General features: G+C 32.5%; 1 protein-coding gene across 2 annotated transcripts; it reads right to left on the reverse strand.

Annotated features, from left to right (window-relative positions):
* Positions 1-624: 624 nt before the first annotated feature.
* LOC126736818 (peptidyl-prolyl cis-trans isomerase FKBP8-like) lies at positions 625-59,908 on the reverse strand. Of its 2 annotated transcripts, none has more exons than XM_050441374.1 (8): positions 59,665-59,908; positions 59,248-59,600; positions 38,213-38,379; positions 37,945-38,153; positions 37,792-37,888; positions 37,512-37,709; positions 19,534-19,767; positions 625-957 (listed from the first exon to the last, which is right to left on the reverse strand). In XM_050441374.1, the coding sequence occupies exons 2-8, from the start codon at positions 59,597-59,599 to the stop codon at positions 877-879; spliced, it is 1,338 nt and encodes a 445-aa protein (XP_050297331.1). In that variant the 5' UTR covers position 59,600; positions 59,665-59,908; the 3' UTR covers positions 625-876. The 2 variants fall into 2 exon arrangements, with proteins under 2 accessions (XP_050297331.1, XP_050297332.1); XM_050441375.1 differs by having other exon boundaries at positions 59,248-59,611.
* Positions 59,909-72,089: the final 12,181 nt, after the last annotated feature.

The following is a 72,089-nucleotide window of genomic DNA, read 5'->3' on the forward strand; positions in this document are numbered from 1 at the left end:
TCACATGGCACCTACCATGTAAATAAAACTTTTCCACTATCTAGTGGATAAAGGTGCTATGTCCTTAAATATGGACATAGCACCTTTATCTAATTAAAAAGGGTACTTAGTAATAGGACATAGTACCTTTATCAATTAAAATAATCCTTATTATTAACAATTTAAGAATCTTGAGTTATTCAGGGGTTGTATTACGACTTTATTAACCAAATATACAAATAAGTCATTTTTTGAAAAAAATGGACATAGCACCTTTATCAACTCGTGTCTTCAAATTACACATGTTAGCCAAGAAGTTCAGCACTTCTCTGTTAAGTGGACTTCGATGTGTTACCATCTTACTATAATTTTTTGTATAATTTTTGTTATTTGATTGAATTTTGAAATGGTCATGTCATTTAACGATAATGGAATCTAATATTTAAAATTGGGTAAGAAATTCCTTCTCCCGAACTCTTTATTCAGCAATTTATATATTGTTCAGTATGGCAAAATCACCTATTTGTGATCCTTTAAATTAGTTATGTTGTTAAATAAATTTTATTAATGCTTTTCAGTGTTTTATTATGAACACAAAATTCCAAAACTTCGTTATTATGACTAAAAAAAATATATATAAAACAGTACAGAAAATTATCATTTTAATCCAATAATTCACACAAAAAAAGTCTCAGGCCAAAAAAGAAAGAGTTAAAAATTTATCAACATTATCTAATAACAATCAATCTGTCAACACTGTACATGAGTACTAACGAGAACTCTTCTTTTTTAGCCTCAAACACACAAGAAAATAATAATAGTGACCAGTACCACACAAAACAAAATAACTGTAGGACTAAGTAAAGTAAAATAAGTCTTCTTTAGGATGATCCGTGTCTAAGGATATTTGAACTTGTAGGCTACTACTCCTGCCAGGCCGATAATAGCGGTGGCTCCCAAGGTGACCCAAAGTTGAACCTGAAATTTAAAAGTTTATGTGATGAGATGTGTGACAGTGATTGCTCTAACAAGTTACTCTTTTCTAAACACGAATCATTTTTAGAGCAAATTATGTTTATGCAGTGTTTAAATATATCTACAGGGTGACCTATTTACCATGTGTGACTATTGCTATTTCCGAAACTATAGGAGATACGAGGGCAGTTAAATTAGAAAAAAGTTGCCAATTTTGATGCTTATTCTAAATTCCTAAATTCTTTTACAGCGTTGCAAAATGTTTTTTAGTTCGTGAATTACACGGTGATTTATAAAAACGCCAAAAATCCTTGGGTGTTATATTAGGCGATCTTGCGGGCCAATTTAAACGACCGTTATTACCAATAAAACAAATATTATCATGAATAAAAAATGGCGCGAAAGTTTGATGACTTCTGTCAAAAATATTATTTTTGTTTGGTATTCATGACAACGCACACTTCAACTACTGTCATAGTTAACTAAATTGAACGGATAATATCAATAAGAATCATAATTTAAAACAACATTTGTTAACATTTAGATTAGGGTTTATCGGGTTTAACGCTAATAACCACTAGTTTAATAAGCTTAAGCTTTTAATTAATTAAATTTTAAATCATAAAGAAAAGAATAAACGTTTAAAAGTATTTAAGTTTTTGACAATTAAAAAAGTCAGATCCGCACTAAGGAAAAATTCCTGATAATGATTATTAATACGTTGAAACGTTGGACAACATATGAATGAGATACATCATTTTATAGGGAATAAAAAATGCTTTCAAAATAAGTTATAAAAAATGCAGATCCGTATAAATAAAAAGAAATTGATAGCCGTTGCCAAGATACCAAACGTCGTAAAATAAAATTAAAGGTGAAGTTTTGTAGAGCACAAAAAACTATAAAACTTTATTTTTAAAAGTAAGTTTCTAAAAACAATAGTTTTGGAAATTTAAAAAAAAAAATAAATTTGGCGTTTTTTGCATTTTTTGCAACGCCGTAAAACGATTTAAAAGAAGCATCAAAATTGTCAACTTTTTTCTAATTTAACTGCCCTCGTATCTCCTATAGTTTCGGAATTAGCAATAGTCACATATAGCAAATAGGACACCCTGTATAGTATACAGGTAGTAGAAGCAATCCTTTAAGACGATTTACGCTTACATAAGTTTGGACATTTTAAGTCAAACATGTATAGGTCAAAATCCGTTTTTAAATTTTTTATTGCAACTTTTGCATTTTTTCAATGAATACCCAAATTTCACAATTAGTCGGTAATACAGCGCAAGACCAGAAGAAGCATCTGTGTTAACTGAGAGAAAAAATAGACATTGAAACGTGAAAAATTATTGTAGAGTTGAAATAAAATATTTTTGCTTAATTTTTATTTTTGTTGGATATAGGTCAAAAAAACTACTTCAGACGATCAATTGTATATTTTTTCGACGTTTCGATCTCTATAGATCATCCTCAGGACTCTAAAAGATACATAAAAAGCAAATAAAATTATTAAAATAAAAATCAATTGACCCAATTTTATACAACTAAAATCACATTAAATAATATTAATTATTTTGAAAATTTACAATAAAACTTAAACAAAATTAAAAAAAAAACACTCACTTATACAGGGTGTTACTTAAAGGTATGTCATAATTTAAAAGGGACATTCCTGGACCGATTTTAAGTCAAAAAGTTCATATAAACATGGGTCCTAAAATGATTAGTTTTTAGGATACAGGGTGTTAAAGTTTTATTTTTTTTTGTTTTTAATAAATTTTTCAAATACGGTTTAAAATATTGAACTGAATTTTGGCACAGGATATTATGGCATAAAAACACATTTTTTTGATGTTCACCTACTTTTTTTTAACAACCAGTGGCGTATCTATGATGAATTTTTAATACAATTTTACAAAAAAAATACTACGCCATTGACTTACGAAAAAAATTATGATTTTATCTTAATTATCAATCAATTATAAACAAAAAATTCCTCCATGACTTTTGGCGTAAATCTTACCGTTTGGGTATAATCGTTAATTAAAAAAACGTCTTTTATGCATAAAATGCATATTTAAAAATTATGGAAATAAATCAAGTTAGCTTTGCTCGTTGCCAGCAACTGTTTTTTTTGTTGTTGTAAACATTATGACACTGACATTAATGAGTATTTTTGATTGTGTTAAGTTTGATTTTATTTTCAGTTTTTATTAGGTACATTTTTTAAAATATTTATTTTCAAGCTATTTTTTAGAAACTGTTGAACAAAAAGCAACAACAATTAAATACAATACATACATACATAATTTACAACAAATGTTGGAAATGACCACCTCTTGCCTCTATGCAGGCTTCTGCTCTTCTTCTCATAGAATCACGAACTCTTTCGAAAATTCCAGGCGTGTTTCGTATAGTTTTACATCCGTCAATAATTCTATTTCTTAGTTCTTCTAATGTCACAATTGGTGTCTGATAAACCAATGTTTTTAGGTGTCCCCACAAAAAAAAATCTAGGCTATTTAACTCAGGTGATCTAGGTGGCCAAAACTGTGGTCCTCCACGGCCTATCCATTTATTTCGGTAGACTCTATTCAAATGCTCACGAGCCAATATGCTAAAGTGGGCTGGAGCACTATCATGCATAAACCAAAGTTGTTGCCGTAACTGAAGAGGAACATCTTCGAGAAGCAAAGGCAAATCATTTTGGAGAAAATTACAATAATTCTGTCGTTAAGGCGTCCTGGTAAAAAAGATGGTCCAATTAAATGATCAGATACGATACCGATCCAAACGTTTATTGAAAATTGTTCCTGAAAATGTGTCTCTGTAATCGCATGAGGGTTTTCTTGAGCCCAGTAATGATTGTTATGGAAATTGATTATTGCATTTCTGGAAAAATTAGCTTCGTCCGTAAACAAGATGTTCGCACCAAATTGAGGATTTTGTGTTACTTTTTGGAGATACCATGTACAAAATTGCGTACGCGGTTCATAATCTCTAAGAAGCAATGCCTGAACCCTTTGTATGCGAAAAGGATATAACAAAGAATCCCTTAAAATTTCCCATACCGTCTTGTAGCAGATGTTCAATACCATACCAATTTTTCGTGTACTTGTGGTCGGATCCTCTTCGACTGCATGTAGGACAGCCTCTTCAACTGCCGGTGTCCTAACTGTACGGGGCATTCCCTCGGCAGAATTAGCCTTAAAACTCCCAGATTCAGCCAGAAGACGATGAATGTTTATACATATTCTTCTATCTGGGACAGCGCGATTAGGATACCTTTCTTGATACAAACGCCGCGCCTCCATAGCATTACCATTGGCCATAAAGGAAATGCATTTGCGTCATTTCCAAATTAGAATAATCTACCATTTTTCAACTAGTACAATTCACGTTTTAAGATCCAAAGGGTACTAAAAACAAACTGTCAAGAATAATCACTAACGCAAGTGACATAATGTTTAAAACAACAAAAAACAATTTCTGGCAACGAGCAAAGCTAACTTGATTTATTTCCATAATTTAATAAAGATGCATTTTATGCATAAAAGACGTTTTTTTTTAATTAACGATTACACCCAAACGGTAAGATTTACGGCAAAAGTCATGGAGGAATTTTTTGTTTATAATTGAATGATAATTAAGATAAAATCATAATTTTTTTCGTAAGTCAATGGCTTAGTATTTTTTTTGTAAAATTGTATTAAAAATTCATCATAGATACGCCACTGGTTGTTAAAAAAAAGTAGGTGAACATCTAAAAAATGTGTTTTTATGCCATAATATACTGTGCCAAAATTCAGTTTAATATTTTAAACCGTATTTAAAAAAATTATTAAAAACGAAAAAAATAAATAAAACTTTAACACCCTGCATCTTAAAAACTAAGCATTTTAGGACCCATGTTTATATAAACTTTTCGACTTAAAATCGGTCCAGGAATGTCCCTTTTAAATTATGACATACCTTTAAGTAACACCCTGTATATATTGTAGATCGTCCTCGTCAATTATAATCTGTAATATCATAATCAATATAAGAGATTCATAGATCCTTGCGTGCTCCAGAGTTTTTAATATTTATTTTTTTCTTCGATTTTATTTTTTTCGAATTTTTGATGATAAATTCATGTATACAGGGTGAACCAAAAATAAGCAACAACCATCAACTTCAATTTTTTAAACGGAAACACCTATTTTTTATTCCATTTTTGAATTCTGCATAGAATTCTAAGTATATTTTGTATACCATGACTTATACCTAATACTAACATTATTAATAAATTTGCAACTGTTTGGGTCATTTGAGCATATTCAAACATGTTTTTTCGTAGTTTTTTAACAGGTATATTTGATTGTTGACACCTTGTCACTATTTAATCGCATGGAAACAGTATGTATTACTTTACGTAAATGTCAGTAACTGTCAAGTGCAGTTGCAAAGTTTAAATGTATGGCGCGTTTAACTGAAAAACAAAGAATTGAAATTTTGATGATAGGATATAGCGATAAGACTCGAACACAGGCCGAACTTTGCGATCCGTTTAACAATAAGTACCCGGAGATATTACTTACATTCGGTAGTAAGCAAAATTGAAAAAAAATTTAGATTCTGGTCATGTTAGAGACAAATACGACCTGGACCGTCCCACGCTTCCAGAAAACAGACAATTAGATATTTTGCTCGATTTACAATAAAATCCACATAAATCAACTGGACAAGTTGCTGCAGATCAGTTGGTTAGTAAATCATGTAATCTAAAATATTTGCATAGGAATAAATGACATCCATATAAAATTCATTTAATTCAGGAGCTTATTGAAAATGATCACATCCGCAGAATAGAGTTTTGCGAAATAATGATGAATAAATGTAATGCAAACCGACAATTTTTAAGTAAGATTGTTTTTTTTTCCGACGAGGCAACTTTTTTTTAAATGGTTCTGTAAATAGGCAAAATTTTCGTTATTGGGCACCAGAAAATCCACACTGGAGTATGGAAAGTTACACACAATGTCCTAAGAAGTTAAACGTATGGGCAGAAATTGTGGGCACGTCAATTGTGGGTCCCTATTTTATTGAGGGCGCACTTACCTCTGTAAAATATTTGGAGTTGCTTCAAAATCAGATAGTACATTAATACCTAGTTTAATTGGACATAGTTATGTATAACGCGACCAAGCGCCAAATTCGTTTTTTTGGTATTATTGTGTCATCTGACGGCCAAATACCATGTTTATCTACGAAAAAAATCTCGAGTGTTAAAAAAATAGGTAATATATCACGTGATATTTGTCAAATTTTGATCATTTTTCTCGCAGAACATTTACCAAACTTAGCTAGGAAATATCAACAGACGTTTCTTGAGTGATTTAATTTAAATTTAAAAAAAATGCTGACTGCTATTTTACTAAATTAGAGGTATTTTACTCATTTAGAGGTAAGTAGATACCAACTATCTAGTGCTACTATGAAATGGCGCAGTAACAGAACTTCGAGTAATAGACAGCCGTTAGTTGTTACAAAGAAACTCTAGTTTTATTTGAAGTTTTTCAAGGTATACTATAGCTATGCAGTTGTAATTTGCTTAGCTTATTATGTTAATAAATAAAATGGTTTAGTTTTACTGTAATTTTGTTGTTTCTTTAAAAGAAAAAGTGCTTTTACAGGATTTTCTAAAAGATCTGTAAGGGTTTTAAATAGTCACTTTTCTTCAGCTCTTCATAAACCACCTTAATGAAAAATAGGGCTGTCAGTCGAAATATATAGTCTAAAAAGAAAATACATGGCATTGCATAAACGCGCTATGCGAAGTTTGCGAAGTATGCGAAGTTTGGCGTGTGGTTAAATTTTGTAAAATAAAAAACCTAAAATAAGTAAAAAAGCATAACCAGACTAGGTGACATTATTTATCATAACTTCTAAAATTTATTATTTTTTGCTAAAAGCTTACATAATATAATTTGAAATAGTGTCTTGGATATAGCTTGTAGGCTTGAGCTTCGAAGTCGTGAATTTGAATTCACAGGTATAACTGTTAACGCGATTTTCTATTCACTGTGAATATAACCTGTGAATGTGAATTCACGATTGAGCGCCGGTTGGCGAGATTGCTTATCGTGTAGTGTAATATCATGGCAGTGAAGTCGCATAATAATAAGAAAAGCATTACTATTCTGTGTTTACTGTATCGTGATTGTTTATACCCAGATACAAATATTAAGGGGGATAAAAGTAAATTAAAAATTGGAGACAATACCATTGACAATGACAACAATGATTCATTGTTGTCATATTTGAAAAAATATATATTTTCATAAACATTTTCAAAACTTATATCACTATGTCCTAATAAGAAATAATTGTCTTAAAAGTTTAAAATAATGATAAGAACAAACATATTTTAATATTCGACCTTTCTCAGAAATGGATAAATTAAAATATTCTATCATAATAAAAATTTCAGTAAAAAAAAACTAAATAAGCATAACAATATAAAATATAATTATTCACGAGATCGCTACGTAAAGTAATTCTTTATAAATCTAAAATAAAATAATTAAAAAAATAAAATATAGACTTTTAAATTATAACAAACCTAAAATAACTTCTCCTTTTATATAATAAAAATATATTAATAGCATTAAAAACTTTTTATAAAAAATATAGTAATTATCCTAAAAATTTGGTATTACTATTCAAAAAAAGTAAAATTTGAGTTTTTCTGGTACTAAGTCGACTTCGTCTCTCCGACACAAATAGTCCAGCTTTTGAAAAAAGCCTTTCACAGGGCACGGAAGTCGCAATGGCACTAAGGCGTTCTTGGGCAACTAAAGCAATATGGGGAAACATGTGCTTATTTTCTCTCCACCATTTTAATGGATCCTCTTTTCTCTGTAGTCTTTCATAGTCTAAAAATCTCTGAATTTCAACAATTGCTTTGCTAGTGGATGTACCTATTATTGGTTGGTCTTTTGCAGCAATTTCGTCAAATTCGGCCCATATTTCGTCATCGCTATTTATAGCATCAGAAGGTATTTTAGATATACCGTTTCTTTCTTTATCTTTGTCGATGCATTGTTGAACTGAAAACTTTTCAGCAACTAGGCTTATAACATTTTTTCTTGCAATCTCTGCATTATTTTTATCCTTAAAGGCAATTTGTTTAAACCGTGGGTCAAGAAATAACGCTATAGATAGAGTATTGCTGTTTTCTAACTTTCCAAACCTCTCATCAAGTGAATTACTAATTTTTTTTACAATATTTTTTATACATTCTAGAAACTGTTGCTTTGCGAAATTATTATTAATTGAAATTAATCCATTGGTAAATTGAATTACAAGCGATGCGATCAAATATTTTTCACTAGACACTGTTCGCGTCACTTTTTCAAACGGCTTTCAAATTTGACAAAGTTGCCGCAAAATATCCCATTCATGTGTTGTTAAATGATTAGCCGCATCCATGTTAGTTAGAGCCATTGTGGTTTTTACTGCCTCCTTTAGTAATAAAAATCTTTCCAACATAAAAAATGTGGAATTCCACCGCGTGGACACGTCCTGTAATAATTTTAATGGATTTCCACTTCCCTGCGATTTCTGATATGCTAGTAATTTAGATGTAGCCGAATGACTCTTTTTAAAATGCCCTACGATACCCTTTACCTTGGTAATTATTTCAGTTATTTTTTCTTCTTTTAAGCCATCATTCACGACAAGGTTTATGGTATGGGCAAAACAACCAAAATGTATCCAACCTAATTCGTTCTGAATTGCAGCTTTAATATTGGCTGCATTATCAGAAACGACCATCAGAATTTTATTTTCTACGTTCCATTCTTTAAGCACCCTTTTTAATTCAGCAGCAAGGTTTATGGAAGTATGTTAAGCCGATAAATTTGAGCACTCTAAAAGAAGCGAGATTGGTACAAAATTCTCGTTCAGAAAATGCACTGTGATAGCCATAAAATTCTCCATATTTATCGACGTCCAACAGTCTGTAGTAACACACAGTTTCTTAGAACTTCTCAAAAGAAGACGAGTGTCGTTTAAACATTTTTCGTACATTGCAGGTATGAGTGTTCTTGATATTGTGTGTCTTGATGGTAATTCATAAGACGGATTTAAAGCTGCTACAAATTCACGGAAGGCAGGTTCCTCTACAATTCTAAACGGTTGAAAACTCTCTGTAAAAAGAGCCAGCAGCTTTTTGGTGTTACTCTTTTAGGAATGTATGCAGAGATAGCAGTTTCACGAGGTCCTATAATACGCCCCGAATTAGAATGCAATGGCTTTAAAGAACTATACTCTATTTCAGAAGTGTATAGAGCAATAAACTGGGGAATTCCGTTCTGTTTGGGTACATTTCGTGGTAGTTCATAGGCGCAGGTACTTATAATATTTATGAATTTAATTTTCACGGATTAAATGCCTTTATTTTGAAAGAGATTAAATACTAAATAAATACTTTTAATCCTTTTGTATAGGTACCTATCTTTTAACGCTTTGTAACATGCAAAAATGGGGTCAGGTAATATATACAGACTATAAATACTTTTAAATCATATTTTAAACGTTAGTAGTCACTGCTACGCTGTAGTGTAATCACAATATTATTATCCCAATATTTAAAAAATGGAGGTATTCAGTCCAACGAAAAGATAAAAATTCTCCACTATCGCTGAGTGAAAAAGTTATTATTTTAAATGTACATGATTGCATAAAACACGATTACCCTAGTTTTACTGTGCAAGAAATTGTTGAAAAATGTTCTCGAATGAGTGGAATTGGAAAGTCCACCATTTTCAAATTGTTGCGGGAAAGAAAAGTAGCAGGTCAAGTGGAATCTCCCAAGCAAAAGCCAGGACGACCTACAAAAGTCCTTGATGAAAATGCTAAATGTATAATTCGAAGAAAAGTTCACTCTTTTTATTTTAAAAAGGACATAGACAAAATTTTAATGGAGCTTGGCCGAGATGACAGTATTCCGTTGATAAGTAGAAAACTTTTATGGAAAACTTTAAAAAATATGGATTTTGCCTGGGAAAAGCATAACCGCAAAGCACTTTTACTGGAGAGCGACGAAATTGTTTGTTGGAGACGACAATACTTGAGAAGTATCAAGCAGTACCGCAGGGAGCAAAAGAAAGTTTTTTATCTTGATGAGACGTGGATTAACGAAGGTTATATAGTCCAAAAAATGTGGCAAGACAAAAATTTAACCAGTGCTCGCCAAGCTTTCATAGAAGGCCTGTCTACGGGTATTAAAGTACCTTCGGGAAAAGGAAAAAGACTTATAATCACACATATTGGAAGCGAAGAGAGATTTTTAAAAGAAGGTCTGCTAACCTTTGAGTCGACTCGCACAGGAGATTACCATGAAGACATGAACTCAGACGTTTTCGAGGACTATTTTGGTGAAATGATAAAATTTCTTCCGGCTAATTCGGTGGTGGTTATGGATAACGCAAGCTATCATTCACGGCGAATAGAGAAGACGCCAACTTCAAGTTGGAGAAAGCAAGAAATTATCGATTGGCTGACTGCAAAAGGTATTGCGTTTGAAGCAAATTTGATAAAAAAAGAACTGCTGGCAATAGCAAACTTACACAAAACTCGTTTCATGAAATACGCCGTGGAAGATATAGCCGAAAAATATAATATAACTGTACTGCGCTTACCGCCATATCATTGCGAACTAAATCCTATAGAACTGATATGGGCGCAGGTAAAAGGATTTGTAGCAAGACAAAACACGACTTTTAAAATGAAAGATGTTAAGCTACTGTTTGATCAAGCCATTACGGAAGCGACACCAGAGAATTGGCAAAAAGCAGTCCAGCATGTAATTAAGCAAGAGGACAAAATGTGGGATCTTGACAACCTCATCGATCCTTTAATTATAATGTCAAGAGGTGATGATGACAGTTCGTCAGATGACGAAGAAGACTACAATCTATTATAATTTAAAATTGTTATACACTGTTCAAAAAGTGCCAGATCCAAAAGTGACATTTTCAACTGTTTTACTCTACATATTATGTTCAATAAATTTGTGAAAAAAATATATTATTCCATTTAAACAAAAGTAACTTTCTAAAATAAAATAGCATTTAAGTACATTAATTATAAGGTAAAAAACAAGTCCCAGTTGCACGCCTTTGGCGAACCGTTTTCAATGTTTATCAGTGGGTAACAATGGGCAAAACTCATAAATTGACCCAAAACCGAGTGGCACTACCTGCAATCAACGAAAAGAAAGAATTTTACATTGAAACTAATACCCAACTAAGGTAGTGGCATAAAATATTGGTGGATCACCAGGTACCACTTTTGCATACCTAATGAGGTTTTATTGCTCTACACATTTCTGAAATAGAGTATAGGAATATCTGGTTGGTCACTGCTTTACTCTGTGCTTTTTGGATTTCTTGCAGCTTTGGAAATACTTGATACTGCAACACTTTCACCAGTAGTCAACTGCGACAATTGAGATTTCTAAAAAAATTTAAATAGTGATAAATAACATCACGTATAAACGAAAATGATGATAAATAAAACGCATCAAAGACATTTATGAGCGTCCATTTCTGAAATATTCTCTACCTTATAAAGAATAAATTTAAATTAATAAGTAGGATCATCAGCTCCAAAAACCTAGAATAAAAGTGGAAAATTGCACAAAAAATATGACATAATTTTCCTACCTTATTTTCTAAGTCCGGTGAACACTCTTCGTTTGTAAAACCTAAGGAGACTGTGGGATGCTTGATTTCCATGTGTTTTTTCAAATTTTATGTACTAGTCTTGTAGGATAATTTTGCACTACACAAATTACATTTTGCATAACTTTCGTCCAATTGAGTAAAAAAGTTCCATAAATAACTTATTTTTCTTCGTTTCGCAGGTAACGGCATATTTCAATTATAAAACTAATATTCAGTCTCTCACAAGCTAAAACTAAATTATTAATAAGAAAAAATCCTTTTGGTCAAAGAAGCAAGCTTACCTACTTGGGTAGCTAGTTACCACAAATCATTTATTATTTATGTGAAAACGCCTCGTTCACAATTTTGCTATTCACTTTGTACTTACTATCAAACTGTTAATAAGAAAGATACAGATAATGAAACCGATTAAAATATATTAATGTAAGAATTTAAAATATACATAGGCACTAAATGGCTATCAATATCAATCGAATCATAAGTTAACATCTATTCCCACCAAAATTCCTGCTATAAGCTACGACCAAAACGATGTCTCCGATTGACATAAATCTATCGCCTATCCGTCTCTCTCGTTTCTCTCCACAAGCGAGAGAGACGGATAGATGATGGGAATCGGATAGTCTGTTTAGCGACGGCCAATCGCTGATGCGAGATTGGGCGCGAACGAATACGATTGAATGTGGAATAGGTTCTTACTTCTTTCGGTTAATTTTGACGCGTATTGGTTTGTCTCAATGTGAATGCGCCTTTCTCATTCACATTTTGACATTTCACAGTTTATTTTTAAGTTGTCATCAAGTCGTGAATGTGATTTTTTATTCACAGTGAATGATTCACAGGTAGTGAAATTTTGCTCAACTCTAATAGCTTGCAAAAATCAGATCTGTATTAGATTTTATTGATTTTTAAGGGCATTCGAAACTTAATTGTGTTTTCCCACAATTGTTATTCTGGCGCTTGGTCGCGTTATGCATAACTACGTCCAATTGCACTTTATCCAGATGGTGAAAACCCATTTATACCAGCAGATTCGATATTTCCCCCCCCACAGATTACCTTACCAACATTTTTATAAAAGGTAAAAAACACGAAATCTACAGCATCACAATTACATTTAATAAAATAACGAAGGTTACATGTTTCGCTCGACTAGAGCATCATCAGACCTAAACAATAATTAAAATTATGTAACCCGAAAACAGGAGAATTCAACAAAAACTTACCATAACATACACAAAACACCTAATATTTAAGTAAACAAAGATTACAATAAAGTGGCACTATCTATGTACAAAGAACTCAACTAAACAATCAAATCCTTTATACATTTCAGAAATCTAACCATTATTTAAGAGTCTCGAACTACTTGAGGTTATTAAAAACTAGGTGGCCATCAAAATCAAACCTTTCATTAACACAGGACAGATCTGGGCTTTTAAAAGCTTTACTAATCTCCATTGTCTCCAACAAGTCTAGTTTTTTACTTTTGTTGCATTGATGCAGTATTTTTATATTTTGGCTGTCAGGAAAATCATGTCTGGAGTCGAGAAGGTGATTAGCAAAAGCTGATCTGGTCACTGTGATTTCGGTATTTTTAAATTTATTGTATTGGGCCTTGTGTTCACTAATCCTAGTAGAAATCTTCCTACCAGACTGGCCGACGTACACTGCAGGGCACTCTTTACACCTAATCTCATAAACTCCTGGAGAAGATAGCGGGGGTAGTTTATCTTTAGTTTTAATTAGATGTCTATTTAAGGTATTATTGGTTTTAAAAGCTGCGGTTATGCCAAAGGGAGAAAAAAAGCGGGATAATTGTGACGAAATTGGTCCAAAATAAGTAAACGACCTAAAAGTTTTGATATTGTTTGTTTGTTGTCTGATAAAATTAAATGATAATTTATACTTGTTCACATATTGAAAATACATTTTATATATAGGTTTAAGAGGGAAAAAGTTACTGACTGCTAGTTGTTTAATGGTAAGGAATTCTTTTTTAAAAGCTTCACGAGAAAGTGGAATGTTAAAAAGTCTGTAAAATAAAGAATGAAAAGCAGCAAATTTATGTGAGGACGGTGATGTTGAATTATATTGTATAATATTATCTGTTGTTGCTTGTTTACGAAATATTTCAAAGGATATCTTATTTCTTTCCCTCTTAAGTAATAAATCTAAGAATGGTAAGGTGTTGTTCTGTTCTCGTTCGATTGTGAACTCAATTTTAGAGTGAAGAGAGTTGACATAATTATGGAAATTTGTAAGCTCTACCTCACTTCCATTCCAAATCAAACATATATCATCCACATACCGTTTATAAAAGATGATGTTATTTTTAAAATTACTGCTCATTATTTTTGTTTCTAAGTTGCTAAGAAATACTTCACTAAGAAATGGCGATAAAGAACAGCCCATTGCTAGACCTTCTTTTTGTTTGAAAAAACGGTTGTTAAATTGGAAAAAATTTTGATCTAACACAGTAGAAAGAAGCAAAAGTAGATTTTCCACCAAAAGTGAATCAAGTTTCCCCCTGAGAAGATCTTTGACTAAGACCAGACAATCAGCGGGTGGAATGCTTGGAAATAAGTTTTTCACGTCTAGTGATATAAGCTGGGCTGTATCTGGAAGGTGAACATTCTGAATGCTTTTGGCAAAATTCACTGAATTTGTTACAGAATATGGTGCTTTGAAGTTTGAGACATTTCTAAGAACGTTGTTAAGCCAAGATGATAACTGGTAACAAGGGGAGTCAACAAAGGAAACCACAGGTCTAATTGGCATGCTAGTTTTATGGACTTTTGGCAACCCATATAATAGAGGTGTTTTAGGGTTCATGGGATATAGTTTTTGTTTTGTAGAATTAAAATATTCTAAGGTTACCAAGGTCATGTCTAAGACTTTTTTTAATTTATTAAAGAATGGACCTGTCGGATCTCTGTCGACCTTTTCAAAGTCTTCTGTGTTTAGAAAATCCATTACTTTATTTATGTAATCGTCTCTTTTTAAGGCAAGTAAGCATGATCCCTTATCGGCTTTTGTGAAAACTATATCGTTGTCCCTCATTTTCTTTTTTATAGATCTTAATATTTTGTTGTTGTTTTGATTTATTCTCTGTTTATTGTTAAGGAAACAATTTTGATTTAAAAAGGAAATTATTCTTGCTCTTAAAATGTTCTTATTTGATATATCCGTTGACTGTAGAGCATTTTCAGCCTCTACAGCCAATGTTTCCCTAACACATCGGTCGGTTCTGGTAGGAAGATTAAATTTTAAATTGTTGTTAAGAAATTTTAATTCGACTTCAGAAAAAGAAACATCACTAAGGTTCATAAATCTATCGTGAAAAACATGACTAAAATTTCTTATGCGATATTCGTGGAAATCATTGAGTCTAAGTGAAGTTATATATTTGTTTTTAAGGTTACTAAGTTTCTTGTGTAATCTATTAAAAGTAGTAGAGCCGAAAGTTGTTACTTCATCTCTGAATTTACAATCCAAATAAATAAATTCCGCATAATGTAATAAGTTGTTAAGTTTGAAAAATAAAAACTTTAATTTTACATTGACGTTGTTTAAGTTCCTGTAGTGGTCTTTAATTTCTTCTTTCAACCATGATTTTCTCGCCAGGTCTAAGGCTTTTCTACCTGCATGAGTCCTTGTTTTGCATCGCAAAGAAACGAAATTTGGCGTAAGGTGAAAAAGCAAGCATTGTTGAATAAACCATATCTTCAGTAGGTAATTCTTCCTTGAGATAAGGTTTTTCTGGTAGAGGCGGATGAGTGAAGCTTGATTAGCATTATTTTTTTTCTCCTTACGCCAAATTTCGTTTCTTTGCGATGCAAAACAAGGACTCATGCAGGTAGAAAAGCCTTAGACCTGGCGAGAAAATCATGGTTGAAAGAAGAAATTAAAGACCACTACAGGAACTTAAACAACGTCAATGTAAAATTAAAGTTTTTATTTTTCAAACTTAACAACTTATTACATTATGCGGAATTTATTTATTTGGATTGTAAATTCAGAGATGAAGTAACAACTTTCGGCTCTACTACTTTTAATAGATTACACAAGAAACTTAGTAACCTTAAAAACAAATATATAACTTCACTTAGACTCAATGATTTCCACGAATATCGCATAAGAAATTTTAGTCATGTTTTTCACGATAGATTTATGAACCTTAGTGATGTTTCTTTTTCTGAAGTCGAATTAAAATTTCTTAACAACAATTTAAAATTTAATCTTCCTACCAGAACCGACCGATGTGTTAGGGAAACATTGGCTGTAGAGGCTGAAAATGCTCTACAGTCAACGGATATATCAAATAAGAACATTTTAAGAGCAAGAATAATTTCCTTTTTAAATCAAAATTGTTTCCTTAACAATAAACAGAGAATAAATCAAAACAACAACAAAATATTAAGATCTATAAAAAAGAAAATGAGGGACAACGATATAGTTTTCACAAAAGCCGATAAGGGATCATGCTTACTTGCCTTAAAAAGAGACGATTACATAAATAAAGTAATGGATTTTCTAAACACAGAAGACTTTGAAAAGGTCGACAGAGATCCGACAGGTCCATTCTTTAATAAATTAAAAAAAGTCTTAGACATGACCTTGGTAACCTTAGAATATTTTAATTCTACAAAACAAAAACTATATCCCATGAACCCTAAAACACCTCTATTATATGGGTTGCCAAAAGTCCATAAAACTAGCATGCCAATTAGACCTGTGGTTTCCTTTGTTGACTCCCCTTGTTACCAGTTATCATCTTGGCTTAACAACGTTCTTAGAAATGTCTCAAACTTCAAAGCACCATATTCTGTAACAAATTCAGTGAATTTTGCCAAAAGCATTCAGAATGTTCACCTTCCAGATACAGCCCAGCTTATATCACTAGACGTGAAAAACTTATTTCCAAGCATTCCACCCGCTGATTGTCTGGTCTTAGTCAAAGATCTTCTCAGGGGGAAACTTGATTCACTTTTGGTGGAAAATCTACTTTTGCTTCTTTCTACTGTGTTAGATCAAAATTTTTTCCAATTTAACAACCGTTTTTTCAAACAAAAAGAAGGTCTAGCAATGGGCTGTTCTTTATCGCCATTTCTTAGTGAAGTATTTCTTAGCAACTTAGAAACAAAAATAATGAGCAGTAATTTTAAAAATAACATCATCTTTTATAAACGGTATGTGGATGATATATGTTTGATTTGGAATGGAAGTGAGGTAGAGCTTACAAATTTCCATAATTATGTCAACTCTCTTCACTCTAAAATTGAGTTCACAATCGAACGAGAACAGAACAACACCTTACCATTCTTAGATTTATTACTTAAGAGGGAAAGAAATAAGATATCCTTTGAAATATTTCGTAAACAAGCAACAACAGATAATATTATACAATATAATTCAACATCACCGTCCTCACATAAATTTGCTGCTTTTCATTCTTTATTTTACAGACTTTTTAACATTCCACTTTCTCGTGAAGCTTTTAAAAAAGAATTCCTTACCATTAAACAACTAGCAGTCAGTAACTTTTTCCCTCTTAAACCTATATATAAAATGTATTTTCAATATGTGAACAAGTATAAATTATCATTTAATTTTATCAGACAACAAACAAACAATATCAAAACTTTTAGGTCGTTTACTTATTTTGGACCAATTTCGTCACAATTATCCCGCTTTTTTTCTCCCTTTGGCATAACCGCAGCTTTTAAAACCAATAATACCTTAAATAGACATCTAATTAAAACTAAAGATAAACTACCCCCGCTATCTTCTCCAGGAGTTTATGAGATTAGGTGTAAAGAGTGCCCTGCAGTGTACGTCGGCCAGTCTGGTAGGAAGATTTCTACTAGGATTAGTGAACACAAGGCCCAATACAATAAATTTAAAAATACCGAAATCACAGTGACCAGATCAGCTTTTGCTAATCACCTTCTCGACTCCAGACATGATTTTCCTGACAGCCAAAATATAAAAATACTGCATCAATGCAACAAAAGTAAAAAACTAGACTTGTTGGAGACAATGGAGATTAGTAAAGCTTTTAAAAGCCCAGATCTGTCCTGTGTTAATGAAAGGTTTGATTTTGATGGCCACCTAGTTTTTAATAACCTCAAGTAGTTCGAGACTCTTAAATAATGGTTAGATTTCTGAAATGTATAAAGGATTTGATTGTTTAGTTGAGTTCTTTGTACATAGATAGTGCCACTTTATTGTAATCTTTGTTTACTTAAATATTAGGTGTTTTGTGTATGTTATGGTAAGTTTTTGTTGAATTCTCCTGTTTTCGGGTTACATAATTTTAATTATTGTTTAGGTCTGATGATGCTCTAGTCGAGCGAAACATGTAACCTTCGTTATTTTATTAAATGTAATTGTGATGCTGTAGATTTCGTGTTTTTTACCTTTTATAAAAGTGTATGACCAGCATCTTTGGGATAATGGATGAGTTTTTCGAGTTACCAACATTTTGCTGAATTTATTAAATGGCCAGCAAGGTCGTCAGATTTAACTCCATTGTATTTTTATGTATGAGTTTATCTAAATTCTAAAGTTTATTTTGATAAACCTGAAAGTTTAGAAGAATTAAAAAATAGAATATTAGCCGAAATACAACAAATCCGGCATCAAACAATAAGTAAAGTATTACAAGAATTTGAATATCGACTTGGTTACTGTCAGGAACTTAATGGTCAACAATTTGAACATTTACTTTAATTTTTTTGTTTTGTTTTTTTTATAAACTGTTTAAAAAATTTATGATTATTTATAAAAAATGTAATCGCAAATTTCTTAATAAATATTGAGGTTAGGTATAGGACATGGTATACAAAATATGCTTTGAATTTTATAGAGAATTAAAAAATAAAATAAAAAATGGGTGTTGTCTATTTAAAAAAATTAAGTTGATAGTCGTAGCTCATTTTTGGTCCACCCTGTATGCATGAATTCATCATCAAAAAAATCGCGACAAAAAATAAAAATTGACCTATCCGAGCGTTTTTTTTTCGAACACACCTCGGAATTTTAAATGAATTTGTTCCAACTTGCGCGTCCTCACCGTGTTTTATTAATAAAAATTTATTATTTGTTAATTAATTTATTGTTCTGACGACGTTATTATTTACCTAATAATAATTAAATATCATAAATAATGATTTTTTTTCAAAATATATTAAATGACATAAAATATCAAATAATTTAAATAAATAATACCTATTTTTAACACCTATTAAATGTGTTTTTTTCACAAAGTAATGAAAAATCTAACTATATTGTTCTTTTATTATCTAAAATTAACTCCACAGCCAACCCACCCAATTAAGAAGTGCCCCAGACAAAATTAAAAATAACTACTGGGGACATACTGAAGCCACTCCTATTTTGGTCAATAAGATTGTTGTTTTATTTTTCATTTGTGTAAATTACAAAAAATGTAATTATAGGGATACAAAGCGATAAAAAATCCTATCAATTTTCAATTTACGCCCCCAAAAAGTTTCAAAATTGCCTCAATATATATATTTTTTAATTATAGCAAAATCAAGAGCTAAAAAACCTTGTGCAAGGCGGCAATAATTACGTATTTAGCGTATGTAGAAGAATCTTCAGAATTTTCAAAGTTTTGTATTGTTTCAATCATCCTCACTTTTTTATCAATATTTTGACCACCTTAATTTTTAGACGCCCCTATAACTTTACCGGACCCTTAAAACCCTCAATTTTTATTATTTTATCGCTCTTAGGATAAAACACTACATTTAATTTATCATAATAATGTTGTATGGCTTTGTAAATACGAATTTATTGTTAAATTACTAAACCTTACCTTTTTGCCTTTAGATTTTCCAGCGCCCTTATCCGCATTATTTTTGCCCTCCGAAGCTCCCGGGCTCGTTCCAAACATTCTTCTCGCATATTCCCGCTCAGAGTTTTTCTGTTTGTTAATGGTGGCACTGACTTGATTAATTTCTTTAGTGATCAAGGGGTCCTCCGGTTCAAGAGATTTCGCTTTTTCTAACAGTTTTAATGCTTGTGGAAGATCATTTTTTGCCACATGAACCTATGGAAATAGTTTTACAGTATTCTAACGTTTTAAAAATTTTTACACTATAAAATTCTCCCTTAAGGTAAGGAAATGAAAATTAAATATAGGGTATTCCTAAATATCGTGTACAAATGAAGAGGTATGACAAAATTTGCCGATAATAAAAAAGCATTTTACATAATCTAACTTTAATTTTACAAATATTTAAAGCTAGACGTTAGTATATAGAGAAGAGTACCTAAGCATGAGGACTAGCATCAGAAAAATGTCTCTAATATTAAATATTTTAATTATTTAATATTAGGGATACATTTTAAATATTTTATACTTTTTAATGTAAAGCAAGTCATTATTGAGCCTACACGACATAATTTTACCACAAACACTTCAAGTCTTATTGATCTACCAGTAATTATTCAAACCTCCACAATAAAAAAAATTGGGCTCTATAAATACAGGGTGATTGATGGTTGATGGTACCTTAGACGTTTACGGAGAACGGAAAATAATTTTTTTTTGAAAATTTGGCAACATGAGTTTTAGATGATGATCTAACGATTAAAAATATTTTTAGCGATGCAGCGTTGCCGCTTATACCAAAAAGTAGAAGCAACTTTGTTATTTTAAATGGAATACCCTGTATATTATAACATATTCTAAAAGGAAATTAAAATCCCTGTCTAAAGAGGTATTATGTTTCTATATCGAAGTAGTTCGGTTTCGGAAATAAAAGCAATTTTCTGTAAAAATCGGAATATTTTGACATATTTGCTTTTGTTGGCCATGAAAGGTCATGATGAAACAATGCTATGCTATTGATGTTTGACAGTGACATTTAGTTGATAAATAGTAAATACGCTTGGGTGTTTTTTTGAAATAGTGACCTAAAAATTCATTAAAATGGAAAGAAATAGTTATTCAAATGAAGTTTTGATGAATCTATTTATTATTCATGGACAATGTGACAAAATTGTAGCAAGAACATGCAGAAAGTTCAATGAAATGTACCCGAATTTACAGAAAATGGATAAAAAAAAATTTGTGCGAATACAAAATAACTTTATACAATTTGGTTCACAACTTAAAAATGATACAAGTTTGCCAAGCCTGTAACGTCTGATGAGGACAACATCGTGAATGTTTTAGCCCACTTTCACGCATATCCACAAGCTTCCATCCGGAGTGCAGCAGATGATTTAGGCCTAACTTATTATTCTGTGCAAAGAATTCTGAACGACAATAATATGCATCCCTTTAAATATTCAAAAGTTCATCAGCTGAAACCGGATGATTACCAACGTCGCATTCAATATTGTGAGATACTTCTGACACGCACTCAAGAGGATCCAAACTTTCTAAAAAAAATAATATGGACAGACGAAGCAAACTTTTCTAGAGAAGGTATTTTTAATAGAAGAAATCAAAATTTTTGGGCCTATCAAAATCCACACGCGGTTAAGGAAATGGGGTTTCAAGAAACATTTAGTTTTAATGTTTTTTGTTTACTAAAAGACAATCAAATAGCTTTTTTTATTTACGACGGGTCATTAAACTCCCATAAATACATTCAGATTTTGCGCTCAGTAGTAGAAGATTTTCTGGAAAATTTAACGCTTGGAGATTATCGCACTTGCTGGTTCCAATTGGATGGGGCACCTGCTCATTGCACTGAGGAGGTGACACGTGAGTTATTTGAGAAATTCGATGACCGCTGGTTTAGGCGTTTGGGACCATGGGACTGGCCTGCGAGATCACCTGATCTTACACCACTTGATTTTTACTTTTGGGGTAATTTGAAGCAAATGGTATACAAGACACCGGTAAACATGAACTACGTCAACGAGTTATCAATTGCATTGGTCAACTAGATCCTTCTGAAATACAAGCAGCGACAACACATGCTGTACAACGCAGGATTTTGAATTGCTTTGAAGTCAATGGCAATCATTTTGAAAATTTATGGTAAATTACTTATAATCTTGTATCATTTTTAAGTTGTGAACCAAATTGTATAAAGTTATTTTGTATTCGCACAAATTTTCTTTTATTCATTTTTTGTAAATTCGGGTACATTTCTTTGAACTTTCTGCATGTTCTTGCTACAATTTTGTCACATTGTCCATGAATAATAAATAGATTCATTAAAACTTCATTTGAATAACTATTTCTTTCCATTTTAATGAATTTTTAGGTCACTATTTCAAAAAAACACCCAAGCGTATTTACTATTTATCAACTAAATGTCATTGTCAAACATCAATAGCATAGCATTGTTTCATCATGACCTTTCATGGCCAACAAAAGCAAATATGTCAAAATATTCCGATTTTTACAGAAAATTGCTTTTATTTCCGAAACCGAACTACTTCGATATAGAAACATAATACCTCTTTAGACAGGGATTTTAATTTCCTTTTAGAATATGTTATAATATACAGGGTATTCCATTTAAAATAACAAAGTTGCTACTACTTTTTGGTATAAGCGGCAACGCTGCATCGCTAAAAATATTTTTAATCGTTAGATCATCAGCTAAAACCCATGTTGCCAAATTTTCAAAAAAAAAATATTTTCCGTTCTCCGAAAACGTCTACCATCAACCATCAATCACCCTGTATATCAGAAAATATAACTGATCATAATATGGTATTTTCAGTGAATAATAATAGCATAAAACGAATTCAATATAGAAATTACAAAAATATAGATTCAAATCAGTTACATTTGGATGCAAGTCAATTAAATTAAATTGGTGAACATCTGAATATTCAGATGCTGAAATTGGAGTACCAAACTATGATTTATATAGATATGATCGTCAAATGGGTACAAATACTACCAAGGCTCGTGGAGGTGGTGTATTGATTGCGGCTAAAAAGAGTTTATGTACACATAGAATTGGTATCCCACTTGTTGATGTGGATATTTATCAATTGACAATCAAAGCTTTGTTGTTGGTTGCATTTATATACCATCTCCATCTCCACTTCAAGCCTATTTAAGCCATTGTGAATCCGTTGAACATGTATATAGTAGATATTCAAGTAGTTTGTTTGTCTTGGCAGGTGATTACAATTTACCACATGCTAGATGGTAGAATGATGATCTTGGTTTGGTGATTGGTGGTTGTCTGGAGAATGACAGAGAGTATGTATGTGCTTTCTCTGGCCAACTGCTTTAGCTTCTATAACTTTTTTCAGGTAAATGGGGTTTTAAATACCCACGGGGTTTCCTTGGATCTTGTATTTAGTAGCTCAGATTTAATTAGTGTCGAACGTGCAATAGACAAGATTTTTGAGAATAGCTTGCACCATACAGCAATTAGTTTTCATCTTTGTTGTGCAGAAAATTCTGATGATATGATATATGAGGAATATTTTTATGATTTTGGTAAGGGAGATTACATAGCAATTAACGATTGTCTTGCTGAGATAGACTGGAATCAATTGTTTTTGGGAGAGACATCTATTGATGTCATAGTTTCAATTTTCTATAATGTGATCTACTCCTCAATGGAAAGGTTTATTCCTCTAAAGAGGTACAAAAGTTCTTCTTTTCCATGTTGGTTTTCTTCAGAGCTTCGCAGTTTGATCATAAGAAAGAAACAAATTCACAAAAAGTTTAACATTAGTGGTCAACAGCAGGAATATGATGAATTTGTATTTTTGAGACATCAATGTGAGTACTTAAGAGAGTTGTGCAATCAACAATATATTATTAATAGGGTGGAAATGAATCTCGCTAGCAATCCGAGGTACTTCTGGTCATATATTCGAAATAAAAGAAATGGTTTTAGCCTTCCCTCCAGAATGACATACAATAACAGAATTAGTATGAATATCTCGGATACTGCAGATATGTTTGCAGAATACTTTTCATCCGTCTATTCGGATGAGCAAGTCAATGACATACTATCTTTTGATTTTGATAAATCAATTTATCTGAGCAATTTAACTCTGTCAACGCAGGATGTTTATGAGGTTATTACTTCCTCTAAGAATAAGCTCTGCTCTGGACCAGATGAGATTCCGGCATTCTTCCTAAAGAAATGTGTTTGTGTTCTTACAAAACCAATACTGTTCATTTTTAACAAATCTCTAGGTACTGGTTCTTATCCCACTCTCTGGAAGAGAAGTTTTCTAAAACCCATTTTTAAATCTGGTAGTAGAAATGAAATTTCCAATTATCGGGCTGTGTGTAACCAATCTGAGTTGCCAAAGCTGCTCGACTGCCTGGTCAGTCATAGGATTGCCTTGCCTGAGTTTTAAATCTTTATTTAATCCTGAGCAATTTGGATTTGTAAAAGGCAGATCTACTGATGCTAATTTGGTGCTGTATGTCAACTGCCTCTACCGCAGCTTGGAGAAGGGACTTCAGGTTGACTCAATATATACAGATTTTTCAAAGGCTTTTGAAAGGTTTAAGCATGGGTTACTCTTGCAGAAGCTTAGGGCTTTAGGTATTGTGGGGCCTCTTCTTCAGTGGATCTCGGGATTCATCAGAAGTAGAACCCAGATTGTTAATCTTGGAGATACATGTTCCTCTGAAATTTTGGTGCCATCTAGGGTGCCACAGGGCTCTCACTCAGGCCCTGTTTTGTTTTGCTTTTTTTTGATTGATTTAGTTTGGAAACTTGAAAATTGTCGTGTGCTAATGTTTGCTGATGATCTGAAGGTATTTAGGCCTATCACATCCCTTTCCAATGCTGTGCTCCTGCAAAAAGACCTTAATTTGTTCTTTGATTGGTGCCACTTGAATAGAATGGCCCTTAATATCAATAAGAAAAAGAGAAAGAAAACCTATTGCTTTTCTTTATAAAATAAATAATGTAGCAATTGGTGTCAAAACAGAGGTTTCTGACTTAGGAATATTTATTGACTCCGGGTTGTCTTTTAAAAGTCACATCAATCAGGTGACTGGTAGGGCAATGAAAATGCTGGGTTTTATCCAACGGTCTACATCTGATTTGTCTTTGTTTACTTTTAGATTACTTTATTGCTCTCTTGTTAGGCCCATCTTGGAGTATGGCTCAATTGTGTGGTCCCCGTCATATAACTGCTACATTGAGCAGATTGAAAAAACTCAAAATAAATTTTTAAGGGTGGCTGCTTTTAGATGTGATTACAGGAGATAGGAGTATTACTATCAGTGGGTCAGGGATAACCTGAACTTACCCACATTAAAGTCACGAAGAACATTACTCGACTTATGTTTTATGCATAAGGTTTTAAATGCTACTATAGATTGTCCCGAGTTATTGTCTCTTTTTAAACTTAGGGTGCCTTCCAGATTGAATAGACAATCAGAAATATTTTCAGTCCCATTCCACCGTACCAATTATGGTATTAATGAGCCAATTACACGAATGGCTCGAAGTGCTAATGGTCTGTCAGGACAGATAAGCTTTTTTGACTCTAGGATTACATAGAGTCAAAACATTAGGGGCAGTTAAAGAATATTATTTCATAGGGGCTTTAATTAATTAACTCATCTACACCTTTCATTGATTTATAGATGGTTTTGTATCTGAATATATATGTTTGTATGGGTATGCTATGTAACACTTTTGTAAATGGATTCCGTAAATAAATAAATAAATAAACTGGGATTAAATTTATTACACACCTCATATAGATCAGAAAATTAAAAATGTCAATAAAAATATAGCGTATTTAATAACCAGGCGTGCGCCTCTTTTAATTAGAAATATACGGGATAAACCATTTACGCCGTGGATTACCAATAATATGAAATTGCTGATGAAGGAAAGGGCTAAAGCCCATCGTAAATATTTAAAACAGAGAATTGCAAAGAAACGCACGCCTGCAATTATACAGACAAATTGTCAAATCAAATTAATTGTATCGAAAAAATAGTAGCAATTATAATAATACAAGAAATTGTAGCAAAAAACGATTATTTTTATATTTTTTTATAGCTAACTAGACAATAACCCAGGTTTCCAAAATTTTTATCGGAAACATAAGATATCGGCCATCATAAGGGTAAGCTCCCCTGAAAAATATCAAAAAAACCCAAAAAAAAATTGAGACTTGCAAATTTTCAAAAGATTTAATGCATAACTATAGTTAGTGTTCCAAATAATCTATTTTTTTTCAAGCAATTTGCGCGGGATGTACAGGGTCTTTCCTCATATATTGACCCCCCCTCCTAAAGGGGAAATGCGAAAAGTAAAAAAAAAATTTAATACAAAACTTTTGGGGTTTTACTTTAAATTTTTGAATCCGATGTCAAATTTTCTTTTTTGTTTAGAAACGTCAAATTTTGACAGATGATCAGTTTTTTCTTATGGAACGCCCTGTATATGACTTCATAGTTAAAAAGAGCCGAATTTTCTGATTTCAAATATATATAGTTTAACTATGTTTTATTAAACCGTTTCGGAAATATCCGGCTCCAAACTTTAAAAAAATAATATATTGAAGATCTTGGTAAGTGCTGCATTGTTATTGTTTGGCGTTTTTTTTAAGATAAATGAATTGAGTAGAAACAATAAAAACAGAAGATTTATTATTACTAAGGTGATATTTAGCATCTTTTTGTTGACAAGGATACATTATTTTAACAATTATTGTTAAACTTTAATTTAGACGTAATTATAACTATAACTGCTCTATATGACCACCACCATTATCAATACAGTTTATATAATCCTGCTCAATTTTGTGTATTGTATTCCTTATAAATTGTCTATGATTTTGATTGATATCATCTATCGCGGTAATAATTTTTCTGCGGAGCTCCTCAACATTTTCAGTTCTCTGTATGCAAACTTTATTTTGCAGGTAACCCCACAGAAATGAATCAAGAGGTGTCAGGCCTGGACTGTTTGGTGGCCAACGAATTGGCCCAGTTCGTCCAATCCATAGGTTATTATATCTTTCATTTAAAAATCTCAAAACAGGTAACACATTATGCGGTGGGGCACCATCTTGATGCCAAACTATTTGCTCGTATTGCCTTATGGGTTTAGCTTCAATTTGATAAGTAAGCATCTCTAGGTATCTCTCTCCCGTCAAGTTGCCGTTATAAAAAATAGGTCCTATGACCTGGTCATTTAAAATTCCACACCATACATGTAGAGATTGCCGCCCTTGAAACTTAATTTCCCTTGTTATTCGGGGGTTTGTTCTTGACCAAAAGCGAACATTTTTTCGATTGTAAATGCCCGCGGTTCTAAAGATGCACTCGTCGGTCCACAAAATTAAAAAAAAAAAGTTATTATCTTCTTCTTTTAGCACTAGCATTTCTTAACAAAATTCCACCCATTTATTTCTTTGCTCTACACTTATAGTTTGAACAGGTAATATTCGATAAGCAAAATATTTATACTTTTTTAAAGTTGAATAAATTTTTTTGACCGATCGATCAAAGTAAATTCTGGCTCTTCTATGGAATGATTTGGGTGTTCTAAAAAGAAATTCAACATTTTGATACCTTCGAAATATAGCAAAATATTTAATTCTTCTTCTGGATCGACAAGAACTGTCCGACGTTTTCTTCGTAGAGTTTTCCTGATGCAAAATGCTCGTTCTATATTTTTAAACGTATTTTTTTCCGGAATGGCACGTAAAGGAAAGGTTCGACGATATTTCTCTCTGGCGGCATTGGCGTTATTATTATTTTTATAAAATATACGGACGATGTCACATTTTTCTTCATTACTGTACGGCATTTTTTAACATTTATGGGTCAACAAACAAAAAATGACAATGTCATCTGAATGATTTGTTTTTTAATAAATGTCAAACAATAACAATGCAGCGCCTACCAAGATCTTCAACATATTATTTTTTAAGTTTGGAGCCCGATATTTCCGAAACGGTTTAATAAAACATAGTTAAACTATATATATTTGAAATCAGAAAATTCGGCTCTTTTTAACTATGAAGTCATATACAGGGTGTTCCATAAGAAAAAACTGATCAGATCAGATTCAAAAATTTAAAGTAAAACCCCAAAAGTTTTGTATTAACATTTTTTTTTAACCTTTCGCATTACCCCTTTAGGGGTGGGGGGGGGTCAATATATGGGGAAAGATCCTGTACCTCTGAGGGGGTGCATTTTAGGACACACGTTAATTGGAAAAAGTCTTCATTTTTACTCCAGCAATACGCTCTTAAAATATTTGCACCGAATTTTGTAACACCCTATATATGGTGTAGGACAGTCTGCACATTTAAGGTTATAGACACCACCCTTTTAAATATGAGGTAGAATTTGTTTATTGTTTATGAGAATTGATCCAAGAGAGTTAGTATACTCTCTCTAATACCACTTTGACAATTATTTCTTAATATTCTGGAAATCTGGTAAGATAAAGCGCCTAGGAAAGAGATGGATGCATATTAAAAATTATGAGGGTCTAGAGAATGACCTATTATAAAATAGCTTTGCTTGTCTTCCTATTTCAATTTTGGAAATTTATTTTTAATTCATTTTAAATCTATGCCAGTTTTCCTTTGTTTTAAACCATCGTACCGTGAAATGGGGTGAATTTGATTTCGCGGGCCGACTTTGATCACCATATCAAAATATTTTACATTTAAATTTCCCGCGCATATTAAGTGCCGATTTTTTCCGTTCGGTAAAAAATCGTATTCAGTAATGGTGTAGCTAGTGATCCATGGGCATGTTTTTTGTCAGTTAAACGTTTTTTTTTTTGGAGTTTGCGGCTCTCAAGCATGTAAGTAATATTTAGACAAAAATATAACCTCCAAAATTTGACTGCTATTTAAAAATACATGCAAATTGTGGATATGTGCGTGATATATTTAGTATCCTGAATATCTTGTATTTTTATAACCTCAAAATGAAGTTTGCGGCGTTGCCGGATTTTGTCAAATTTTAAGATTTATTGGATCAATTTGACCCCAATTGATCAACTGAATGGGGTGAAATTGATCAGCAGATTGTAAAGCTTATATAATTTTAAGGGTAGAGTACTACTAGTAATAATAATATTTTTGGTTTTAGAATATTGACATAATGCCGAGAGTTTATAAGAGAAAAGTTGGGACACGAAGGTACAAAGAATACGGTCAAGAGTCCATAGAAAAAGCGTTAGAAAAGGTCATAAATGAAGGGTGGAGTTTACGCAAAGCTGCAAAATAGTTCAAGATTTCTTACGGGACCTTAAATAATAGATACCATGGGCGTCATGTTAAAAGTAACGGTGGGCAAACCGTTTTTAGCTCCAATGAAGAGCAATCAATTCTAAAATGTGTTGCTATTTGTGGCCAATGGGGGTTTCCTCTTAATTTAACAGATTTAAGGCATATGGCACAAACCTACTAGATACCCAAGGTCGATCAGTGGCAAAATTTAAGGATAATTTACCCGGTACCGATTGGGTATTTTCGCTGTTAAAAAGACATAACAATTTAATAACTCAAAGGCTTGCAGCTAATATTAAAAGGGCTCGTGCTGATGTTTCCAGGCAAACATTAACTAAATATTTTGAAAACCTTAAAACAACTTTAAATGGTATTCCGTCGTGCAACGTATATAATTATGATGAAACTAATTTGTTTGACGACCCTGGGCGCAAAAAACTAATATATTCCCGTGAAGTAAAATACCCTGAACGAGTGTGCAATTTTACTAAATCTGCAACCTCAGTGATGATGTATGGTTCTGCAGCAGGAGTTCTTTTGCCACCATATGTAATTTATCGAGCAGAAAAAATGTGGGCGCAGTGGCCTGAACAAGGACCAAAATTAGAACCTTGTTGCATAGATAGATGCTGTGCAGCTGGATCACGATACAACTGAACGTCACATGGGTGGATGGACGCCGAAACTTTTAATGACTGGTTTAAGTCTGCGCTTCTTCCACATGCCAAAAGACAGCAAGGGCGAAAAATTCTAATAGGCGATAACTTAGCCTCACATTTCACAGAAGAAGTTATTAGACTGTGTGAAGAACATAACATTGGATTTGTATGCCTGCCAAAGAACGCGACACATTTATGTCAGCCGTTGGACGTAGGGTTTTCAGGCCATTTAAAATGGCCTGGAGAGAAGTCTTGCTAGAATGGAAAAATACGTATCCGACACATTCATCAATTGACAAAAAGGATTTCCCACATTTGTTGCAAAAAACCTTGGTGACAATGGATACTAAACTATCCAATATATATATAAAAGATATATATATATAGATAAAATACCTCATGCGGTTAAACGAAATCTTATTTCTTTTTTTTGAGGCAAGTGGCATAGTCCCTTTAAATCCAAACCGAGATTTAGACAAGCTGCCTAGAGAAGATTTTAATCAAGACCAAGCGCAGAACGTGTTGGTAAATTACTTACAACAACAGAGATTTTCAAATGCTCCAACAAGACGAAATAAGAAGAGAACAAAACTTGATGTTCAGCCAGGGAAAAGTGTGACAGCCCAAAATGATTCCAACAGTTCAGACAGCGACGTTGAAGAGCCTATAACAAATGATAATTCCGACGATGACATGACCGCCGACGATCTATTTATCCAGTTGCAGAAAAACGAAGAAATTGAATATTTGGAAGTGAGTCAAAGTGAGATCAAAATTGGGACATTTTTATTAGTTAAAGTGTTGGGCATGCGAAAAAGTGTTAGCTATCGTTACATAGCTACAGTTCAAAATTTCAATGAAAACGAATTCGAAGTTCTGGGACTAAAATCTGTCGATGGAAGAAAAACTGTTTTTAAACCACAAGAAGGCGACGAGTTTTCCATAGAGTTGGCAGATATAGTTGCTATTTTGCCAGAACCTGCCGCTGAATGCGTCAAAGGTCAAATCATTTATGAATTCAAAAAAGCAGTAGATATTAAGGAAATGTAAATCCTTACTATACGCATTACTGCTTCTATCTATTAATTGAAGATTTGTGTCTTTACCTTTTGAATGTCTTTTATAAGTTTTTGTATTTTTAAACAAGTGTTTTTAATAAAGTATTAAAAAACTGCAATGTTTCTTTTTTATTTTACCTAAAAAAATAACCAATTAGTGGAATTTTATGACTGATCAATTTCACCCCAAAACCTGTAACTTTTAAATGGATTGATGAACTTAAGCGGGGGTTAAATTGTTCATAATGCATTTTAAGGCATGGCAAGAAGAATACAATTATATGGCACTGATCAAAGTCACGCCCCTTTTGGTATTAAATTGATCACACCTTATTTTGGCATTTTTTTAAACAACTTTAAATTTAGAGCAGATACGATTGCAAAATCCTTTTACGGCATCCATACACAATCATTTATGATTAATTTTAATATCGATACGCAGTTATCAAAAGAGTTACAAGCAAATTTACAAACGATATGATCAATTTAACACCGTTTCACGGTACATCAGTTCATGTCATGTATTTTGTGTTCCTTGTTATGTAGTATATCTTTCTTTTAACTCTTTGACAAGTAAGTAATTTTTTTATTCTTTATTTTTGGTCACTCCATAACTTTTTTGATGGTCTAACAGACCGAAAGCGCTTAGCTGATTTTAATTAAAAATTATTACACTTCATGTAATGTTCTTCAAGTTATTTGTATTATATTACTACATGGTACAAAAATTAACGTCACCCAATAGATGTAGAAGTGAAGTATAGCGGGTTAAGGACAGAAATCAAACCTCAAGATTTGAAATTAGCCGACGTTTCGACGTTTATTTACGTCTTTTTCAAGGCTGAAAAAGATACAATTGGTACAAAATGGTGAAAGCAATAGTTATTAATATAATAGTTAAGAAACCACCAAACAAAAACACAAATAAAACGGAGACCAAAGCATAAAAGTTAAAATTAAGATGACTTACCAAATTTACATTAGAGGTTTACGTAACAATTAAAACCTAATAACATCTCCATCATACATACACCACAGATACGATTGTTATACATTAAAATATGCAGCACAACCATTAAGTAAAACCAAAAAAACACACAGTATAAATAAAATAAAATTGGATTATATCACAGATTGATTCACAATGAATAAGTAGTACGTATAATAATTATAGTAAAAAATAGCACCTTCTAAGTCAGTGTTTAGTAGTAACTGTACGCAGAATTTATTGTTATAAAGCAGGAATGATGCACATTCTTTTTATGTCTGTAAAATAGGTTTAATATTACCTGGGCTCGTTGAAAAGTTAAGTACTTTACAGTTTGGATTTATACAGCTTTAAAATGTGATTATATTGTGTACTTAGGCCCTGAGTATCGGTTGGGTGATTAACAAAATTATGCAGTTGGATGTGTATCATTTCACTGATATTGCGTTTAAGATAGTGCCTCTCTCTATCAACTATGCTAACATCATCAAAATTGAAGTTATGCCCTGTGAAAAAGTGATGCTGTGCTAAAGCGGTCTTATCTTTTTTGTTCATATTTATGACTCTACAATCATATTGATGCTGATATAGTCTGTTCTTTAAATGCTGCCTAGTGATACCTATATAACACTGTTCACAATTACGTCAAGGTATACGGTATACCAAACCTGAGCTCAACTCAAGGGGAGTACGATCTTTTAATTGGGAAAACAATACACTGCTTGAGTTTATGTTGTAAAAAGCCAGTTTAAAATTGTAATTTTTTCACGGATATACTAGTCTAACCAATTTTATAACACCTACAAATGGTTCTTGTTTTAATCAACAACCATACTTGAATAAAATTAATAAAGATTTTGCATTATGTAAGAATTTTTTAAGACAACATCCTGAAATAGTTGTTATGCGCTCTGACAAGGGTGGCTCTACTGTCGTCATGTATAAGAATGAATATTTAGCTGGTGTGCGTGATTTATTGAGTGATGCCAATACTTATAAAACCTTAAAATCTGATCCTACTATGAGGTTTCAAAATCAAGCAAATAAAATCGCTAAAGAATTATTAGATAACAATTACATTAATGAGTCATTCTTCAGAAAGTTACGCACAAATAATAGTGTGTTTCCTAAACTTTATTGTTTGCGGAAAACACACAAACCAAACCTGAGCTTAAGACCAGTGGTCAGTTGTATTGATTCTCCATCATATAATTTAGCTGTCTTTGTTCATGGTATTCTAAACCAAGTTACTTTTTGTTTTAACATAAAAAATTCTTTTGATTTTGTAGAATTCTCACAAAGTGTGTCAATACCAGAAAATTATATTTTAGTGTCCTTGGATGTTACGTCATTGTTCACAAATATTCCTAAATCGTTAGTTTTAAATATTATAAAAAATAAATGGGGCACTATATCCGCTTACACAGATATACCTAAAAGTCTTTTGCCGAGAATTATTGAATATTTATTCGATAGCAGTTATTTTTCTTTCGGTGGTCAGTTCTACCAACAACTGGATGGTTCAGCTATGGGCAACCCTGCCAGCCCAGTTTTGGCAAATTTGGTGATGAACGAACTCCTAACTAACATAGTTCCTAATTTACCTTTTAAATTAGCTGTTATTAAAATACATGTTGATGACACAATTTTGGCGTGCCCATCTAACAAAACAAAGGAACTTTTAAATCATTTTAATGATTATCATGACAAGCTTAAGTTTACCATGGAATTAGAAAATAATAATTGTATACCATTTTTGGATATTACGGTAGAACGGAACACCGATGGGACTTTAACAACTAATTGGTACACAAAACCTTCATCTTCAGGCAAAGTAATTAATTACCTATCGTCACATCCAATGTCAAACAAAATAGGAATAATTAAAAACCTATTGTTTAGATCCTATAAATTGAGTAGCCCGAAGTATCATGAATCTAATACAATGAAAATTAAAAGTTTTTTAAGAAATAACAATTACCCCACAACATTAGTAAATAGAGTTATCAATAATTTTAAACTTTTAACAGATACACAACTGGTAAGGAATAAAGAAACAAAATATTTCAGATTTCCATATGTAAAATCATTTTCAGAACAAATCCAACGACATATCCGTGAAAAAAATTACAATTTTAAACTGGCTTTTTACAACATAAACTCAAGCAGTGTATTGTTTTCCCAATTAAAAGATCGTACTCCCCTTGAGTTGAGCTCAGGTTTGGTATACCGTATACCTTGACGTAATTGTGAACAGTGTTATATAGGTATCACTAGGCAGCATTTAAAGAACAGACTATATCAGCATCAATATGATTGTAGAGTCATAAATATGAACAAAAAAGATAAGACCGCTTTAGCACAGCATCATTTTTCCACAGGGCATAACTTCAATTTTGATGATGTTAGCATAGTTGATAGAGAGAGGCACAATCTTAAACGCAATATCAGTGAAATGATACACATCCAACTGCATAATTCTGTTAATCACCGAACCGATACTCAGGGCCTACGTACACAATATAATCACATTTTAAAGCTGTATAACTCCAAACTGTACAGTACTTAACTTTTCAACGAGCCCAGGTAATATTAAACCTATTTTACAGACATAAAAAGAATGTGCATCATTCCTGCTTTATAACAATAAATTCTGCGTACAGTTACTACTAAACACTGACTTAGAAGGTGCTATTTTTTACTATAATTATTGTACGTACTACTTATTTATTGTGAATCAATCTGTGATATAAGCCAATTTTATTTTATTTATACTGTGTGTTTTTTTTTTTTTTGTTTTACTTAATGGTTGTGCTGCATATTTTAATGTATAACAATCGTATCTGTGGTGTATGTATGATGGAGATGTTATTAGGTTTTAATTGTCACGTAAACCTCTAATGTAAATTTGGTAAGTCATGTCAATTTTAACTTTTATGCTTTGGTCTCCGTTTTATTTGTGTTTTTGTTTGGTGGTTTCTTAACTATTATATTAATAACTATTGCTTTCACCATTTTGTACCAATTGTATCTTTTTCAGCCTTGAAAAAGACGTAAATAAACGTCGAAACGTCGGCTAATTTCAAATCTTGAGGTTTGATTTCTGTCCTTAACCCGCTATACTTCACTTCTATATTATATTACTACTTTTTGTTTTTTTAAATAGTATTTCTTAAATCCAATAATGCAAACAAAATATATAAAAACTTGGTATAATGTCTGGTATGACGGCTACTGAGTGAAGTATTTAATTTTTTTGTCTACAATAAAGATAAAACGAATTTCATGTCGCTTATAAATTTATTAAATTATAAATGAAATGTCAGATTGACATTTTACCGAATAGTACCTAAAAACTTTATAAACCTGGGAGAGTATGTAAAGTGAGTAGCTTACGCACGGTAGTAGAAGCAATCCTTACCCCTTATCTGGAACGTAGTTGTATAATTGTCTACATTATTAAGCATAAACAAATACGGCTTTTTAATTTCCGCAAGAATTTTTTAAAATTTTTATATGAAAAAGCTCAGAGGTTACGAGTACCCACACTACAGCCAAAGTTTACTGAATAAAATACAAGTTGCTTCACTCGGCTCCACGCGCCGAATTACCTATTCACCGCCCCTCACTTCATTTGCCGGGCGACGCTCCTACAATCGAATCTGTTGGGTTACACAGTGAGTAGTAACCCAACTAGTTTAAATGGTTTTAATGTGCGAGCGTTTTATTACTAGTTGTACCGGGTGGACTCAGTGGACTGGCAAATTATTATAATCTATTATATTAAAATGTCGACTTATTTATTGTTCGGTAGACAGTTGTTTTACAAAGCGTGGAAGTGGTTTAATGTTTTTTTATGTCCGAAAAATGAAAATATATATATAAAATATATATTTATATATATAATAAAATAACAAATAAGAAATAAGGGTAACCAATTACATGCCAGGTTATAGTACCTCTCTGTCTTGAGAGGGTGTGTTGTGACCAAAATAACGTGCGCAGTTTCGTTTTCACATAAAATAAAATATGAAAGTTGGATTTTGGTCAACTTCTTATTTCATTCTTATATTATTTTGCTATATAAATGCGTTATGGAACTTTTGTACATTTAACTCTTATTTTATTTTTATTTTACTTTATTTGTCTGTATAAATCCAGCTTAAGAGACTACATTGTTTACATTTTAAAATGGCAAAATATATTTTCCTCTCCATCTTTTGTCCTTCTTTTACAATATTGCACTTTTGCCAGAGCTATTTATCCGCTTTGTAAGTATTAAAAAATGTAATACCTTTTAAAGGTTATTTGAGTCGGAAACATAACTGAGGTTATAATGAAAAAAAAAACAAATCGAAAATTAATAAAATTCATAGAAAAATCGACTTAATTTAAAAGCAAAAATATTAATAAAAGCAGCAGTCAAAACAAAAATATCTTGGAGCATTAAAAAATTTAGTCACTTCGGCAACGGTGCGCTACAGTCTCACGCAGGTTTTACTATTTTTCGAGTTCTGTCAAAAATTATGAATGAATGAATCCCGAGCGATGTTGCCAAGGAATTAAAACAAATAAACGCTTTAAATTATTGAGTCTAAGGGCGTGTTTTGTATTTAGAGTGTGTTTTATCAGTTTTTTGTTGTTTTCGTACTTTTTTGGAGAAAATTAATGCCAAAATAAACGAACATGGTGCATTCTTGTGTAGTAACGAGAGTAGAGCATTAAAATCCAAATTAACGTTTCATCGGTAAGTTTATTTGTTTACGTTTAAACAGCAAAAGACTTTTGTATTTATACCACCAGCGTCATCACATGAAAAATATTAAGGTTAATTAATTATGTAATGACATTTTTCGCCTCTATTTAAAATTGCACAGGAGCGATGAAAACAACACGTATAGATATAGAAAATTATTTGTACAGTACACAACAAACCCGATTTGTAAGGGAGGGAAAATGAAAATAACAAATTTGTCGATTATTATAATATTATTTGCACTAGTGCATAAGCTCTACCCCACTGGCAACAAACCAAACAAAAATTAATTGAAAATATGCATTGTTTCCAAGGGGTACTAACAACACTTTCTCCATCCTTTTCTCTCTCACTACTAATTATAAAATTCCACATTTTTGGGCTGGTTATGAATGAAACATTACGTTTATTACTTATAATGTCTTTGGTAATGTTATTATTAGTCTGACAAAATAACTAAAACGTCAAAAAGGTAGTAATCAATCATTAAAAATTCAAACATGTCATTACTTAGTAGTTATGTCTATCTTTAGTTGTTACGTTTAGTAATAGTAATATATGCATTTTTTCACACAAACTTTTGACTTTGATTTAAAAATAAATCCTAATGAAACCGGTCGTACCAAAACAAACTTTAATAAGAGTTAGATACAAAAAAAATAACCATTTAGTTCTTGAATTACGTAAACTTTGATAATGTAAAATTTATTTAGTTTGGTGGCTATAAAAACAAATAATTTAAAGTATTGTCAATTTACATATTTTTCCCAAGTGGGTACATTAAATAATAATTTTATGCCAGATAATAAAGTTATTATAAAATCGTGCTCCGTCTTCCCCTACAGTTCGAATTAGACGAAACTCGTAAAATAATAGGTATTTTTTACCAGAATTCCCCTTTACATTTTTTGCTAGTTCCCCGTCGGCGAGGAGCTTGGCGGCCTGCCTTTGAGATCGAAAGATAAAAGGTTTTTCGCCGAGTGAAGCAACTTGTATTTTATTCAGTAAACTTTGCTACAGCATAGGAACTAGCGTGATATTGTGTTTATAGAAAAAAAAATGATTCGGTATAAAAAACAATCAATTAAATTAAGGCAAGAGCAATTTACAGTCTTAATACGACTACGTTCGAAAATTAATTAGTAATAATACATTTCTTACTTTGGCTTTCCTAAATAAGGCCTTTACGTTTTCAGGCTGACACCTCAACACGGTCTGCAAAGACACCAGCGCCTGATCGTACAGTTCCATTTTAATCTGTGCCGAAGCCATGTTATTTAAAACTTTCAGTCTGTCCTCTAGCAGCTTTTGTAGCTCCTGGTCTGTAGGTTTTTCTACTTCCGTTCCTTCACTTTCAACCTGAAATGTTGCAATCATCATAATCAATCAAAAAAAATATAACAAATAGATCAGTAGCTTAAAAAAACATTGTTTTATGTACCTCGTCTAGATAATTTAGTGCCCTCCTGTAACATTGAATAGCCAAACTATTGTCGCCTCTTTGGTACCACCAGTTTCCTCTTTCTCTTTTCTTGTTTCTGAAATACATCATAACATGTTTTTTAATTTAAGATTTTTTACCAGTAAATTTTACCCCAATTTTTGTCTCTCTAATAAGGTCAGTGATTCGCAATCTTCTTCAGGCATTATATCAACTAATTCTACATCAAACACTACAGTGGCATTTGGCGGGATATGTGGAGGCAAGCCCTTTTCTCCATAAGCCAATCTAGACCCAATTTTTAAGAGACATCTCTCCGTTTTGTTCATTAGACCTATAGCCACATCTAGACCTTGCACAACCTAGATGAATATTAGTGCTTTTAAAAGAATAGTAATCGGGTTGTTGTAAAACATCTTACGTCGCCTTCTCCTAAGTTAAGTTCCAAATTTTCAAATTTCTCGGCAAGGTCTTCTTCATCGGCATCCTCCAGACGACTAGTATAATTGATTATACACTTATCAGATCGACTAGGCCTCAATTCGGCTCCTCCTGCTCTGAGTATTTTTTTTAGGATTACTCCAGAACCTTTAAAAGATAAAATTACAATCACTTACAATCGCATTAAAAACTGAAGTCTAACGCAACCGGTATGGATAGCCTATCTATGAAAAATTCAAAGATGATTGATGGCTTAAAAAATAAGACATCTATGGGCTAAATGTCAAATTAATTAAGTCTGTTAAAAACATTATCATAGTTCCAGTAACAAAACTAATAAACAGATGCTTCAGGGAGAGCACTTTTCCAGGTGAGCTCGGATCAGCCAAGGTAATACCTATTTTTAAAAAGGGTGATCCTGATAGGCCCGAGAACTACCGTCCTATCTCCTTGCTGCCCATAATCTCAAAAATCTTTGAAAAATTTATTGCTGCTCAACTTAAGAAATTTGTTGAGGGTCACAATCTTTTTACATCCAGCCAGTTTGGTTTCAGGAAGGGTAAAAGTACCACTATGGCCATTTTAGAAGTTGATTACTTGTTAAATGCTTTTAATAGCTTGCAATATGGCAGTGTCTTGTTCTGCGATCTGAGCAAGGCATTCGACTGTGTTCCCCATAACATATTGCTGCAAAAACTTTCTAAATATGAACTCAGTCTTAACAGTGTTAAACTTCTTGCTTCCTATCTGGCTAATAGAGATCAAATGGTAAGTGTTGGTGGGGTGTCATCAGCAAAAAGTGGGATAACCATAGGTGTTCCCCAAGGATCTATTTTGGGGCCTATCCTCTTTTTGATCTATATAAATGACCTACCATTAACTGAACAATCTGGTAAATTCACCATTTTTGCTGATGACACAACAGTGGCATGTGCCGAAGATACTCTTGAGACTGTAGAGAGGAGTATTGCAGGGGGGAATTCAGGAATGGTTTAACATGAACCGATTGCATCTCAACGCAGACAAGACCAACAAAGTTATTTTTACTCTGAAACCAGCTGACATATCAAAGGATTTTTCTGTTAAGTTTCTGGGAGTTTTATTGGATCCTCTACTTCATTGACATTCCCACATTAATATTGTTGCCGGAAGGCTAAAAACATCTATATATGCCCTTCGTCGCTTAGCTGGATGTTTATCTGAATCTGGCTTAAGAACAGCCTAATTTGGCACCTTCCATCCCTTAGCCACATATGCTATTCTAGCGTGGGGACATGCCCCACAAACAAAAAGGTTGTTTTCACTACAGAGAAGGGCAATCAGAATTGTGGGTAGGCTGGGTTGCAGGGAGGATTGTAGATATGTTTTCTCTATGAAGGGAATACTTACCCTACCTTCTGTATATATATTGGAAAATCTTTTATGGGTACACAGGAATAGGGATCGGTATAAAGTACATGACGATATACACGACTATGGTACTAGAAACATAAATAGGATAGTTCCAATTTACCAACGCTTAACAAGGTGACAGAGTGGTCCCGGATTACTAGCTGTTAAGTTATATAATAAACTTCCTACCGACTATGTGGATTTAGATTTGGAACGTTTTAAAAATAAAATAAAACAAATTCTAGTCTCTAATGCCTTCTATTCAACTGAAGAGTTTTTAAACTTCACATTCTATCTGTGATATTGAGTACCTACCGATATATTGCATTTTATTTAAGACATATTGTGATTGTGTATTATTCATGGTATGTATCACTATGTTTTGGTTTTAATGAGTTTTATGTAGTGTTTTAAGAAAATTTTTATTATCAATTTTTATAAACAGTCACCCTATTTGTTAACGTTTAACTCTTATATATTGGCATTAATAAATTGATTGACTGATTGATTGAAAGTTGTACTTCTTTTTTATTTAAATCTTGTGCTAAACATTATCAACAATTGATGTTGTGACCTTCGTAAAAACGTCAGTTACCTAAGTGGTGCTGGTATAAATATAGTCGGCGCTATTTCTCAACCAGATTTCCCTAAAACTTTTTCAACCGTTTTTAATCACGAAATTCATTGCTGATAAATCCAAAAGATTTATCTCAGAGCCCAAATACTACTTCTTGTGAATTAGAACAACGTTAGCCCTCTTAAGGCAAGGAGAAAATAGGCCATTTGTAAAAGACTTATTCAGTACATAAGCTAAACAAACTAAGGCCGATGTAGGTAGAGTTTTAATGACACTTAATAACATCCCGATGAGGTTCTGCCCTTAATCTCTTTGAATATGGATTTAATTTCCCCAGTATCAGTGGGTAAAAAGAAAAAAGTTTCTGGTACATTGGAGGTTCTTTGAGAGGTTAGATGCCATGGAGAAGTAATATGCATTTAGATGATCAGCTTCTGATTGACAAGCCTCCATGTTCTCCTTTAGTTTATTAGAGGCATTTTGAATTCTCCCAGAGTAATAAGAGTAATAGAGCCCCTTTCAGAGTAGATCTGTGAATTTTCCTGTAGTAATTTATAAAATAAGAATTATGTAATGAAAATTTTATTATCTAATGTAAAGATCTTATATTTTTGGCTGCAACTTTTATTCCCTTTGTGTACCAAGGTTTCTTTTTCTTTTTTTTTATAAGAACTGAAGGAAAAGCCCTATTAAAAATGCTTATAAATACCGAGTGGAAGCCTTCCATTGCGTCAGGATAGTGTAAGATATTGTACCAGTTACACTGATTGCATAATAGTTCAAATTTCACATAGTTTTTTTTCTGCGAGAAAACAATCTGCTTTACCTACATTTATCCCTTTTAAAGGGAATACAAGAATCTAAGGCTACAGACGCAATAATTGCCCGCACTAACTACTTTACAATCTACAACTGTACGTCGGTTTGAATACAGATAATCGAGTCCAGAAGAGGAACTAGCGGTATTTCTAGTAGGACTATTAATGTACAATTTGATATTAAATGAGGTAAATAAATTTTGTAAGTCCTTTAAATCATTTCCGGAAGGTCCAAAGAAATTTAAATTAAAATCGCCTGACAGTACATTACCTGACAATACTTTCGCATTAATCGAGATAATGGACAAAATTACATTCAGCGTAATTTAAAATACTTGAAAGCTTGTAGCTGGAGTCTATAAAGATCAATGATATACATATTAATTTTTTTACAAAATATCCTAGAAAATTCAAAGTAGGTATTTCTCTTCTAGCAACTACTTAAACCTATCAACCTTTACAAAATCTACTTCATGCAATGTCCGTTCCTTAACCAGAATTAAAGTTCCGCCATGGATCACATTTGATCTGTTACAGCTAGAAAAATGTACATAATATTCAAGACAAAACAGTTCACTACACTTAAGCCAATGTTCAGTTAATATCAGGAAAGTCTATATTATTACAGTTCGTCATTCTTATTTCTAGCTTATTGGATATTGAGAACCAACAAGTTGATATTGGTGATTGACGTTAGTTCTAAAATCGTTGGTTGTCGTTACTATACTATGATTGGCAATACTTGACTGGTCGCGACTTAAGTAATTTGATCTGAACACATGGTAGGATAAAAAGAATTAATCTGATGTTCAAATGATATATTTATGTCCATTTCATGATTTGGGGTTGCTAGTTTATTGCATCACAACTCACTGAATTGATTGTGTCTATGTAGGTCAAATTCTTTTTATTAGCACCAAGATTTGTGTATGTACTATTTCTTGTAGAAGGTCCGATTTATTGATATCGACGTATGAAACCTGCCTAGCCTAGGAGTACATTTGTCAAGTTTAAAAGCAAATTCACCTAATTTACAATTCAATTTTTAAATACGATTGTTGGCTTTTCTGCTATGTTTCATAAAAAGCGTGAATACTAGAATAATATTAGTTTTCCATAAAGAATATGTGTTGGTATGCTTTTTATAAGTTGTTTTGCTATGTTACTAAAATATTTATTGAAAAGTTCTGGAGAAATATTTAAGTCACTGTTTTCAGGTGTTTTCTTTGTTTTGTTGTTAACTATTTTCCACAGATCTTTTTGAGGAATGTATTATACTATCACTCGAGTTCCTTTTAGCCCTGTTAATCTAATCATTGTAATTTTTTTATAGCACTTGTAAAGCTCAACATCAGCGGGTCTTCCATATTGCCTACTTATCTCCCTCAATAAATGCAAATGTTCCCTCATATTTCTCAATTCATCATTAAACCAATCAATACATCCCATATGGGTATTCCTGGACTTTATATCTTTTTTCAGGAAAAGCTTTCAGATATATACTCTCTAATATATAAATAAAATTTTTGAGTGGTGCTCAATTAATTGTTATTTATGAAGTTCTATCATATTGTAGAATTTTAGTAGACGCATTTGAGTAATTTCCCTAAGAGTTTTGTGTTCTATATTAAAAGAATTATTAGAGTTTAATAAATATATTATCAATGCATGCAGTCACCCTTGTAGGCTCAAAAATGGCCTGTTTAAAACCAAATTCACCAAACAGATCATCATTACATCAAGATTGTAACTGTCACTGTTTAATACCCCAAAATACACATTGAAGTCCCCAGCGATAATTGTTGGCTTTTATTTATTTTGAGTAAAAAATTGTTCATTGTCACCAAGAATGTGTCAAAGTGGCCTGCAGGAGGCCTGTAAGTGACAATGATATACAGATCTAAACGTAATTACACACTATAATAATTATTATTTATAATAAAATTACAAGTATATTAGCTATTATTATGTTGTTGCATGGATCAAGTCAAAGTCAAAATATACTTTATTTGCTAAGTTTACAAACTTGTGCTAAAAGCTTCCTAATCCCAGAATTTACAATACTAGTAGTTATTTGGATATACAGGATACAGAATCCATTTTGATTGTACATAGGAGCATATTTCATATCATCAAAGAAAAAACTAAAAAAAAACAGAAAAGAAAAGGCAAGAACTAACATAAAAAAAGAATTAAAAAAAACATCTGATCAACAGATATATAATTAATTTTAAATATTAAAATGAGTTGTTAAAATACTCTTCAATGCTGTAGTAAGCTTTTGGTAAGATTAATTTTTTTAGTTCTCTCCTAAACTTTTTAAGGTCTGTACCAGTCCTAATTAAAAAAGGAACATGATTAAATATTTTTCGACTAATAAATATAAGAGAGTTTCTTGTAAGTGAGGGAATTGGAAGAGATAATGTTTACTTGACGAGTATTATGACTGGTGCAGGATGATGGACTAATGGGCTTATAATCTAATTAGGCGTATGAGTGTAGCAGTTTCCAATATAAAGAGTGAGAAAACTGTTAAAATTCTTTCAGCTACAAAAAGAGATGTACAAGAGACTCTCAGACCAACACCACACAGATACCTTAATGCTCTTTTCTGAATAGTAAAAATGATGTTAAGGAGTCCATTGGAGCACAAACCCCAAAATGGCAACCCAAACCAGACATGAGAGTCTAGTAAGGCGAAATAAACTGAACGAGCAAACAACCCTCCCAACTCATGCCTGGCAACCCTGACTGCAAAACAACCAGAAGAAAATTTAGCAGAGGCCCAAAACAAGGTTGTCAAACCTGATACTCCTATCAATAAAGAGGCTGAGAAATCAACAATCCCAACCATGTAGTGGGCTCTGCTCATCAAACAAAAAACCCTCCACATTACACTTAAAGCCCAGAATAAAAGTCTTATCAACATTGAATATAAATAAGCTGGTTGCAGATGCACCACTCTTTAATTTTGTGAAGGTCCTCTACTATGATAGATCTAACTACTTTGTGATTTTTGTTTTGCCACAGAATTATAATATCATTGGCAAACTGAACCACTAGTCCATGCAGTGGTAGAGAGCTTAAGTCATTAATGTTTAATAAAAATAAAATAGGACCTAACACTGACCCTTGAGGTACAACACATTTAAGGTGTGCTATCTCTGAAGAAAATCCAGATGCAACCACCCTCTGGGAATAACAAAATATATGTTTCAACTGGATATCATCATGTACTACATCATTACGTTTACTATCATTACAATCATTACATAGCACATTTTAAATGTGGTGTACCTCAAGAGTCAGTGTTAGGTCCAATTTTATTTCTATTATATGTTAATGACTTAAGAGGATTATTCACCCATAAATTTCTGTTTCCTGGATAACTTTTTTATTTTACAATATTTTTTAATGCGGTTTTCACTAATGAAATGTACATATTTTTGTCAAGAGTTGATAGGTGCCAGTTTTTCAAATTTCTAAAATTTTGATTTTTTATTTAAAAACCAAAAAGATAAATAAAAAAACCTTTCCATACGTCTCTAGATACATCGATTTTAGAAACATTATATTAAAAAACCATTTAAAAAAAAATAATAATAAACCTTTGAGAATGGAAATACAAAATTCAGGCATTTTTCTTACAATTTCTTGAACCGCCGATAAGTTTAGTATCATATGACAACAACGCACGGCCGGGCTACCGTGAATCAAATCAAGAAACGCGCGACGCTTGTTCGGCCCGATCTGTGCAAGCGATATTTTATTGCGAAGGTGTTCCAATTTTCTGCACGTTGTTCTTTACACTATTAGGTTTTTTTTTAAAAAGAAAAGAAGGAAAGTCAAATTATTCTAAACGAAAAAGTAGGAAGCCAAAAAAGGATCAGTTTAAGCCTAGAATGGCTGCAAATATGGAATAAGAATGCCACATTGCTTTTACTATATATATATAAATGAAAATAAATGATTCATTTTGGAAAGAAAAAATGATATAAAAATAAAGATTTTTTATTTTAAATGTCTACTGCCTGTAGAATCATAGATCCTAGGCATAATAGAGGCATGGAAATTCGAAACCCATCTAGAACTTGAGCTGTAAATGACAATTTTTGTATTACATTTGTTTGGTTTTTCTATTTTCATTAGAATATACCACTTCGTTGTATTATAATTTTTATTTTTGTATACTTATTTATATAACTGTTTAATATTGTCTTATATTTTATACAGCTTGTTCTAAAACATGTACCTACGTCATTATAAGTACACACAACATCCATAAACACAAAAAAATAAGTGTAATCTAATGTAACGAGTTCAAAACTGAGACACACATTTTTTTTTAATTAATTGAACTTGGGGTTTATTTTATGCCCCTTTGCTGAAGCTCACGCGTATGTCATAATTTATTTTTTTTTGTATTCTGATTGCTAAGAACTGTTTAAGACGGCATATTTAAAGGTGATTAACATTAAAAGAAATTAATATTTATTTATTTTTTTATATCTCTTTGACGAGAGCTGTATATACAGGGTGGGTAAACGTAAACGAAACGGCTATGTCGGGCTCGTAACGATTTTAAAAAGAAAACGCTCGGACCCGTCAATTTAGATTACCACGAGAAAACATTTTCAGAGTGTAATACCACCCCTATCTGTCATCCCTTAGCCAGGGTGGAACTAACCTCAAAAATTTTAAATGGAATAGTGGCTCGAGTTATACCTTGTTTGAGAGGTCTTTTGATTTTCTTTACGGCTACACCTAATTTAAAGAATTTTACTTCAGCGGTTCTCAAACTATTGACTATTTTAACATTTAATATAGTTTTTTGGAAAACCTGTATTAAATATTGGGTGTTTGGAAAAACTGTATTAAATCGCAATTCTTTATCGACCTATTAATTTATAACAATCATACATATACACTAGTCCAACAAATACTGAAAATGGCCATCGTTATAAGCCATGCAATAATACAGATTTATATATACCGGGTGGTGCGTCGCCGAGCGGAACATAGGAAAACCCATGTAAATTTTAAGGGGGTCAATTATTGGCTTCCCTGTACATTATATAGAAAAAATTTAAAATAACTTTTTGAAGAGACGAATCTGGCAAAGCCTTGTGCAAAGTTTCAAAAAATTTTAATAAGCTAATCTTGAATTATTCAATGTAATGTAATTGCAAAATTATCAAATTTTCAGTTCAGGTAAAACCATACGGGCACCAGTAAAGTGAATATTGTCACTGACGTGAGGAAAAGTGTCGATAAATCAGTGATAGTCGATATTTGAAAACAAGTATGAATTATTCAATCGACGAAAAAATATCCATAATTAAGTGGCATTATGCGGGAAACAGTTTTAGAGCAGTATCTGAAAAGTTTTTAGTTTATTTCCCCACCAAGCCCATTCCGTCCATTTCAACTATTAAACGTGTTGTCAATGAGTCCAAAGGTACCGTAATAAATAATTGTAAATGTTCAACTCAGGATATTGAAAATAGAGCCGAAGAAAGAGAGAACAGAGATCTTAATATTCTACTGAGTGTGGAGGAAAGCAAGATGGTTAGTACGAGGGTTCTTGGGCAAGAGGTAAATAAACAACATACAACGGTATTGCGCACTTAAAAAAAACACAAATATTATTCGTATAAATTCGAAAAACATCAAGAGTTGCAGGAAGGAGATGAAGAGCGAAGAATGGCATTTTGTTTTGAATTGATGGAAAAAGCAAATAATGATAGGAATTTTTTTTAAAATATTTGTTTTACCGATGAATGTACATTTACCCTCAACAATGAACCAAATGTTCAGAATTGCCGGTATTGGAGCAAAAAAAATGAACATCGCTTTGTTCATACTCGGACACAATATCCCCAAAAAACAAATGTATTCGTGGGAATTATCGGACACCATATCATTGGACCCTTTTTTATGGACTATAACCTAACAGCTGAAACCTATTTAAACTTATTTCAAAATCAAATTGGACCCGCCTTGGAAGAAGTTGTTCAGGAAGATCAAATGATCTGGTACCAAATGGATGGTTGCCCGGCCCATAATGCCCGTATGGTTAGAGAGTGTTTGGAAAATGCTTTTAACGGCAATATTATTGGTCCACGGTACCGGATACTTTGGCCAGCCAGGTCACCTGATCTTTTACCGAATGACTTCTTTTTGTGGGGTCATTTAAAACGTGTCATTTATAAAAGTGTAAAATTTGAGAATCTAAACCAGTTACAAAACGCTATTTCGTTAGAATGTAATAAAATTTCCCAATATCAACTTAGTAACGTTAGAAATGAATTTTATGATCGGTTAGGATATTGTTTAGCTGTTAATGGGGGGTTGTTTGAACATTTGATATTTTTATGTAATTCTCTATTATTTTTGCACTCCCTCAATAGGTAATACCTGTCCGCAATTATTTAAATGAGAACTATCCTGGTCGCTGGATTGGACTGAGAGGCTCTGTTTAATGGGCCGTGCGGTTGCCTAACCTCTGGATTCTTTTCTGTGGGGTCACCTAAAGAGTAAAATCAATGCTACCCAACCATCAGCTTCAATAGAAGAATTGCGCGAAGGATTACATTTGAATGCCAACAGATAACTCCTGATATGCTACGAAATGTGCGACGTCGATTTGAACAAAATCAGTATTATTGCATAGAAGTTAACGGTGGCCATTTTCAGCATTTGTTGGACTAGTGTTTATGTATGATTGTTATTAATTAATTGTTTGACAAAGAGTTGCCATTATTTTCTAAAAAACTGCATTAAATGTTAAAATAGCCAATAGTTTGAGAACCGCAATTTAAAACAAATTTAAAGGATAGTAATACATTTTTGAGGATAGTTCCACCCTAGCTAAGGAATGACAGATGGGGGTGGTATTATACGCTGAAAATGTTTCCTCCTGGTAATCTAAATTGACGTGTCCGAGCGTTTGTTAAGCTCGACATGGCCGCCGTTTCGGTTAGCCCCCCTGTAATATATACAGTGTATCCCAAAATGTATGTCTAAATTCATTTAAAATTCAGGGGTGTGTTCGAAAACGCTCGGACCCGTCGATTTTTATTTCAAGTTACGCATTTTGTACGTGAAGTTGGTATATACAGGGTTGCTCAAAAATAAATTACGACCATCAACTTAATCTTTTCAAATGAAAGCACCTTTTTTATTGCATTTTTGAATTTCGCGTGGAATTTTACGTATGTTTCATGCATCATGTCCTATACCTAAAGTCAACAGTTATCGAAAAAAAAACGACCAAACATTATTATTGAAGTTCACCTTACGAGTCACCTTATCTCTGAGATTTTTTATACAGAGCAAAATTCTATTCATTCGTGTTTTTTATTGTTGGCGGGGTCCCTTTTTCTTTGAACAAACTTTAACGGGACAAGTGTATCTCGATTTTCTCCAATTTGAATTAATTCCAGCATTACTAGCTTTATTTCCAAATCCATTGAACCCAGACTATCCTGACAAAGAGCTAATTTTCCAGCAAGATGGCGCTCCTCCGCACTATGCTGCCACTGTGCGTACATTTTTGGATGAAACCTTTCCCAATCGGTGGATAGGAAGGAGAGGACCCATCGAATGGCCTGCTAGGTCGCCTGACCTAACATCAATGAACTTTTTTTTGTGGGGATACCTCAAGTCGAAGGTATTTTTTAATAGGCTAAATAATCTAGACGACTTGAAAGAAAGAATTCGCAAAAAAGTGGGTGCCATAACTCCGGAAAGGATTGAAAATGTGCAACGAGACTTTATTGATCGCCTTGTATATTGTCAAGCCGTGAATGGCAACCATTTTGAACATTTAACTTAATTTTTGTTCTTTTTTTATTTGTCATGTAAGACGATTCCTGTATCGTCTTTTTTTTTGCTAACTGTTGACTTTAGGTATAGTACATCATGCATGAAACATACGTAGAATTCCACGCGAAATTCACAGATGAAATAAAAAAAAGGTGCTTTCATTAAAAAAAATGAAGTTGATGGTCGTAATTTATTTTTGAGCAACCCTATATATACAAACTTCACGTACAAAAATGCGCAGCTTAAAATAAAAATCGACGGGTCACACCCCTGAATTTTAAATGAATTTAGACATAACTTTTGGGATGCACTGTATATATATAATAGTGTTAGGCATATTTGGAAATGAGATAATTTCTTTTTTCGATGTATAGGGTTGCTTCTACTCTTTTTTGACGAAAGTCATGATGTCTCTAATTTATTATTTATATCTTAATTACTAAAAACTGTTTTAGGTACATATATTTGAAAGTGAGACAAAATTATAAACATTTTTATATTTCATTCCTTCTCTCCCTAAATTTGTGATACTAATACCCTCCTATATAAAAGCATTTTTTATGAATAAATTAAATCCGTTAATTTGAATAGTGAATAAACTGTATTACCAGAGGAGCATGAGAATACTTTGATTGAACTTATACAAAAATGTTATTTTCTTTACTGAGACAAACGTCGTGAAATACCAAAATACGCGTGCGACTTATTTGTTAGTAAACGCAAAAAAGTCCAACCGCATGCAAACTAAAAAATGCACGAATCGGTTCCTCCCGATGAACCTCTTTAGTAACATTGACCCGTCTGCTGCGAGACGAACAGTGTTCTGCTTTGCTTGAGCGATGCGTTGTTGCCAAATGCTCACCTTCCCGATAAAGCGCGTTAAATCCATTTCAGGCAAAGTCACGTGCTGATGATTGCTCTTAAGCTCTCTACCACTGCATGGACTAGTGGTTTAGTTTCCTGATGATACTACAATTCTGTGGCATAACAAAGATCAAAAAGTAATTAGATGTCTCATAGTAGAGGCAAAATTAAAGAGTGATTGCAGATATCAGCTTGTATTCAATGTTGATAAGACTTTTATTCTAGGCTTTAAGTGTAATTCTGAAGTGTTTTTTGTTTGATGAGCAGAGCCCACTATATGGTAGAGATTATAGTCAATTTTTGGGCCTCAAACTTAAACTTGAGACAGCTCATTTTAATATTTAAAATTATTTATATATCTGTTGATCAGTTTTTTTAAATTTTGGTTTTATGTTGGTTCTTGCATTTTCTTTTCTTCTTTTTTTAGTTTTTTCTTTGATAATATGAAATATGCTCCTATGTAAAATCAAAATGGATTCTGTATTCTGTTTTAAGTTCAACCAAATAACTACTAGTATTGTAAATTCTAGGATTAGGAAGCTTTCAACACAAGTTTGTAAACTTAGTAAATAAAGTATATCTTGACTTTGACAGACCTAAGTATTTAATTTAATAACTCGAAGTCTCAATAACTGATAATAGGTGTAGGATGTATTAAAAGAAAATAAAATTAAGAGTATAAACTAAAATTAGCATAAAACTAGTGTTATGTTATCTATCAGCTCAGACTCTGGAAAGTTGTGTCATTTAGGAATTCATCAACTGAATAATAGCATTTTTCAATTAGAGTTAATTTTAAAAGTGTTTTAAATTTTTTGCTTTCATGTCCTCCTATCTCAATAGGTATTTTATTGAAAATTTTTATAAGGTTATATTGAAATTTTTTCTGAATAAAACTAAAGTTACATTTTACATTTTTTAACTTATATTTATGCCTTGTTTTATGGGGATGTTCCCTATTTGTTTCTAAGAAGAGGTCTGGATTATCTTTAATGAACAATGCTGCTTCCAAAATGTAAGTGCATGGGAGTGTTAAGATTTTACTTTGCTTAAATTTTTCCCTGCAAGTCTCCATCACCTTTAGGCTATATATGTTTCTGATACAGCGTTTCTGAAGAACAAATATCCTACCTACCTCCTAGTCCATATTTTAGACGAGAGTGTACATAAGCATGGTATGCTATTTTTTATGTTTCTGCACTTACATTCATGGAAATTATTTTTAATGCATAGCAGTAAGAGCCTATTTTGTTTGCAAGAAAGTCAATGTCATGCGTCCAATCCAACCAATGGTCTAACCTGATCCCCAGAAAAGTTACATAATCCAGAGTTTCAATTTGTTTGAGATCTGCTTTATAAGCATTTTTTTTATAGTTGAATTTAATAAATTAGAATATATCCACATTAAGCAGTAGGTTATTATTATTAAACCAATTTTCAAGTAGTGATAAGGTGCTAAAGATTTTTTGGGACATATTTTCTTCATTCTCAGTGGACAAAGTAACATTCCCATCATCTACAAACTGAATAGCGTCTGATATCAAGTTTTCTGTTTCAAAGAAATTTAGTAATCACTAAGAGGTATATAACTTTTTCAAAAACTTTACTAAAATTGTTTAACAAAGCAATGGGTCTATAGTTTTTTACTTCTTTTTCATCCCCTTTCTTGTAAATTGGTATTATTTACAAGAAAGATCATGGTTTGAGTTATCAAAGTTTGACTGTATTTCCAAAACTGTTTAGGATCATTCTTTATGAATGACTCAGTTTTTTTATAGGATTTAATATAGGATTTTTAGGCATTATCAATTAAAATTTTTGTTATTCTTCTAATATTCGAGAATACAATAAATTTAGAATGAAGCTTATTTTTCTTGTAAGTTTTTCTTTTCTTTGCAAATTTTTGATAATTTCATGTGCCTACCAGACAGGGTACTTTATTTTACATTTATTGTATTTTAAGTGAGGCATTGTTTGATCCAGTATTACACATATGCCTACAGAAAAGTGATACTGCCAGATAGACATCAGAGATGCAAATTCCTTCAGGTAAATCTTAATAAAGTAGAGAATTGGAGCAATGTCAATAGACTATATTTAAATGTTAATAAATGCTCTATTCTCTCATTTTCTAGTAAAACTGTTGCCAATCAATTTTGACTATAGACCAAATGATGTTGTGTTGACCAGAGTGAATGAGGCGATTGATCTGGGAATTACTTATAATGCAAAATTAAGTTTTGCCAAGTAGCAAAAATAGTTTCTGACTCTGCCAAATTGTTGGGTTTTATTTATCAAAACTGTCAACATTTTGAAAATATTAATACTTTAAAACTACTTTTCTTCTCTTACATATGTTAAAAAATAGAATACAGATCTCTAATTTGGTACCCAATTTATAGCTGATAGATGATATTGAGCGAAAGAAAGAAAATGTGCTATATTACACAAGACAAAACAAAACCTTGCGTACAAGCATTCTAAAAACTAAAAAATTCCAAATTCACTTTAAATTTAAAATTTCAATCAAACATAACATCTAAAACACTTTACCATAAAATTTACACACATTACCAAAATTAATTATAACAAAACAGATTGAAAAAATTAAAAAAAGGCATCTTTTTGATAAATTTGATGAAAAAATAAGTAAAGCTGTCAATAAAACAGAATTTAGAAGAAGTAAAAGAAAATATTTAATAGGAAACAAAACTAAAACACTAAAATGATGTCAGAGCACAGGTCAAAAGGTATTAAAAAAATCGTCAAGGCTATAATATGCCCTGGATAATAAAAGTGATTTTAATTTCTTTTTGAATTTCTTAACTTCTAAAATTTGTCTGATACATAGAGGAACATGGTTGTACATTTTTTTGCTAAGGTATATAAGTGAGTTCTTGGTAAGAGAGGATGTAGGGATACAGAAAAGTGATACTGCCAGATAGACATCAGAGGGAGTAGTTAAAAATTGCCCATTGCCTCGTAATTAGCATTTTTAATTTTGCTATTAGGATTTAGTAGTCTCCAATAATGACTTTACTAAATTAAATTAATAAATAAATTATTCAATGCCTTCCAAAAATAGAAAGAATGTGATGTAAACAATGTCAATACAAATTATATGGAAAACAAAAGGCCATGTCATTTTAGATGTCTAGACTAGGCTAGATGCTGATTTATTTATTTATATTTTATTATTTTGTATAGGCTCATACACAGAAAAATAATCAAAAAAATGTAAATTTTTGTCTCACCTTAAGTACAAGTATTTTTAATTTTACTTGAATCATCTTCCTTTTGGTTTTACATTACACTATTTGCTGAGAAATAGTATAGTATACTTAGAAAAATAAATTATAAATTGTACTACTGTTATTTTTCAAAAGAAACATAGTTTCAATGTAACCTTTTTTTTTACACTTTGTCAACAGATCATTTTTACATTGGGTGATAAAGCTTGAATTAAAAAAAAAATTTAAAGCTTAAATTGATTTAAATTAATGATATTCGTCACAATTGTGGTAAGCAGTCAAGACAATGCCCTGAAGTCTCTCCCAATGATTTTAACAATTTTTTTTTCTAATATTGCTCTACAACTTTGAACAAACAAAATTTGAACCCTTCTGTGGATCGATCCTCTTTCCTAGCCAGCCATTCATGTTCCAAATTCCTTCTTCTTTATACCTATAAACCTAAACGAACTCAAGGATATTCTGTATACTGAAAAAAATAAAAATTCAACTGGAGAAGACAACCTTTCAGCTAAGATTTTTCTCAACCTTCCAGAAACGGCGCTAAAGGCACTAGTTGACGCAATTAACCTTTCTTGGAGCAAGATGATATTTCCATCTTGCCTAAAATCAGCTAAAGTTATCCCAATTCACAAGAGGGGGTTGATAATCCTTCCAACTTTCGTCCCATCTCTCTCTTGTCTATGGTATCAAAGGTAATCAAAAAATTGGTTAAAAATCGAATAATGTCCTTTTTAAAGTCCAAAAACATCCTCATCAGACTTCAATTCGGCTTCCGTGAAAATACCAGTACCAATGATGCCATGTTTAATTTTTTTCATGAGCTTTACTCCCAGATAAATGCTGGTGGAGTTTCGGCGGCAGTTTTTTGTGATTTGTCGAAGGCTTTCGATTGTGTCTGCCACAGGATTCTGCTGCGGAAGCTTCATCATTATGGTTTTCGGGGAGTTTCATCTTCTTGGTTTGCTTCCTATCTGCAGGATCGGCAACAACGAGTGCTTGTAGGATCTAAGTACTCTGATTACCATCCTATCACCTTGGGAGTTCCTCAGGGTTCAGTTTTGGAGCCTATACTTTACGGAAAATTACTCTATTTGCCGATGATACTACACTTCTTTGGCACAGCCCAGACACAGATACTCTGCGAACTACATTAGCAACTGATCTTCAGGCAGTTAATCTCTGGTTTGAATCAAACTTGCTGTCACTAAATCCTCAAAAAACCAAATTATTGTGTTTTAAGTGTGCTCTGGACCACGTGCCTTTTTCTAATTCAGAAGTTCAGCAGTTTGATAATATTTTATTTTATTCATTAAATGGGAAACACCCATTACAAAAAAAAAATAAATTATAAAATACAGTTATGTCAATAATTAATAATCCTTACTTAAACTATTAAGAGTTAAAGTACTTAACTAAAAAAAAGACTCTAAAGTAAATAATCAAAAAAAAAATATCTTTGTATTAACTAATAGATTAGGAACATAAATTCTCACTTGGTTTACCCATCAAACAACATATTAATTAAAAATATTAATTGAATAATACTAAGTATTCAAAATTTTCATTAAACTACCCTTAAAAGACCCATATGAATTGCTAAAAACATCTAGCCTCTCCTCCCGATCCAAAAAATCCAGAAATCTCTCCAAAAAAGAGTTTTTAACATAATTGGTTCTATGGAACCCAATATGAAATAAATTATTTTGTCTAAGTGTTCTCTGAGGAATAGAAAATTTAACTTGGGAAAGTAAATCCGGACAGGATGTAATACCATTCAACAACTTATAGATAAAACAGATGTCAAACATTGTTCTTCTTTTATCCAAAGACAAAACTTTAACATAATTCAATATTTGGGAATAATCATGATTAGCAATAAGATCTAAATTAAACATGTAGTTATAATATCTTAAAAATTTGTTTTGCACACTCTCCAGTAATGACTTATAGACATTATACTGGGTAGTCCAGATAATTGAGCCATACTCAAGCTGTGATCGTACCAATCCCACATATACAGATTTGACAGCTTGCAATGATAACCCCTCACAATTTCTAAGCGTCCTTCCTTTAGCAACATCCTTTAATTGAAGTTTCTGGCCGTTAATTGTGTAAAATGATGGTATCCTACTTTTTTTCCTATGAAATAAAATTTGGAAGCATTTATTAATATTCAAATCCAACAAATTATTTTGGCACCACAGAGAAAGGCTATCAAGATCTTTCTGTAAGAGGCTGATATCAAGTTTATTCATAATAACCAAGAAAAGTTTGAGGTCATCAGCAAACATTAAAAATTCACAATACTCCAAGACATCCCTAAGGTCATTAACAAACAAACTAAATAGTAAAGGAGAGCAGTGTCCGCCTTGTGACACTCCAGAACAAACTTCACCTTAGATATAAAATTACTAAGTGCTTGCTATACCCTTGCTTTCTATCACTAAGAAAGCTAAGCAACCATTTTAGCAATCTATCAGAAAAACCTATATTTCTCAATTTTTCAATTAATAACAAATGATTTACCTTGTCAAACGCCTTGGAGAAGTCTGTATATACAGCATCAATTTGACACCCCCCTCTCCAAGGCATCTGACAACTTGTTGTGGTATATGAGTAAATTTGTAAGAGTGGACCAACCACCTCTAAAACCATGCTGTTCCTCAACAATAATTTCTCTACATTGCCAATTTAAATGGGCAAACATAAGGCTGTCAAAAATGTTGGGGATGGATGACACTATGGTCACACTACGATAATTTCTGACATCATCCCTCGACCCTGATTTAAAAATAGGAGAAATATAACCTTCTTTCCATATGTCTGGAAATGTTCCAGAAATAAGAGATAAGTTAAAAAGTTTACATAGTGGCTGTGATAGTGCATATCGACAGTTTTTTAAAAGAATATTGGGGATTCCATCTGGACCAATCATTAACTTATTAGGCAAAGCCCCGAGCTTATCAAACACCTCAGCCAGACTTATGACAGGACAGTCAATATTAATTTGGCTAAAAGACTTTTCAGGTGGGGTTGTGTTTGCATTTGAATAGACTGCAGAAAAGTGAGTAGCGAATAAATCAACAATCTGCTGACCATCAGTTGCAACACTATTATCTAAAAACATTTCCCTTGGTACAATGTTAGATGCTCTTTTCTTATTAACGAACTTCCAAACATTTTTCGGATTACTAGTCAAGTTCTCATTCAAAGTAGCAAGATAATTTCTGTAGTACATAACCTTTTACACTGAGCTCTCAGAACGGTAAATTCATGATAATCTCTTTCATCATGGGATAGTTGGTATTTTTTATGCTTACTTTTTTTGAGAAATACCGATCTTCTTAATTCGGTAGAAAAATACGGAGGAAAGCTAGATGTCTTATATTTTTTTTGAGGCACAAAACATTGTATACCAAAATTTAAAATGTTATAGAACTCTGACACCATAATGTTAATATCGCTATCATTAAAAATAGTATCCCAATTTATAGAAAAAAGATAATCATTTAAACCCTGATAGTTCCCATTTTTAAAATCAAAATAAAATTCCTCAACTCTAAGTGAATCCAACATTACATTGTTGTCTACTCTAAAATTACAGGTATAAGAAATATGATGAATTGAGTCACAAAAAAGTGGATCTGGAGACTTAAAACATTTCATGGCGCTATCGTTGGTAAACAGAAGATCCAGACAGACACATCCCTGCTATTTGGCATATCAATCATTTGGTATGTATTAAAAAAACCATATATTTGTGCTAGAAACACGGCTGGTGAATTTGTTGGACAGTCTACTTGGACCCCATTATGAGCATTTGACCAATGTACCCCTGGCAAATTGAAGTCACCCATCATGTAAAACTTAGTGCTAGGATACATAGAACCGATTTCTTCAATTGTGATGCAGTGATCACTATAGATATTATCAGAGGACCCTGGGGGAATATATACACCGCCAACTACAAAACTTGATCCTGAACATTTACATAACAAAAACAGCTGTTCAAAGTGAGATTCTGTCTTTTTAATGATTGAAGCTTGTATGTGATTATTTACCAGTATTAGCACTCCACCACCTCTACTCTTTGATGTAATCTGCACATTTCTATCAGCACGAAATATACTGTAATTACAGCAACTAAGTTCTTCTGAAAAAATTTCCTCATTTAACCAACTCTCTGTAATAACAATAATATCATAACTTGAAAAATCCAATATTAAGTTCAACTCAGCAATTTTGGTACGAAGCCCTCCCACGTTCTGGTAATACATTTGTAATGGGGTATTGGCTAGTTTTTAGTATTGGTTAGTACTAGTTTTTAGTTATTGGGGGTATTGGCTAGTACCTAATGATGTAACTATCATTTTCTTCGGCATTCCTCTCTTGCAGCTCAGTTTTTACCTTCCTAAACTGGTCTCTTTGCATCATCGTCTGATCTAGATTAATGCTGTACTTAGTCCCCAAAATTTTTTCCTTAACTTTTAATACCTCTTTAACAAAAGCCTGTTCAGTACAGACCACTTTTAATGGCCTGCATGAGCCTGTCTTTTTAGGGCCAATTCTAACTTTTTCAACTTTATCGAGTCCTCGATCTACCTTCATCAGCTTAAAGACATCTTGTAACGCTTTCTTGTCATCTTCGATTCTATCAGTTAAATCGGTTCGATTAGACTCATTTGCATCATAAATTAATAAATTTCTAGATCTAGTTGATCTTTCCTGCATCTCATTGAATAACTGCTCGGTAACCAACTCAGCAGATTCATGCTTACACTTCTGATTTTTTACTGATTCCAGCTCTCTTTTTATAACCTCAATTTCTTTCTTTAGCTCTCCCACTTATCTTAAAAGGGCTGGGGCGCTTTTAAATGCTTCTCTGCATGGTTTACAGAAATACATCATAGTTCGTTTCTGAATGACAACAGCCCTTAGCTCTGATGCATTTAACCCAGTGCACCCTTCCGTGTTGTGCATAACTATGTGGCAGCTGTCACAAACCACTATTTTAGATCTGTCTGGTATGGATTCATTGCAAGTGTTGCATAAATTGACCATGTTTTCGCCTTCCTAACCACACTTTCACAAAACTCCAAAAATACTTATAGATCCTGTACACTAGTACATGTGCTGAAGCAGGATACAAAATACTACTGATTACATACTTTTTTAGTTAAAGTTTGATTAAAAAACTCCCAAAAATAATGGGGCAAAATTTTTGTAAACACAAGGTTCAGACATAACCATAATACAAAATTTTTGGGTATATTCATTGACAGAGAACTCAGATTTGAAGAGCATATCTTCGGTACTTGCAAAAAGGTGTCTGCAGGTTGTTTTGCAGTCAGAGCGGCTACCCTGGAGCTTGACATGGAGTTTGGAAGATCTGTATATTTTTCATTAATTAAATCCCACCTTAGGTATACCATTTGCTTCTGGGGTAATGCAGCTGCCTACCTTCTACACATGCTGCTTGTTTTACAGAAGCATGCTGTATGTTGCATCTGTGGGGCTAAACCAAGAGATTCATGTCGCCCATTATTTGTTAGGCTGGGCATACACACTGTCTTCTCCCTCTACATTCAGGAAGTGGCCTGCTTACTTTTTGCAAATCGCTTTAAATGTATAACCTTAAATCCAAGATACTTAACGTGTCAAGTGAAAGATCTAAATCTTCCAATCCCCTCCTCCACATTCACTAAAAAATCTATTTTCTACGAGGGAATCAAAATTTTCAATCATTTGCCAGGTGGCATCAGGGAGGCAACATGTATTGACACTTTTAAATGTAAATTGAAAATACTTTTGACCAAAAAATGTTACTATCCACTGGATGAATACTCCGTCGACACATTCTAATTTTCCCTAAGTGTAAGTTTACAGTATTTGAATTTTATTTGATTTGTTTGTATGATTTGAATTCTTTGCTGTCTTATACTTGAGGAATTTATTATGGAATGTATTATGGAAATTATGGAATTTAATTTACTTTTTATGTATTTTTTTTCTGATGTTTGTTTTGGAACTCAAGTGTCTATGGGGTGTAGTGGTTAAGTTTAGTGGTAGTAATTTAAGGTAGCTTTGTTTAGAACAATTTTTCTTTGTTAATAACAATAAAAAATGTTTTTTTTTAAATTGAATTATACTAAAGCTTTTTTTCAAAGTTATCCCCTATCTTTATAACTGAATTAGCCTATGCTGGACTTTGCCCTTTTTAAATAAAGTCCTTTCACTATTAGTTTATTACTATCTTTCTAAAACAAATAAAATTTTAACTGACCTAATACATCCTGCCAGCCTTCTTTTTCATCTGCTTGGTCCCCATCACCCCCATGAGGTGTCTGATTGTCATTCTCCGTCACCTCCTCCTCCTTTATCGGGTCCTTTTCCATACTATTTATGTCCCTAGAACTCTCCGTCTCTTCTGACAAAGGGTCATCAAGAGCTTCATCTTTTGAATTGTCAGTGTCATCTTGATACGCTTCCACTGGTTTTTCTGAGGCAATTTCATCTAGTATAAGCTTAGTGCTTTCCGATGCAGGTTTGTTTGAGACATCTTCAATGCTATAGTCACTTTTTGCATTTTCTAGGAAGTTTTCACATTCCAATTTCTCATTGTCTAATAAAGACATTCTGAAAATATACTTATAATTGTAAAATAGAAATGAGTTTTACTATACATGATCTGTGGGATTACCTTAAAGGAAAAGAAAAAATCGGTGTTTAAGTCTTGAAAAATATAACTTTTGTTGATTTGCGGATGCTTTGATCTTCGATAGATCAATAAATTCTATGGTTAAATGCGCGGAATATTCGAGATTGTGGGGATTTCGCTTGAATTTTAAGCCTTTTAAACAATTAAAATAATTAGAGGCAGTTTAAATATTATTTGTGATTTTGACGGGAATTTGGAATGTCAACTTGACAAAAAATTTCAAATGGCGGACAACAGATGATTCAAAAGAAAAACAAATGACTATCGACAGAAGCTCCGCCACCTGTGATCGATCCACGTTCACCGTTACTACTACCTGCCGGGAAAGGAGAAATATCAAATAGGTAACGAGTAGGGAACTAAATAACCAATAATATAAATTAATTATAAATTTAATATTTTATTTTTATAATATAGAGGATAATATTAGCTTTTTAACTGAAAATTTAAAACATCTTTTTGCCATTCATGCTCCTGTTGAAACTGTAAGGCCTGGGACGCACTAGCAACTTTTTTTGGGCAACTTAAAAATAACGAAAATTAAACATGCAAACTTAAATGGGATCGCGCGCACAAGCAACGGTTTAATTACGACAATTAAAAAATGACGTCCTGATCTATTTTACAGGTAACTCAACTGTTGCCCCGGAAGCATTTAGGCAAAAGGTACAACGGATTAGCAATAGGTAGGGTGAATGCGCCTGTTTTCGGCCGTTTGACGGTTTTTTGTCTTTAAAAATTGTGCAGCCCAACCGTCTTGACGAATATGTCAATCAAGTTTTGTTCTTGACGATATAATAGTATTTAGTAATTGCTTTTTCTTTTTGAAAATAAGTATAACTATGCCCAAAAATTTGCAAATAACAGAAAAATACAAAATACGCACTTTTGCCGGTTTTCGGACACCCGGAATTGTTGTCGGCCAAAATTGTACCCGTTTTCGACCAATACGTTCTATTTTCGTCCACATGTCTTACCGTTTTTCGGCCATTGAGTTTTTTTACTTATAAGTTCTTATATTTTAAAATAAAACTATTATTTATACCCATTTATTAGAAAAAAAAACGGTTTTGCTTAAATCTGTATATTATAATAATTAGATAATCTGATTATCAAAAATAGATTTTTCTTAGTTAGATGCTTTAAAAGTAAAGGGATTTTTAACATTAACCAAGCATCAATATAAAAATTTTACACATTAAAACAGTAACAAAAAATAAATAAATGAAAGCAACAAATTATACCTTAAAATGTAGCAGGAACTAAAATTGTTATTCCATGAATTTTTGGTAAAAAAGGAACAAAAAAAATGAAGCTATAAAAGAGTGCAAGCAGAGAAACTAAGAGCAACAAAAACAAATAAAATCTTTTGATGCTCCTTCAATGTACGCCATTCCAATAAACTCTGTGCATCGCAAGTGAAACCAATTTGTGCACTTATCACATCCAACGTTCTTTTTATCTTCTATTTCAGTGTCGCTTACTAAATCTTCATTACAAGTAATACATTTTGTTTTTTCCTTCCTTTCAGCCCCTTCGTGAGTGCTGTCTTGAACATTGTCTGCCTTTTTAACATTTCTTTTATTGTATTTTTGTCTGGCGGTCGTTCTAACATTGATTTTCTTTTTTTTCTGTTAATCGAAGTTTTTGGGCGGACATTCTATTCTGTTTTCTTTTTTCAATTTCCCCTGCCTTTTTTCTTTTAACACTATCCTTTTCCTCGTAATGTCTTCTCCATGCTACAGACGAAATAGCGCTTGGTAATTTTTCATTGCTGCTGACTTTCTTTTTATATGTCACAGGTTCTGGATACATCAAATAACGAAGAAACGAGCCTTGATTTTGATTATGAGATTGGTTAGTTTCTAAAAGGGATTCTTGTATTAATTCTTTACTAGATTGGTGTTGCAAAACTGTTTCCTTTTCAGCGTGAGACGTTGGTACTGTTTCAGGTGTTACCAGAAAGTGTTACCAGTGTAAGTCGGTATCTAATACAAAAGTATATTAAATAACAATAAGAATAGTAATAGCAGCAAGCTTTTTACAAACCTGTTTTATTTTCATCATACGAAGTTGATGATGATGTTTCAGTTAAAGTCTCCCCTGATTCTTCTACGTTGAGCTCGGTATTTGTGTTCGTTTCATTATGAGAACATGATGTTTCAGGTGTAATCTCCCAAGGTTCTACGTTAAGCTTAGTATCTAATAAGACAGAAAAAAGAATATAACGTAATAATACAAAAAGTAAGTAGCTTTTCACAAACCTGTGTCCTTTTCATTATGATAGGAAGTTGATGAAAGTATCTCAGGTATCACCTGCTGATGAGACTCTATGTTGAACTCTGTATCTGTTTCTTCATCAGAAGTTTTTTCAGGCATGATATCCCTGGGTTTGACGTAGAACTCTTTATCTTTATCGCCTATGGGCATACAGATAATATTCTGTATAGGAATGATGTCAATATTATCCATGTTAACATAATGTCCAGTTATATTATCTGGAACGACGTCTGTAATGTGAGGAAGAGGGTCTTGTAATGTTTGTTGGTGAGTCACAACAATGTCATTCGGCAGGGTCACATCTGTAGAAGGAATACTTAGCTCCAGAATTTTAACCTCTTCCATAATTTTTCGCCAATTTTCGCGAATTGCTTCCAAAACCTGTTTGGAACCTTTAATATTGTCGGAAGATAGTGATGGTTCTACTAAATCCTGCGTAGTTCTATCAGTATTGTGATTCTCCAAAGTGTTTCTTACACACTTCGTGTAATCAACATTGTTCGGGTTTAACGGAAAAAGGCCACACTTGCGGAAACCATTGATGATATACTGGGTCATATTAATATTATTAAGACATTCCTGAAACACTTGGCCGAAATTTAATTTTGTTGTTGAAGAATTAATATTTTCCGGTCGATTTTGCCACTTTCTGACCGTAGTTTTCCACTCTGTCTTCATGGGCTTAAAGACGCTGACATCTGCGGGTTGCAAGATGTGTGTGGTATTGGGTGGAAGCCCATAAAGTATGATGTCATTTTGCTCACAGAATTCACTGAGAGCCATGGTCATATGGGATCGGTGACCATCTATAAAAAAGATGATAGGCTTTTCTATCTTATTTTCTAATAACCATTCGGAAAAGTCGTTTGCTATGTACTCATAGAACACGTCCGATTTCATCTATCCTGAATCGGATCGACCCAATACCCAGTTTTTTGGCATAGTTTCTACTAACTGCCTGGGTGGCCTTAGGTAAGGGAATACTATTAAAGGCGGACAAAGATTCCCGATTGCACTGAAAACGATTAGTACCGAAAGGTTTTCTTTTTCTTGTCCTTTTTTAATTTGGTAGAAATTTTTCCAGCCTCTTGGTGCCAAGACTTTGCCGGTCTTGGGGCACATAGAAAAACCCGATTCGTCGCCGTTAAAAACACGACTTGGGTCGTCAAATATTTCTAAATAATTATGATCAGTTAAAAAATGCATTACTTCTCTAAACTACAACCTTATGGATTCCTCAGTAATTACAGCTCTTGCTTTGTTTATTGATTCGGCTTCCCGCAATGAAATTTCTGGGTAACGCCTTAAAAAATTAGCATACCATCGTTCACCAGGCTTGCCGTTTTTAAAAAGGTGTTGTTTTTTCAAATCCTTAATAATGCATTCGACGGTAGCCATGAGATCAGATTTTTTATGGGAAAACCACATTTTGCCATAGCTAAAATCCATTCAACATTTTTTTTTCCACTGCGATAGATAGAAGTGGTTCCGGTCCAGTTTTTTTGGAAATTTCTCTAACTTTTAAATTATTTTCGCGTATTTCGCGTAGAGCCATATTCAAGTTTTCTTCAGAATACTTAAAGAAACATCTTTTCTGTTTAACTACGCAACCTTCACGAACATTCTTTTTATTTCCCGCTTTCTTGCCACTATTTGCCATCTGTAATAAAAGAATTGCTTACAAAAATTTAACAGAATAGGCCCTTTAAACATTTTTTAGTACTTAATTCAACAATAATTATTGACTCGGCCGAAAACCGCATCATTATCGACCTGTTTTCGGCATGTCTTTTACCCAAGCATATATACACTTATATTATAAAAAAAGGTGGCCGAGAACTGGCTATTAGTTTGAGATAATGCTACAAAATAATGTGTTAGAGAGAGCGATAGTCATAGCGGAACTGTATAGATAGAGAGAGACAAAAAACTTTGTAATGATATAACCGGATTTCCAGAACTGGAGAACCAGGTAAGATGGAAATTATTTCATCCGGTTACCGGCCACCTAACTTAACTATTATAAAAATTAAAAAATTAACCTTTTTATAGTAAAAACTTCTAGATTAAATCATAATAAAATCATATTGGAAAAAGTTTCAGCATTAGATAATATCTAAAGAAGATACTTACTATTTTCTGCCACCGATACACTACTTGCGTTGATTGAATATTTGGGAGGATACGCAATCCTGTGTTAAAAAGTGTACCCGGTCGACTATCGGATTGCCGTTCAGTTTCGTGCACCGTGTGGTGCTGCCGCGAAGCGTCATATCTAGGAACGATTTATTTTAGCTGCGTGGACTTGGCTTTTGGCTTCTTTGAGTCAGGTTTTCAACGACGCTGGAATCTCCGGTTACGCGGCCGTGTTGGATATTTTTTTAAGATATGGGATGATGCTGCCAATTATGTTTTTATTATTTTTTTTGAACATACAACACGGTGTCATTTATGTGGTGGTCAAGTGATAAGTGATATACTTAAGGGTGGAGGCATATTGAAATTTCTTAAAAATTAAAGTTTATTAACAAATAATTACTTACCAAAATATGTTTTTGAGACAAAAATTAATACAAAAATATATATAAAAAGCTATTTTTACAAAATTACCAACAAAGTTTAATACAAGTTATAATTCCAACAAACATTGTTTCCTTCATTTTGTGTTCAAGAGGGTCAAGTTTTTAAATAAAAAGCCCGTTGCACTTAATTAACTAAAAACTAATATACAAAAAATATGTGGAACAAATTTTAAGATATAAGTAGGTTTCACGTAAATATTATAAAGAATAATTGAAATAATTCATAAGACTTAATACCGATCATAATATAACTTCTTGATCAATAATTTTTTGTAAAAAGTAACCCATTTTGTCATGTGATTCAATATCTGAAAAATTGTGCAGCGTAGTGACATCTGTAAAGTAAGGGGTTGTGAGTGAGGATGTTAATAGAAATTGAAAATAGGCCACATTTTAAGTTTTAAGCGACACAGGAAAATTCTCAATTACCAGTTGTTACAACTATACTTAAAACTATAAAAAGATACCTAGTAACAAAAAAAAACATTTTGTTTAAAGACCCCGCATCACGGTTATACAGGACGTCAATAGAGGTGGTATAATTAGAGGAAAGTTGAGCAATATAGTGTCCTTTTATAATAAAATCTAAATACTTCCTAAATTTTGCAAAAAACTGAAATTTGGCAAAATCATTTTATTTTTTTCTGGCGTTATTTCAAAATATATGACAAAAGTATTTATTAAATGAATAAATTATTGTGACCACTTTTTCTCGCTTATACGATGACACCTTTAAAATTTAAAATACGACGTTCTGTCTTTAAAGAGCCATCATCAACTTTGTTTTTCTTTGTCGGCGCTATATTGACCATTTGCAGTTTAACGACGCGGGAATCTTTGGGCGCCCGGCCGTTTTGTTATTTTTTTAAGACAAGGGCGATGATGATAACAGCGCTTTTATTTATTTTGTTATTGCCGATATTTAAATGCGCTGTGATCTCGCATAAATAACTAGATAAATGTGGTGGTTAAGTAATGTATGAATGTTTGAATAAGGGTTGAAATGTTTTGAATAAGGGTTGAAATGTTTTGAATAAGGGTGTAACAACACTATAAAATATCGAAAATAGGCCACACTTTAATTTGCAATACAGGGAAACACTTAATTACTAATTCTTAAAACTAGAAAAAGTTAATAAGAAAAAAAAACAAATATTTTGTTTAACAGTATGAAGGGTCTCATCGCGATTATACAGGATGTCCAAAATAAGGATGAGCAGTAAATGGTTTAATTAGGCGAAAGTTGCGCAATATAAATGCAATGATTGAATAAATGCAATCTAAAAATTGGAAAAATGCCAAATACTTCCTAATATTCAGGAAAAAGGTGAAATTTGGCAAAATGGTTTTTTTATTTTTTTCTGGCGTTATTTGAAAATATAAAATAAAATCATTTATACATTGTTGTAAACGCTTTCTCTCATTTACAAGTTAACATCTTTAACTTTTAAATACGACGTTTAATAACTCTTAAATCCTTCTTTAGAGAGTCATAACCAACTTTTTTTCTTCTTGTCGACTCCATGTTGGCCACTTGCAGTTTTGAATAACCCTTTTACAACAAGAATTACTTTTTCAACGAGGTAATTTCTAGTGAGTAGTTGGAATCATCCCTATTAAATATTATATACCTCTCTCTCTTTTAAATACAATTTCGAATTTCAAAAAATTAAAAACATACTTTATTTATAAATAAATGGTACCTACTTGTTGACATGGTACTTCTATGATATAAAATAGGCACATTAATTGACATATTACTAACACATAATTTAAAAACAATACATAATAGTGGGTTCAACATACTAGTATAAACACAAAATGTATTTTCAATTTCAAAGCAAGACGACTTAAAAATTTTTTAGAGTAACATCACAAATTCTAACCTTTACATCTTTACTAAAAACTAATTATATACTATTGGCCTGTTCCTAACTATCTTAAAAAAATTCTAATGCTATAAAAATACTTGCTTTTAAGAAGTTTCGTTAAGAACCTTATTAAAGCGAGGAGAACTTCTAGAGACTTTTATGACATTTGGAAAATGCTCAAGTAAATAAGAGAATTCTTAGTTCACTTTTCGGGATGGGCATTGGAATATTGTATTCTTTTCTGATATTATAATGTTTTAAGGAGACATTATTTTGAAGATACAATTTATATATTTTGTATATTAGGCAAGCAGACTCAACAATAAACAAGCAACACAAGGAAAGTATCTTTAAATAGGGGTCTGCATGTCCTGTGGAGATTTATGACACATATATTTAATGGCTCGTTTTTTAAAAACAAACATCGAGTCAAAAAGCCGTTTACTAATGCAACTCCAAAATGTTATTCTATACTGTAGGTATTTTTGTATGAAAGTAAGTTCCAACATTCGACAAAAAAAATAGACCGTTTTTGCAGATATCAATCTCAGTTCATTTAAAACCACTCTAACAGCATAACATCGTCTAGCCAGTTTTTGTCTCCTGACATATCTCCATAAAACTTACGTTTATGATCGATAACAATTCGAAGAAATCTGTTAAAATTATTCACTTCCAATTCTTTCTTGTGAATCATGAACATAAAAACTTAACAATTTAGTCTTATCTATGTTTAAAGACAACAAATTAGCATCAAATCACTGTTTAATCATTAATAAATCTTTAGAAATTGTTTTTGTTAATGTGCTTTTATTATTGTCTGCCCATAAGATAGTGGTGTCATCTGCAAAAATAGTGAAGAATCCTCTTATCTGGAGAAACGCCAGGTCATTTATATACAATAGAAATAAAATAGGACCGAGAAACGAACCCTGCTTACTACACAAAGTTCAGACAAACTGCCATTTGGCCAAACAAACTTTTTTCTGTCTAACAAAACAAAATTTTAACCATTCTAGAGCAACTCCCCTAAACCCATATCTAGAAAGCTTACCGAGCAATATTCCATGGTTGACACAGTCAAAGTCTTTAGAGAAGTCGCAGAATACCGCTGCAGCTCTTCAAGCTCAAATATAATCTCTCCAGGAATGAAAACATTACTCGACATTCATTTAATATGTTATTTTTTTTAATTAGGAAAGCTACCATTCGTACTATAACCAGTTTCTCAATAACTTTAAAGGCTTTTTAGGCTTTATTTTTATCTTTTTCATGAATGAATTTCATCATGAAAACAATTATTGAAAATACTTAAAACACTAAAGACATAATAATATAAACATAATATATTGATCTAAAATTTTCTTAAAGTAAAAAAAAGAAAAAGAGAAAATGGCTCTCATAGACATGAAGAGACAGTATTTTTAAGAGTTCGGATTGATTTTTGTAGATAAAATAGATAATTTTCTGTGAGGTTTATAATTAGATTTTTTTAAAGATTTTCTAATAAGATTTTGAGATTCCCATATTAGGTTGTTATAAATCAAAGTCTTAATTAATATACGCACACTGATTAATTTTGCCTAAAGGAGCCATCGTCTCACAAACTAAACACATTTACATATATCTATCTATTTGTGATTATGATATCCAAGAAAATTTTTTAACAACTAACAAATTGCAATACGGCAAACACGAACCTGTGCAAAAATTCTCCCACACGACTCGGATGATCGGCCGATTACTAATGAGAAGCGACGGACGAAATTATTTTCGCGCATACTGGAGAGAATCGCCATCTATTTTTCACGCATATTTGCGGTCACGCTTTAGCCCATAAGGTTGCGTATCTTCCCAAATATTCAATCAACGCTACTTGTTTGCTTAAATTCACGCACAATTTTTACTCGCCAATTTGCGCTATTTTGAACTGTCACTAATAGTACTTTAAACATCCGCTAGGCTCTTAGAAATATAGGGCTGGGATGCTTAGTCGAAAACTAGTTTGTCAATATTATCATACCCAATATTTGAAATTAGCCTTATTTTTTGCAAATTTATTAAGAAATGGCCGAAAAATGGTTCTGGCCGGCTAACCGGCACAATCACCCTATTTAAATTCGATCACTGATTGGCTATTGCTAATACGGTGTACTTCATGCCCGCACCATTAAGGCAAAACGGCAAAACGTACAACGGATTGGCTGCGTCCAAAGTCAAGCGTTGCGGCTGCTTGGCTTTTGCTAATACGGTGTACCTTTTCTACGCACGTCGCTAATCGCGTGCATTTTGTTTTGTTTGCTAATTATTATTTATGTAAGTTTTGAAAATATTTTCACTGCGTTATTAGTATTAAGTTAGTATTTTGCACCACAGTACCATGAGCAATTTAAAATTGCCAGTTAGTTTCAAACACAAGCTTATTAGTAAATCTAATCCTGATGAAACTCATGTATTTTGGGCAGATATAACCTCAAAGTAGGGTTGCCAGATGTCCTGGATTTCGCAGGATGTCCTGGATTTGAGGCTGGAATGTAGGCGTCCTGCAAAGACCTGAGAAAGGACGCCTAATGTCCTGGATTTCAGAAAAGCAAATATTTCAAATTACAAATCCTTTTGTTTCACGGCTCCCTCCGGCTGCCGCGTTTCGCTTAATTCGAACGTAACATTCTGCGCCATCTTTTGATAAATAGAAAAAAATGCCATAATATTAACCACGCAGATCGCTTTTCGAGACGTATCCAATAGCGCTAGTGGCACTAGCGCGGCGGACGGCATTGGCAGTTTGATTAATTTTTGGGATTCCCCCAAAGCCCAAATGTGTTTACATTTGTTTTGTGTTTTGAGGTTATATTATATTACCATCAGTTGGCAGAAGTTCTTATACAACCCGCAAGTATAGAGTTAGTTATTGGTTTTTCAAGTATTTAGTACACCTTTTACGCATTTTCTTTCTGATGAGTAGAAATTAAAAAGATAAGTTTTTTTTTGGGTTTAAAAAAATATTGCAATATTCCAATACCTATTTTGATACATAGGTACTTAAACATTTGTGTTTTTGTTAGTATTTTGTAAGATGGATGAACTAAATGGCCCAACAACATCATCAAAAAGCTAAAAGATTAAATAAATATAAAAAAGAATGGGAAAATACATTTAATTGGCTCGCAGAGGATAATCAAAAAGCTAGATGCAAATTGTGTAAAAAGTCTTTTTCATTTATATATGGTGGTCTAGGTGACATAAAGCGGCACGCGGAAGGCTCTGAGCATGAAAAACACGAAATTGTGTTAAAGTAAATTAAAACACTACAATCATTTTGGGACGAGAAGGAAAAGTTATGGATTCTCAACAAGAAAAAATACTGGCCTCAGAAGTGGCAAATGTATATCATACTGTTAAACATGCTCATTCCTATATTTCATTAGATTGTACAAGTCAATTGCTTGCAGTAATGTATCCTAATTCCAATATTGCCACAAAAACTCGTTTGGGTAGAACAAAAGCAAGTATGATTGATTTTAATGTCCTGGCCCCTTTTTCAGTAGAAAGTCCATTATGTGAGCTTAGCAAAGGAGTTTTTTTTTGGAATATCCACAGATGCCTCTAATCATGGGAGCGCTAAGCTTTTCCCAATACTTTTAAGGTATTGTACATTTAAGGAATTACTTATACGTATACTTTTAAATAAGTTTTTAAGGTATTATGTTCCATCAGAAAGAGTAAAATTATTTCTTCTTGATTTTTTCGAAGATCCCGACGAGAGTGCAAATGGTATTTACACTAACTTAAAAACTAGAATTTAACATGCTGGCCTTTTATTAAAGCATACATACATACAGCATATAAACATACATGCTATTCGGCTGATAATGCAAATGTTAATTTTGGACGCTTGCATTCTGTGTACCAATTATTATATAAGGAGAATAATAAAGTTCTTGCAGTGGGTTGTCCTGCGCATATGGTAAACGATTCTGTAAAAAAATGCTTTAGCAAAATGCCGTTTTGATGTAGAAACTTTGATTTTAAAAACTTTTAACCATTTTTTATCTCAAGCAAAAAGGTGCAAAGAGTTAAAAGATTTTTTTAATTTCGTGGATTTGGAATATAAAACTATTTTAAGGCATGTACCGACCCGTTGACTAAGCTTATTTCCAGCCATAGAAAGATTGCTGAACATTTTTCCAGCCATTAAGAGCTAGAGAAAAAAATGAAAACTCTAAGTCTTGGTCTCAAAATATCTTTTTATATCTATTAATCAGGTAACATGTTTCGCTAATAAAGCATCATGCGTGTGTCACTTGGCAGGTCATCTAGCTATAAGGTCTGATGATGCTTTATTAGCGAAACATGTTACCTGATTAATAGATATAAAAAGATATTTTGAGACCGAGACCTAGAGTTTTAATTTTTTTCTCTAGTTACGTAGGTCTCTTTGAGATAATGGACGAGTTCTTTGAACATTAAGCTACTTTCTTTCCCAGGAAGAAACAATTCCTATTGCACTACAAGATTTTTTCTCTGAAGACAATTTTGTAGTACAGAAAACTGAATGTTATCTATGTTTTTTTCACAACTCACTAAAAATTGTTTTTGACACAGAACAAAAACTTGAAAAGGCCGATTTACTTTGTTTCGAAGTTTACAATATTTTAAAATCTCTAAGAGAAAAAATTAGTCAACGAATAAATGATAATTTCTTTGGCTTTCTAGCGTCAAATCTTTTAAAAACTTTTGCACCAAATGAACAAACTCAAATAAGAGAATCCTGTTTAGAATTTTATAAAAATATTGCTGCTTATCTAGATTCAAAATATGAATTTTCAGAAAATAATTTGTTTTCAAAATTAAATATTTTTTCTTTAAAAACTCCATTTAATTTTGATTCACCTATGGAAGTTGTAAACAACTTACCAATCGACATGAATGTTGGTAATCTGTATGAAGAATTTTGTATAGTCAAAACTACCCTTGACAAAGCTTGCACTTTATCTGAGGAGACTAATATTATCCAGAAATGGAATAACATATTCATAGGTAATCCGGAACTTATTAATTTTTTAAAAATAAAACAATTTGTTTTTTCCATATACGGGTTAAATGCTGACTCTGAAAGAATTTTTTCTTTATGTAATGCAGCCTGGAGCGACAGCCGCAATAAACTCCTGGTTGATCACGTAAAAGCAGAGCTTCAGATTAAAACTAATTTTAATTTAAAGTGCAAAGAATTTTATAATATGGCTATTAAAAATAAAAGGCTCTTGCAGGCAGTCAAATCTAACCAAAAATATTCTTTTTCATCCAAATAATTTTTTTTAAAGCATTTTAAAACATTTATCATTTATGTATTATTAAGTAAGGAATATACGAGTATCCTGTTTTAATTTGGTACCATAATTTAAACAAATGTAATTTTTATGTAAAATATATTTTTTGTAATACATATCTTCATGTAAAATATAAAAAATCTTTTTTTTATGTAAAATATACTTATGTAAATAACTGTCAGTTCAATAAAAACATGTCCTTCATTATTTTTATCTGTCCTTCCTTTTTTAATATTGTGTCCTGTGATTTTTAAATTTAAACCTGGCAACCCTACCTCAAAGAAGCAATGCAAACAGTGGATTACAGAGATCTCCTCCGCAAATGAGACAGCATGGGTGCTGCG

The sequence above is a fragment of the Anthonomus grandis genome, chromosome 5, assembly GCF_022605725.1.
Source record: "Anthonomus grandis grandis chromosome 5, icAntGran1.3, whole genome shotgun sequence".
Taxonomy (NCBI): Eukaryota; Metazoa; Arthropoda; class Insecta; order Coleoptera; family Curculionidae; genus Anthonomus; species Anthonomus grandis.

Excerpts from the sequence above, each read along its gene's own strand:
- LOC126736818 (XM_050441374.1), bottom strand. The coding sequence starts at position 59,599 with ATGTCTTTATTAGACAATGAGAAATTGGAATGTGAAAACTTCCTAGAA. Across the intron at positions 38,380-59,247 it reads AGGCTGGCAGGATGTATTAG|GTTCTGGAGTAATCCTAAAA; the intron begins GTCAGTTAAAAT and ends TATCTTTTAAAG. Across the intron at positions 19,768-37,511 it reads CCTTATTTAGGAAAGCCAAA|GTTCATGTGGCAAAAAATGA; the intron begins GTAAGAAATGTA and ends CTATTTCCATAG.